We start from the raw sequence: 62,865 nt of genomic DNA on the forward strand, positions 1-62,865 counted from the left end.
TTAAGTCAAAATTGAGCCTCCAGGGGAAAATCGACTTTAGTTGGGATTTAAAAAATCCCATTAAAATCACTTAAAATGTCAAAATAATCCCCACAAGGGAAAATTGATCTTAGTATGGACAAAAATCCATACAAAATTTCATCAAAATGCACATGAAACACTCTAGGGGAAAATCGATGGCAGTCTGGACAAGGAATCCACACTCCAAATTCACTTCATTCGCAAAAAACACTCCCTGGTGGAAAATCGACCTCAGTCTGGATGAAAATACGGACTTAAAACTCATTAAATTGCTCTCAGTGGAAAATCGACTTGGGTATGGACTGAGAGTCTGCACAAAAAACCGCATTAACTTGTCACAAAACATCCTGGTGGAAAATCGACCCAGGCATGGAATCATCCTCAACGTTGTCTGCACTATAGTCTGTACTTTAGTTCGCACACTTGGTGGAAAATTGATGGCAGTCTGGAAAAATCCTGACACTTGGCCAAATTTTAGCACTTCCAGGGGAAAATCGATCTAGGCATGGATAAACAGTGGTGGAAAATCATAGCCAGTATGGATTTCAGGGGAAACCCATGTGTAGTGTGGATTTTGAGTGGGGGAAAGGGGTGGGTAGTCTAGAATATGAGGGGAAAAGCACCTCTAGCATGGAATTTGACCTTTTAACCCTTGGAATATGGATTTCCCTTAGGAATTTGACATTTTAACCACTCAAAATCATTTAGAAACTTCAATATTAGACTGGCCTTAGGCAAATTTTCCAAAAAAATGAGCGAAACGCTAGGAAATTATCGGGATAAAGTGTGAAATCAATTTAAATAATATCTTAGGAATGAGAAAACAACTCCAAAAGGTCTAGGAATACCTTGGCACTTTAAAATCACTGATGTGCATGTTCAAAAACACGTTAACGCTCAAAAGGTCAACACTTGACAAAATTATAGGATCATTAAAATATCAACGTTTGCAACTTGATCCTATAACCTCAAAAACCTTAGATGGCACTAGGCATGATCAAAACTCCGTGACTCGAGCACGAGAAACTCAAAATTGCCCACTAAGAAGCCAAAACCCTAACCTAACAATGCAGAAAGCAGGAAAAGAGGGGGTCCCCGTTAGCAATGGGGCGATGTGTGAAAAGGTCACAATAGTACACCACCTCATATTCACGGTACGGGCCACATGAGGCCAAGAGGGATGGTATATCCGCTCTTGGGCCTAGGGTAGAGGATCTCTAAGGCACCTTATCGAGTCACCTTATCCTAGCTTCCCTATGGTTGAATGTCCTCAATCAATTAGAGATATCTTATGATTTAGTTTATGTTCCTAACCCTAGTAGTAAAGTTACTTGGAATTGTGATTTTAGGGCAAAAACTAGGGCATTTACAATAAGAGACATTACAATTATAAAGATCACCAATTGGCATGGTGTGATGGTTAAGTTGTTGTGTTGTTGGTCTTGCCATCAAGGTTCAAACCCCACTGGGGTGGTATTGTTGAATATTTAAAAGGGGACGAGGTGCCTGTTGACGTGTATTTTGTACACAATCATACACAGAATAAAATACCCAAAGGCATCTTATCCTCTCTTGAATAAAGTCGCTAACTGCTGAAGATATCGCAAGAAGGATCAGTTAGGATGATTCCAATGTTCTTGTAAGTAGGGTCTCTACGTGTGGATAAGCACCAGTGGTCGTTGTGATTGCTGTGTCATCAAGGGGCCTTACGTCGCCGAAGATTTTTTCTAAACTAAACAAACTTTTCAAAAAATATCAAAAGGATAGGGTTTGCAAGAGGTCTAATCTAATCTAACCCTAAGAATGACTTAATGAGGACAAGACTTGGCAAGATTCTACCAACTTCAATATTGCCATAAATTAACAACTCAATTGAAATTGGTGCGATCTTCTAAGGTAACAAATGATTTTTCAATACATCAAAGATCAAGGACACTACCACAAAGGTACATATCCAAGATACAACAACGATTGAAGGTTTAAGCGATTCAAGTATCTCCAGTCGACCACGCAAGGCGTTCTTACAATCAGCAAGAAGCTAGTGGTTTGGAAAGCGAATCCTACCAAAGATCAAGTCCAACACTTTGTCCTTCGAATTAACACACTACTTTGATTGAGAATGATTCAAGAAAAATGAACAACCATGAAGATAACCAAGAGAATTGTAACAAAACACCATAACTTCAATATTTTATTGATCTCAAAGCCATCATGTACAACAATTGTTTGAATTCCTTTCTCAAAGCTCAATCTTGCTACAAAAGTAAATTGCTTCTAAACTCTAATCTCTCTCTAATACATCAATAATTTCTAACTTTTTGATATCTAATTTCTCTAGTTACCAAAATGAAAGAAATGAGGGTATAAATAGCATCCTCAATTACAATGAACGGTCCAGATCAAAAAGCAGATCAACGGTCAAGATTATGACACCTAAACCCTAATTAGGGTTTATTACAAATAGCCCCCTTTTTACTGAACAATATTAAATGCATAGCCAAATATTAAATTTGGCACAAAAATCTAGGAGACATAGACCAATGACAATTAAGGTGCCATGTCATCTATAACAACCTCTCATCTAGAATCTTATTCCCTTTCCAATGCTCCTTTTTAGCATATGCAATGAATCTTGATACGATTCCTTCGATCTCAGCAATTGGAATCTCGGGAAGATTCTTCATTCTTTCTTCTAAGTGGATGACCTGATCAAATGCCTTGAGAAGAGCAGTGTCCCATTCAGGTTCAAGTTCCTTAGTCTTTTCAATCAGGAGCATGGTAGCAAACATCTGGTCCTGTTGCTCATCTGTGATAACATTTGCATCCTTGCAAAAGATGACCTTAATTCTATCCTCCAATTCCTGCAAATCCACATCTGTCTCAACTTCGATCCTCCTGCCAAGAATGGTACGTAGTACCTCAAATACTCTGTCCTGGATCGGGTGGATAACCTCCTCAACATGGCTACATCTAGTACTGATGTCCTCAAAGAGAACTTCCTTTATCTGGAGTAAGGTTGACCACTGAAGTAAACTGTGAGGTCCTCCATCCATGATCTTTTCCTGCGCTAAGACCTTCCTTGATGTTTGTCTGATTACTTGCAAGACAGGAATGATAACATCTTTGGTATGAGCAAAAGCGGCTACCGTTATCATCAAGTTGTGGATGATCTCAAGAACCTGGATAGCCCTATGAATAGTCTTCATCATCCTTGTTGCAAATTCTACGGCAACTGTATGAGATTTGTCCATCCAAGTACTCATACGCTGGACCATACTCCTGAATCTCTCTGCCTCACCAATCGATTGAAGGGGAAGTGCCTGTACAGGTGATCTTGCTGGATCCTGACGTCCTAAAGGCTGATTGAGATGGCTGAAATATGTTCTCCATGCACCGACCTCTCTCTCAAGCTTTCTATTCTTCTCCATTTCTTCTCTAAGCTTGTCTTTCAAGGCCTCAAATGAATCGGTGGCATCATCCATTGTCTGTTCGGCTGTGGATGGACCTAGCTCAAATGTCTCTACATCATATTCCTCTGCGAGGATCTCACCTTCACACTTGTCCACTGCCAGTGTAGCTATCTGCAATTTTCTGGATCCAGTCTCATCTCTAATCATCTTGGACATCTTGGTAGCCTTCCTCTTCTCTGTCACTTCATGGGAATGTCCAACAAGGCTCTCCAAATCAATTACATTGTCTTCGTCCTCGATCACGATCACCTTAGTTAATCTTTCCTTCAACCAATCTGGGATGGCAGATCTTGTCTCTTTAACCTGTATCTCCTTATGCAATGTTTCTTCTTCTCTGGGAGGAGATGTTACTTCGTCATTGTTCTTGTCTTCGTGTAGCTCATAATCTTGGAGAGATCCACTTGGTGACCCTTGAGGTGCCTGTCCTTCTTTATCATTCTGTACCATTGACTCCATAGACTCTTCTACTTCAAGTGTCCTCTTCTCTTGCCGAGAAGATGTGCCGGATGAGCGATCTCGGTTGGCCCCTTGCTTCCTCTTGGAAGATTCTCTCTTCTCAGGTCTCTCTTTCCTCTTCGAGCCTCTAGGATGGAGATTGCCTTCACTTGTATTTCTAGGATTAGGATTACCTTCGCTTACACTTGCTCCTCTTTCAGCTGGTCTCTCCTCCAAGGTGAAAGTCATAGCTATGCCCTGTTCTCTCAACTTCTGATGCTGCACATCAACCCATCTGCGAGTACAAGACAAGATTGGAGCCATCAAAGCATCAAGATCCACAACCTCGGGCTCATTCCAATCTAACCTTACTGTTTTGCTTTCTCGATCATAGGATGATTGGAGATGTCTGCCACTGTCCTGAGCTTGGTCGGCCACTCTGTAAATTTTGCATTTCCTGATGAAATCCAAAGGCAATCTAGAATGCATCTTTCTTTTCACTTCAAGATCGTCTAAGAGATTCATCATAAAATCTTCTATCTGAAACTCATGCTTAAATTTCCTACCGACTGTCTCCTCTATATATCCAAGTGGATCAAAGCTTTCTCTCAAGGCAAAGGATGAAAAAGAATACAAAGCTAACTCCTTCTCTGCGTCATCCATGGCTAAAGCATTAGGACATACCTCAACTGAATTGCCCAATATGATAGGTACAGGAACTCCATTCCCATGTCTGTGTCTGAATGCCTTCGCATAAGCTGCCAACTACCTTGTTACCTCAAGTAACACTATTCTGTCTGTCGGATATCTCGGCAACATGTATGGAGGTGAAGGACATCCATGCACTCTAATATATGTAAACTTCGGAAATTGGATAAACCAAGCACCGTACCTCTTTACTAGCTCTTGTGCATCCTGAGATAATTTATTGTGAATCCCACCTTGCAACGTCCTGGTGATGTTCATCGTGAAGGTATCATTAACTAGCTTGTAGTTACTTCTTGATGGATGATGCAAGTGAACATAGGAATCACAAACTCTGACCTCGCCGGGCCCTCTCCCAATCACTTCTCTGTGAGGTAGTCCTGCGTACTCAAAGCTCCTGATCAAGGCATATATGACATATGAACTCATGTGGAAGGACTTGGTAGCCTTGAGTCTCCTCAACTGTACATCTAAGCAATGGCTAATCATTCTAGCCCAATGAATTGTTCCTTTTCCCTGAACTATCACCTGGATGAAGTAGAACATCCACTTCTCAAAGTAGAAGGCCTGAGGGGCTCCTGTGACTCCGTTGAGCATTGTAATCAAATCTCTGTACTCCTCCTGAAAATCAATCCTATGTGGTGTGTTCGGTATCTTGCTCAAGCGAGGGCGACTCTTGAGTAGCCAATTCTTGTTGATGATGCTTAGGCAAGCATTTGGATCATCTTCGTACATGGACCTAGCTCCTTCTATGCTCTTGTAGACCATATCTCTGTGTTCTGGAAGATGAAAAGCCTCACTTATAGCTTCTTCTGAAAGATAAGCTAAAGTGTTTCCCTCCTTGGACACGATCGTTCTGGACTGTGGATCATAATGACGAGCACACTCGATCATCAACTCATGGCACTGAACTGCTCGAGGGAAGCCGGCCGCCTTTATGATGCCACTTTCAATTATCCTCCTGGCGACAGGTGATGGCTTGCCAATGTAAGGGACCTCTCGAAACTTCTTCATACTGAAATTGCCCAAGTTGGTATCTCCAATGTTGCTCCACTTAGACACGATCTTGGTCTCCAGTTCTTCGCTCTTTTGATCTTCCTTCATGAGAGCTGGACGACTGGTGGATGCTCCCGTCTTCGGGGTCGCCATTGTAACACCTACACAACATTTCATAATAAGTAATAGATTTTGCAATGTATAATTATAAATTAGAGATTAGATTTAGGAAACTTCATGATAAGTCCTTGAGTTATCATTTCCTAAAAAACGATTGAGCTACTTTGAAATTCAAATTTTCAAAAATTCAAAATTTAAGGCAATGACGATCAAAATTCAAAATTCAAGAAAAAAGAAGATTTCGCCATACCTCACTTGCGAGCTAACTCTAAGATGCAAAACAAGGAAATTCGCCTAGGCAAAAATCAAAATTTGAAGCTTTCAACGTGATTCCCTCAAGCGAATGTCCTCCTTAGCACCTTCGCCACCTTTGGGGGGATCTTTGACGTGATGATAGCAAGTTCGCCTCACTTGAAACTAAGTTCGCACTCCCCTTTGATGATGTTTCGCACTTCTCCTTTATGAAATTCGCGCTTCTCCTTTACTCTCCAAAATCGCATACAAAGGAAGTTTGAATGATGATTTAAAAATGAAATTTTCACCTTCCTTTATAGGCGCTTACCTCATTAATCCCCATAGGCCGACTTTGTAAATAAAGCGATTTAAAAACAAATTTTAATTTAAAAATTAAGGCCAACTTTGTAAATAATTGAGAATAAAACCCAAGCGCTCACCCCTTTTTATTTAACTAATTAATTAATTAATGCCTTTGTAATTAATTAATTCGATTTTTTTTTTTTTTAAAAGGCAAAAAATAATTAATTAAATATCCATGCGCAATTTTTAAATGCTATTAATTGAATATTCAAATTTTATTGATTTTTTAGCATTTAATAAAATTCAAAAAAATGTGTTAGCGCCAAAATTTGGGAAATGGAAAGATACAAACCATATCGCTCTGGTCCCTGGGAGAGGGACAGGAGCGAATTAGCACTTTAGTCTTGAATCTCTCGCCTTTTACGTTCAAAACCACCATCTCTATGCTGAAACTGGCATTTTTGTTAGGAATCTCGAGCTTGATTGACTTGATTTCGTAGACGAATGCCCCTTGTGACCATTATCGCCCTGGTCCCTTGGTGAGGGATAGGAGCGATCCTAGTGTTCTAGCCAAAATTCATCATCTCCTAACCTTAGCTTCTTATTTGTCGCCTTCCAAATGACGTTTTCAACCTTATGCAACTTTGTTTTGATGTGATCTTTGGAAGAAAATGAGTGATTTTGTGAATATCGCCCTGGTCCTTGGCTGAAGGACAGGAGCGATTTGCCTCCTTGTTCAAGTTGACCACCTTTTGATGTTTGGTTTCTTTGCATATCATCTTCTTAAGGACACTTTAACCTTTTGCAACCTTGTACGACCTTGGTTTGACGTAGTTTTCGAAAGAAATGGCCAATATAGTGAATATCGCCCTGGTCCTTCACTGAAGGACAGGAGCGAACTTTGGTGTCTTGGGCTCATCTTTGTTCTTATCAACTTGCAATTTGCCTTCAGAATATAAAACGATGTCCTTTGGTCCTTCTTGAACACTTGAAACGTGATCAACATCCAAAACTTAAGCCTTTATAGAGATTTCGCTCTGGTCCCTGACTGAGGGACAGGAGCGAACTAGGGCATATAGTATAGATCCTTCATCTTTGGCGGTATTTGCAACTTTATTCTTCGTCGAGACACCTCAAACATCATTGCTTCCTTGTATCCTGACTTGGAGTGACTTTAAACTTGGGTGGAAGGCAAGATAACTAACATTTCGTCCTGGTCCCTGGCTGAGGGACAGGAGCGAATTTTCATTTGCAAGCTCAATCACACTTTGCCAATGTCCAAAAATATCTTCAACGGACTTGTTGTGCACCCTTTCATTCATCCTTGGCCTGGAGTTCGTTCTAACTTGGTGAGAAATTGGCCTAATGGAGAAATCGCTCTGGTCCCTGGCTGAGGGATAGGAGCGCCTAGGCAAATATGGAGTTCACCTGGCATTTTGCAATCTTCAAATTATCTTCAATGGGTTCGTTACACCTTCCTTGCTTGCTTCAAACTCAAAACTTACTTAATCTTCGCCCGAATTTTGCCCTATGAGGAAATTCGCTCTGGTCCCTGGGAGAGGGACGGGAGCTACCATTAAGTTCGCCCTGGTCCCTGACTGAGGGACAGGAGCGATTTAGCTTCTAGGTCAAGTTTTCCTCATGTTTGCACTTTCAAATTATATTCAACTGATAAAATGCACTTCCTTGGTTCTCCTCAAATCGTCAAATCGTTCAAATCCTGCAAGGACAAGGTAATGTTGGATTTTAAGCTTCGGTCCTTCACTGAGGGACAGGAGCGATTTTTGCTCCTAGCAAATTTCCATGCCTGTGAAATTCTTCAAATTATATTCAACGGAAAGAACATGCCTCCCTTTATCTCTTCCAATCCAAAAAATCATCTTGATCCTACAAGGACAGTAAAATTTTGAAAAACAAGCTCCGGTTCTTCAGTGAGGGACAGGAGCGATTTTGCTTCTACAGGCCACAATATCATGATTTCAAGGGTTTAGTCACTTGATAAGGCAACAACTAGTCATTTCCAATGCCCGGAATCAATTATCAAAATTCTCAAAATTTGGTCAAAATCATTCAATCAAACAAAATTCAAAATCTCATCATTAACACTTAGACAAAATTGGAGTTGCGCTCGAAATTCCAACTGAAACTAGACTAATTTTCATGACCTCTGGCGAATTCACTTCATTTCAAAACTGCATCCTATGGGAAGAAGTTCAAAAAACTTTCAAGATGGACTGGACTCTGGCCTGAAAACACAGTAACAGAAACCCTAAGGCTTGACCCTAGTCCAGACAACTAACACACTAAACCAAAACCCTAAAAAGCAAAGCGAAGAACAGGCAAAAAAAAAAAAAAAAAAAAAAAGAGGGGGTCCCCATTTTAATGGGGCGATGTGTGAAATGGTCACAACAGTGCCCCATTTGTGGCCTCACCAGTTCATAGCTCTGGGTTAAAGTGTTTAATCCTTCTTTAAAAAATTAAAAAAACAAAAAGACAAAAAATTTCTTGTTCAAAAAGGTTAAGTATTTTGTCTTATTCACCTGTCATAACAAAAAGATGTGATTTGTTTATGATGCAATTTATGCTTGGGAAAACAGATTTATGAAGTGGTGCAATCATGTTAAGGCAAACAGCTATTATGAAGCAGTGCGATCAGCATGGGTTATAACTTTTAATGTGAAAGGACATGTTTTCAAAGTGAATCTCCTCTATTGGCAAGGTATAAGATGAACATTTTGTGAGAGTTGAAAGGTGTGTTGAACAAGAGTTATATTATTAATACACCAACAGATCCAAGCATATGAAGAACAGATCTTAAGGAGTATATTTCCAAATTTTATGAAGGAATTATGATGAGTGTTAGAGTGAATTTAAAGGGCAGACAGTATAGCAGATTTGTGAATAGACATAGCAGAATTTTGAAAAGTTCATATTGGTGAGATTGGTGCCTTGTAATGGTAAGGCTGGTGTCTCATATTGAAAGATATTTGTGTCTTATTGAGTTGGTGCTCAAGTATTGGGGATTGGTGTCTCCTGTAGATTGATGCCTACAAACTTTGTAAAGACAAGTTTATATAAGCAATACTTTTGCTGTGGTTTTCTCCCATGAAGGTTTCCATGTAAATTGTGTTCTTATTGTGTTTGTTATTATTAGATCTTGCATATGTGCTAATGTTGATTTAGTTTTGAAGTGATTAATTAAGTGTTTGTAAAAGTAAAAGATTGTCATTTTACTGATTCACTCCCCACTCTCAATATAACTGTGTGCTAATCGATTCATAAAGCTTTGTTGGCATGGAAAAAATATTCAATATTGTCCTTTATGTTCTTTTAATATCCTTTCAACTAGTGATGTTCTCCAATCGTTGTTTTCATTTTATTTTGAAAAACAAAGTAAGTTATAATAATTATAATACCTTGCGGTTACGCATTTGAATAATAGCTTCATGTAAGGTTTCCTCCACATCTTTCGCTTGCTCTAAGGTGGCAATGTGATCAGGTTCATTACCAAAATACCTGAGACATCAATCAAATATTCAAATTATTGAAATTCTTTGGAACACCATAAAACTATCTTAGCTTGGGAAACTCGGTAAAATAGAGCTCTATTTGACTCAAAAACACAATAAGAAGTTGAGATGTTAAAGCTGTATAGATCTTTAAAATTTTCAAAAAGTTCAAATTTTCAAATGTTGATTTTTTTATTGTTACCTCATCCTAATATTAAAACTCTAGACAGAAATTGAGCTCTCTATCTTATTATTTAATATGTGTATGAAAGATTACTTAAAGCTATCAAAGGAGGGATTTTTGAGCTCTCTTTTCTGACTAAATTATTAAAGCTATCAAAGGAGGGATTTTTGTTAGACAATGAATGAAAAGTCATTTATTCTCTTTGCTAATATATCATCACATGGAAGGAAATTCAAAATATAACTTCCCAAAATATTATACCATGGATGCATTAATCCAAATCCCATACATTGATTAGATGTTGCAATGAAGTCATCTCCTCGATCCTATTATACATGAAAAAAACCCAACAAGACAGATTGCATTTACGATTAGATCAGACAGCTTAGAGAATAGATTTTGATTCAAAGCAATCCCAATAACAACATATCTTTGGTTTGTGGTTCTTGTTTGAGGGCATTATACCATGAATGCATTGATATGTGCATAAACATGTATTTTAAGTAGCCAATTTGAGTTCAAGTTCAAGTACCAGTTCCACATCTAGTTTATTCTAACAAGCAACCAAATTTTTAACTCAAATTTGGTAGAGTAATAGTTTAAATTAAAATAGCCATATTTGTCACAGAATATAAAATCAAATACATAACATAGCCAATATTTAATAATTCATAATCCATTGTAAAATGTTAAAATATAGCAATTGTCATTGGTCAAACATGCAACTGCACATGGAAACTTTATACAAATCATTATTTTAATCATCGTTAAGAGAAGCCATAAGCAATGATTAATAATGAGATTTTGAGCGAGTGGAGAACGAAAAGGTAGGAAGTGATATTAGCACTATTTCTTGGTTAGTGTAGTTAAATAGCTACTTTTAAGGTTAGTTTAGGTTTTTAGGGTTACATTTTTATTTTCTATTTTTAATTAAAATAAGATATGTTATTGATTGGTCATAGGTATGGCTAGGCATTGGGCTGTGGGTGTATCTCAAGTACATACAAAACCTAGGCATACCCAAGATGTACCTAGACATACCCAAGATGTACCTAGATTGTGATCCATTCCTGTTACAAACCATAGAAGCTTGTCATGGGGACATAGCATACCTAGTAACATGTGTATTACATACCTACATATTGAGTACATTCATGAGCCTACATATAACATGAAATGTTGCTTAAACACTTGCTACGAATAAATGAATGATATTGTTGAACCCTTAGGTCAAGGCCTTGATTATGGGCTTTTAACCATTAATTTTCTTGATGACAACAAAAACTAGCATTGATCATTGAATATCAAGTTGATGCACTACCACCAAATTTAATCATAACTTTAGATTTGGCAAGCAATAAACTTTTGATAATTATTCAGTAGAGATTCAAAAACAACCCACATTTTTCAAGCCTTCAAAATGCTTCAAATACTTGCAATAAGCAAACTTTTCAAGATAACAAAGCAAAAAACTTTCCTGTCATTTGTAGCAAAATCACTACATTTTTGGCAACTCATAAGGGTTCTTTAAGACAAGAAAGAATAAGGGGCCCAAAATAAATCCATCCATTGTGCATATGTATCTCTACCACAATTCATAATTTTAAATATGTAAACTTATAAAGAAGAAAACTCTATAAGAATTCATAAGCTATCTAGATCATTTTCCATTTATTGTCATTTAACAAGTCCAGATTATTGAAATCTCTAAAGCATCACTCTACCTTGATTGTCTTTCTATGAGAACCTTTGCACCTTCAGAATTGTGCTCTCGACTTGAACATATAATTCTTCAAAGTGCTTGAAAGTAACCTTTACCTCTTGAGCAACAAGCGCATGGGGCAAATACTAGAAGACAAATTTATCTTTCTTTTTCTCCCATATTAGCCACAAGGATTGATCATTGGATAAAACCTTCTAATTATCATCAAGGGGTAAAGCTATACCATACTAAATTATTTGATCAATGATGACCTCATATTTGCAACAATTCATCCTAAGATGACTAATTGCATATTACATTTTTGAGTAGCTCATTTATCAAGAATGCCATTGATCTTTTGAGTTGTCATGTTTACTTGTAATGTCCACTTAGATCAATTTATCTTATGGTAAAATATATTTTTTGCAAACTAGACCTTGGCAACTGTCATTATCTAAAAGGTAAGTGTTCAAGACTGATCCACTTTTGTTTGCACTTTTGTTCTTAGATTTTGAGTTGAGTCAATTAATTGAAAGGCAAGCACCATAACAATAGTTTTTGACGTCATGGTTTACCAATAGGACTTGCACAAGGTTTCATTTAGGTCTAAAGAACTTAATGGTTGCTTCATTACTTCCGACTAGGTCTCTAATTCCTTAATATTTTATTTATAGACTTCAAGGTTTTGTTCATGGATTCCTCCTCTTTATTTGGCCTCCTTTATTAATAGCTTTTGTGCATCATTTGGTTCCTATATCTAGCTAGAGTGTTTTTCTGCACAACCACTTCTACTTAAGCCCAATGTTTTCAACATATTCTATAATGAGTTGTCTTTGGCCTTGAGCTTTATACTCATGTTTGTAGACTTTCAACTATTCTTCGTTTGTTTTCTCGTGTTAATTGAATGACCAACTCATTTACATTTGAGTTCAAGGAAATGACTTCTTGCTTCTTCTCATCTTCACTAGCTACTAAAGCATTAAAACTTTTATTTATACTACTCAATCATGCTCTCAGCTTTTACTACCTTTATATGAACTTATGTATTCTTTTCTCTTTTTGCTTATATTTATTCTCCTCCCTATTAGGATATAGTTTCATCCAAGGTTACCCCCAAAATTTCCAATGCTTTGGCTTTAAGCTCAACTATATTCAAATCTTTCTTTAATTGCTCCAAGTTTGTATCTTTCTTCTTCAACTTGCTTTCTAGTACATGCTTGTTAGCTGTAGACTTGGTGCTCTCTTGAAGAGTTCAATTTCATTGTCTACTTAACATCCTTCATACTTATACTTAATGCTTGAATTTCATATTTAGTAGATTGCATTTTCCCTTCAAATTTATCATCTTTTCACATGAAATGTGCAAATGCATGCCCTGATTTATAGGATTAAATCTAGTTCTTGTTTACTCTCTTGTCTAATAAACTGAATACTTGAAATACTGAATATAATTCATAATGCATACCAAATAGAGGAGTAAAATTATGTCTTTATTTGCACATGAAATTATTATAGAAGTAGACCAAGGATGGTCAACCAATGACTAGATTTGATCTGACTATATCATATTGCTTTCCTTGACGATACAAAATCTATTTAAAGGGCCTGACAATTGCCACAATGAACATAACTATCAATTAGCTATCTCTTATAGCCACTCGAAGCTGACAAATAGGTAATACATTGTCAAATAAACAATATTATCAAAACATAATAATAGGCATTGTAAGCTATTGTATACTCAGTTACTAACTACAACATTCCCCCCAAAAGGAAAAAAATCATCTTCCAAATAACAAGGAAAACAAGTAAGCATCAAGTAACATTAGACAAAACATTCTAAATTGATGACAATATTGTAGATGAAGACCTATAGGAAAACTTGGAAGAATTGTTTGCAAACTTAGACTTGGAGAGTAATCGGAAAATCAAATGAGTTCAGTGGGGGTTTACTAGCAACGCCCCTAGTGGGGTAGAGGGGCAGTACCCCTCGTGGAGGTTTGGAGGCAACACCCCCAGTGCGTTCTAGGGGCAACACCCTTGACAAGGTTGAGGGACAACACCCCTAACGTGTTCCCTATCTCGATACAAGGTGGGGTCAAGTGGTGGAACCACTACTACCAAGCCCAAATGAAGACCTTCAAAACCACACAAACTTTCATGGCATAGACCATTTTCATGATTTTTGAGAAGGCAAAACACAATTCTTATAAAGCCAAAAGAATAAAGATTTTGGAGTGTTTAACCAATATATGCCAATATGTGAATAATGCTTATGACCAACCAACCAAGGGATCCCATTTGATTGCATGTTGAAAGCTAAGACTATGGTACCTGATCAATCATTGAATCCGGATGGTATTGCATGCACTTTAGAAGTATTTTGATCATGAAAATAGTGTTCAATAACTCCATATTCTAGGAATGCACTTTCATCCAATTCACCAACTTATATGAAGAATTCCCTATTTTTGCCAAAGTCATAATTAGAGGAAGAACACACTATAATGTCTGCAATCAAACTATGAAAACAATGCCAATTTTGTCTAAGGCAAAATCACATTCCAATAAGTTTTACTATATATGATGGAGGTATAGATTGTGTTGGTGTTGGAAATAAGCCACACCCGGACCGACGATGGATTGGTCCAAGAGGGGCCAGTAGCTCGGTGGTAGAGCACTCCAGTAGCGTATGGAAGGTCCTAGGTTCGAGTCCTAGCTGGTCCATGTCTCAACATGGTATGTAATATCCCTTGCCAAATCTGATTGAAAATTTCTGATTTAAATACTCAAGGAATATTGTCAAACAATTGACTGACAATCTGTTCTAGTTTTCAGACTGAGAATTCTGCGTGTCATTAATTTTGAGACAGCTGTTATGCTGTTGCATGTTATTGACACTGGCTGTCTTTTCTGATATTTAATATCAGACTTATATTATGAATGCAACTCCCAAAGAAGATTGATGCAGGGAACTCCAAACAACTAAGGAACCTTTTGGTGATGTTTAAGCAATAGTTTTAGGATTTTCAGATGCAATTTCATGAATTAGCTGCAAGAAAAGGAGCGTCTACAGCAGACTGGAATTTAAACAAACAATTGGCATGCATACACAAGACATCATGCAAGATAGCATGCAACCTTGTCTCTCCTTATAATTGAAGCAATAACTGATTACAACATGACTTCAATGGTCAAGGCTTTTCTTTTCCAATGACTAGTTTCAGGATTTTTTGAGTACAAAGACAGCCATGACTTCATACATAAACAACATTAAATCTCATTGAAATAAGGGCCAAATGGAACCTGATTGAAGCGCCTAGCTCATAAGAAGAAGAAGTAAGCAATAACCCCAATTCTGAAATGAAATACTGTAGCCGTAATACTGTTCACGACTACTGTAGCAGTGACACTGTTCACGCGGGTACTGTAGACGCGGGTACTGTAGCAGCTCACAAAATAAATAATGACAATGCATTGGCAATGTTTCCTCCAATATGGTCTTTCAACTTCCAGATGAAATTCATTAATCAGCTCAACATTCCATGGATTCTTCTTCAATTTGTGCATAAATAGTGACCCTAATGAAGTCACTCCCAATGGCAAATATCAGTGATTATTTCAGCACCTCAGATGCCCTAACTTCGAAGAATTTACGCTCTCCAAAGTGCAAAGGTTGAAACCCTGGTTTCTTCCTCTCTCAAACTTCTCCCATTTCAAAAAGTACAATTCATCAATAATCAGCTCTTCCTTCAATTAAACCTTTTATATCCTCTCATAGAGCTCGACTTCTCTCTTATTAGGCATTTATGATTATTAAATGACATTTAATATTAAATGTGCACAAGTCATTTAATAATCACTTTGATATAAGAGCCTAATAAAATAATATAAATGGCCCCCTCATTAATGAAGTCATGACCCATAATAATAAAGTCACTTATAACTTTGTTATTAACTTTTAATTATTAAATTATAATATAAAGTCATTTAATCATTAACAGCTTCATTAATATTTAATACCTCGCCAAGCCGTCAGAAATGGAGGTCACCACTGCAATTCACCAAATGACTAACTACCCAATTGTAAATAGTAAGAGGGTCCATCCCGCACATATTTGACTTACTAAAAATAGTATGTGTAGCAAAAAGAGTCCAAATGAAGCCGAATGAAAGCCAAACCTACAAAACTCTGACCATTGGAGAAGGTGCATCCCTCGAAGGACCCTTTATTCAATCTTATTAGCCTACGAGGGTCAGTAATAGGCTAATCCCATTGAATATCTGATGTCAACAAAAAGGGGACATCGCATGGTATCAGAGCCAGGTCCAGGCTAGGAGCCCCAAGCACACGAGAGGTGTGGCTTAAGGGGGGATGTTGGTGTTGGAAATAAGCCACACCTAGACCGACGATGGACTGGTCCAAGAGGGGCCAATAGCTTAGTGGTAGAGCACTCCAGCAGCTTATGGAAGGTCCTAGGTTCGAGTCCTAGCTAGTCCATGTCTCAACAGATTGTACGATAGGGAAAGTCAATTCAAGTCGTACAGTGAAGAATGTTGATGTATTCTATATAATGGCATCAATAAGGGGTCATACGATAGGAGCAAAGGTCTTCATGATGCAAAAAGGTAAGTCATTGTTTAGTTGCATGAGGATTGAGTCATATGGCTAATGAAATGAAGATAAGTTGTAAGTAGGATCAAGGATATGAATTCACCAAAGCACTCATATGATGCATGAAAGACCAATCGATATGGTAGTATTTATAGCAAGTCATATGACAATATGTAGGAAGCATACGGTAAAATGCCTTGATTAAATTGTAGTGTTGGAGTAGAAGGAATGGACTATACAATAGCAATGAGGAAGATAACTTGTACAACAACGGTAAAATGAATAAATTGTAAAATGCTAGAATTTAAATATAGAGAATAGCTAGGTTGTACAAATGCAGTAGGATAAATTGTGCAATGGTTAAAAATTGCAAATTTTGTAGTAGTATTAGGGGGATCTTACTGCATTAGTGAGATTAGTGAGATTCCTAATAGTACATTCACACTAGATTGTATTAGCGAGATTCCTTCCAAGGATCTCCATATTCATCATTGTTGGTTTCTTTGTTGTATTAATTGCCAATGACATTGGATCAATCCCTAGGTCACCCAACAACAAAGGTTTAGCTATTGGTTCTTCATTCTCGCTGGATTCCAAATGGGTTGTAACATGTACCATTTCATTGTTCCTCGATACAATAGCATTTCAAAGTTTTGGAATACTTGTAATAGATCCACTACTTTAATTGGCTTGATAGTTTGAAGTACTTGCCTTCTAATATTTGTACTAAAGTGAAGTTGATTTGTAAACATATTTGCATTTGCATTCGAGTGGCATTGTTCATTAGCCATAGCATTCTCCACTTCAACCCTTGCTTCACAAGTCATTCTTTTTATTTATGTGGGTTGGAGCACATAGCCTTATTTTCTTGAGCTTGAGTAATGGTCAATACTTCATTATGCCTTAAATCAATTATGTTGACATTGACCTTTTACTTCAGACATCTAGTGTCTTCATGGTCACCAAGTCCACACCATTTGCACAATAGTTGCAATTTGTCCTACTTCTACTATTAGTCTCTAGCAAGGTGTCTTCATTCAGTACATTATCGATATTGAATGATTGGATGTCCTTTAGCATCAAACTGTATTTGCTTTCAACTTCCTCTTTGATTTCAATAATCACTTGAAGATGCGTTTTGTAGCTTTGATGGAATGGACTACTTTCCATGTGTAATTAGTACTTATGTACTCCTAGTCTACAAGTTGTATGGGCACTCTTTTATTGAAAGACCCATAACCTAGAAAATCCCACAAAAATATTTTTCTAGGACAATTACCTTTAGTGTGAACTTTACTTTTGCAATCACTACACCATAGTTCATTAGTTTCTTTATTGGGCTCTTTCTTTTCCTTCACCTCTTTCATTATTCAAAGCATGTCCCTTTGAAAGGCTTGTACCGAAACTGGTTCATTGTCATTGTGGTCATCCAAACTTTAATCTTCCTCTATTTTTCTTTTATATTTCTATTGTCTGGTTGCAGGCTTCAAAATGGGAAGAAGGTGGTACTACCTTCATCTTTTTTCTTAATGAGAAAAATAGACCTTTGATGAACCATCTTTTTCTTGATGAAAGGAAGCTAAGTGTGAAATAACGCTTCCAACGCTAATCAAATAGGAGAGTGAATGCAAAGAATTTCTTACAAATCCTTAGACAGTTATAGATTAAATGCAAATATAAATTTCAGATTTAAACAAATAAAACCATAACACCAAATTTACATGGGAAAACCCTTTCAGGAAAAACCCACACTCCAAAACATAGAGCTCAATTGTATCAACTTCAAGCATAACTTACCAAAGAATTATTTAGTAGCAAAGCTTACATGCTACAATGCCTTTTGCTATTTTAGAAAAACTTTTATTTGGACTATTCATGGGCTAACTCTATTTTATTTGCTCTCTATATCTCTATGCTATTAAAATGCCTTTCATTTAAAAAAACAAGTAGTTTTTGTCTCTTTTAAACATTTTTTAATGTCTTTTTCAAAATCTGATTTTTTCCCATTTAAATACCAATTTTTTTCAAAAAACTTATACTTTTAGTTTGCCGATTTTTGCCCAAAAGATTTTTGCTGCTATGGGCTATACACACTCACATATAAATTAGGATTAAGCTCAAGTGGAAAACATCTTATGGTTTTCTCAATAGTTGAATTAATATGTTGAGTTTTTTATCAAGTGAGCTATTTTTGTTGAGTTTTTTTATCAAAAGGATTTCCCACGGTAACTTCTGTTTTTAAATAGTGAGTGTGCCATTATTTCTTTTTCTTGCATTGATGATTATGTTAGCATTGCTTCTTTTCCATAGATTTATTATTTTTCTATTTAAAATAAAATAAAATTAGAAAAAATAAAAAAACATCTTCTATGTGATTTATTCTAAAAAGCATCTTAATCTTATAGTTTTTCAAAGGAATGAATAACTAGAGAAAAATAAAGAAATGAAGATCTAAGAATTTATAATTATTTCTAAAGGTTGAGAGAGAATACCACAACTTTTTTTGTATGTTAGATAGTTGTAGTTGAATTTGCCTCAACTCATCGTTCAATTCCTACAAAAACACAATTAAAATCATTTAAAAAATTATTAAACTGCGTGATCTAATAAAAAATAATGACATTCAAGTTTCAAAAAAAAGTGCACTACCCAAAGAACTCTGAGATCCTTACCATATTTACCTACATTAATTGTTTTAGTTGTGGGAAAAAACCATGTAACAAAAAAGGGTAGCTGTAATTATAAAACCAAGAAACATTCGTAATTATAAAACCAAGAAACATTCTTCTTAGAAAGACAATGTTCTTCAACACATCCTTAAAAAAAATTGACATAATTACCAAGAAAGATTAAAGAAAATTGCTCGTAATTTAGACATTAAAGGCTCAATGTCAACTTCAGATACATGTTAGGAAGTGATTCCTCTATGACTCAAGCACATACATACAAGGAAGTGGAATGAAATAGTTACAAATCCATGCAAGCCCATATAACCCACCGAGCATACACAATGTTTAAACACATACATATAGTCACATCTCACATTTCTAATAAACTGGAAGAGATTCCTATTTTAGGAATAGTGATCTGCCAAATGAAAAAGGTAAAACAGTCCCATGTAATGGTAGCTGAAGGAATGCCTTCAAGATCATACTCTTTGTGTAGTTATGCGGTGCAGGGGCACCTTAGCATACAAATATGTTCAAATTTGTGTGACCATTTGGGGTCCTTAGGAGTCTTTGGCAATCAATTTAGATGTTTGAATCAAATGTTGTAAACACTTGCAAAAAGATGTAAACGTTGTCATTATAAAAGTTGTCAAAAGTGTCTTAATGTGGTTTCATTAATCAAGAAGGGGTTACAAAATAGTTGGAATTGATTGAAAATGTATAAATATGACCTCCAACTCGAATTCCATGGTTGAAGGTGGTTGGAGATGGTGATTATTGAAAATCTTGAAGTTGTAATAATGAAATATCTCTATTTTCTGAAAATCGGAACATTTCCCTGCTATTTCTTTGCATTGTACATGTTTGTATGAATTGATATTGATCTAGAAATGATTGGGGATGAAATACCATGGAATTTACTTTATTTTCCTTTTTGTTTCATTCAATTTCATTGAGTTTTGAGGAAGTTATGAACGTTTTAGTGGCTGCAATTCCGAGATTTTCCCTCTAACAGTCCTGTTGCAGCGTGTTGTACGTCCTTGTACGGACTTGTATTGGCTTAAAGCCAATGGGAAAAGAAGGATAAATGAATATAGTTTCATTTGCTTTTGGTTTGGTTCAATTTCATGAAGATTTGTAGAATTTATGATCATTTTTGTAAGTGCAGGTTTGAAATCCTAGTAGGCCTAATTTGAGGGAGAACGGTCCAAATTTGAGTCCTATGTTCCAAAACACCCCCTACCCATTTCAAGATATGTTATAAAACAGCCAAATAGGTATCTAGTACTCTATTCATAATTTTGGTATCAAGTTTGGTTTGAATTTTATGGTCGAAAAACCCAATTTGCTGCTACCATGCCTTAGGGTCAAGAAATAGGACAGTCAAAATTAGTGTCTGTCCGTACAAAACAATCTACCCTAAATTTGGGATATGTTAAATGAGGCCAAAAAGGGTATCTGAAACTAGTCTTACATTTTGACTATCATTCATGCCTCAAAAGTTATGGGGGAATAGACCCTTCAGAAGGGCTACAAGGACTAGTGGTTTGTGAAGGAAGTACGTTTTGCAATGGCCAAAATACCCTTCCAAGTTGTTGATTGAGATTTTGACATCATTCATACCACTGCTTTGCATCAAATTGGTATCAGAGCCCGAAGATCTAGCAAGATAAGATTTGGAATTCGTGTGTTGCTCTTGATACGTTGAAGTGAAAAACTTGGATCCCAAAAGACTAGGGTAGTGAGGAAAAGGAAAGGAAACCTAGGTGAGGTATCACAAGAAGCATTGAGAAGAAGCAAGGTGAAAGAGACTTGCTTGAAAAAGAAGAATGAAAATGTTGAGAAGATTCGTTTGTGGAGACTTGCAAAGTAAGGAGCTACCAAGCAAGAAGAAACAAGTGATGAGAAAAGAGAAAAGTGAGATAAAGAAGAAGGATGAGACGAGAAAGCAAATTGATATTAATCAGGAGATCACAGATTTGAGGCTAGCCTTGGAACAAATGGAGGAACAAATAAAAAAGATGCAAAAAAGACAGGAACTTGAGATGCAATAGTTGCTTGAGAAAGCAAACCAGGGAAATGGTTGGCACTTACCAACAAGGAAGAAGGTAAAGTGGCCTATCAAACAAATCATTCAGAAGAGAAGGATGCAAGAGAGGACAACAGAACCAGACATTGAAGAATCTACATTGATGAAGGAAGAGCAAAAGCCATCTGAGAAAGAGGAAAAATGTGAAGCAAATGGGTCCATTGAGACTCAAGATTTTATTTCTAACAATACTTGTGAGTATGCATTTATAGGTGCAGCAGATGACGATGGAAAATAGTATAAAGAAGAAGGAGAAGTGAATGCAGCATATGCATATTGTTATGCACATGTAGCACAATATGGTGAAGAAGATGTTGCAAAAACAACCAAGGTAATGGTTGTATTTTTTGATTTTATGGATGATGAATATTCTGACAAATTGTATTCCAATGATGGCGATGAAGACATAGACGGTGGTATTGAGACATATGAAAGAGAACTTGAATTTTCGTACCTTGAAGTTGAGAAGATGCTCAGTAAGAGATGGTACAAGAAGAAGAAAAAGGATCCAAGAAAAGTTGCAGAGATGGAAGACAAATTGCAGAAGAACTGGAAGACTAGGAAGAAAAAGAAGACCTGTACCCAAGTGGACTTGAGTTTTTCTTCCCCTTGGGAGTATGGTGCAGGGGCACCTTAGTATACAAATATGTTCAAATTTGTGTGACCATTTGGGGTCCTTAGGAGTCTTTGGCAATCAATTTAGATGTTTGAATCAAATGTTGTAAACACTTGCAAAAGATGTAAAAGTTGTAATTATAAAAGTTATCAAAAGTGTCTTAATGTGGTTTTGTTAATCAAGAAGGGGTTACAAAATAGTTATAATTGATTGAAAATGTATAAATATGACCTCCAACTCGAATTCCATGATTGGAGGTGGTTGGAGATGGTGATTATTGAAAATCTTGAAGTTGTAATAATGAAATATCTCTATTTTCTGAAAATCGGAACATTTCCCTGCTATTTCTTTGCATTGTACATGTTTGTATGAATTGATATTGATCTGGAAATGATTGGGGATGAAATACCATGGAATTTACTTTATTTTCCTTTTTGTTTCATTCAATTTCATTGAGTTTTGAGGAAGTTATGAACGTTTTAGTGGCTGCAATTCCGAGATTTTCCCTCTAACAGTCCTGTTGCAGCGTGTTGTACGTCCTTGTACGGACTTGTATTGGCTTAAAGCCAATGGGAAAAGAAGGATAAATGAATATAGTTTCATTTGCTTTTGGTTTGGTTCAATTTCATGAAGATTTGTAGAATTTATGATCATTTTTGTAAGTGCAGGTTTGAAATCCTAGTAGGCCTAATTTGAGGGAGAATGGTCCAAATTTGAGTCCTATGTTCCAAAACACCCCCTACCCATTTCAAGATATGTTATAAAACAGCCAAATAGGTATCTAGTACTCTATTCATAATTTTGGTATCAAGTCTGGTTTGAATTTTATGGTCGAAAAACCCAATTTGCTGCTACCATGCCTTAGGGTCAAGAAATAGGACAGTCAAAATTAGGGCCTGTCTGTACAAAACAACCTACCCTAAATTTGGCATATGTTAAATAAGGCCAAAAAGGGTATCCGAAACTGGTCTTACATTTTGACTATCATTCATGCCTCAAAAGTTATGGGGGAATAGACCCTTAAGGAGGGCTACAAGGACTAGTGGTTTGTGAAGGAAGTACGTTTTGCAATGGCCAAAATACCCTTCCAAGTTGTTGATTGATATTTTTACATCATTCATACCCCTGCTCTACATCATTATGCCTCTTTGCAAGGGGCATCTAGGAGGAGTTGGGAGAAGTGAAAGAAGACAGGGCATCATGCAAAGATGGTGTTGATATGTCAATTTAGCAGCCTCTAGCCCAATCTTTAGGAACTAAATGAATGGGTTAACTACTTTAATCTACATGGCTGTGTCTTATTGATTCTCCTCTTGAGATATCCCCTAATGTGATTGATTTTTCATATTAGTTTGTTATTTTGTAAAAGACAAAGGGAAGATTTTAGAAAAAGGACCATGGAATTGAAATATGGTGTTCCTCTTTCTAACACACTATTTCACTAGCTTCAATCCAATAAAAGAGAACTTCCATACAGCCCCAATATGGGTCTCTTCACTTTTAGTAATCTTCAAATTTGAGAAGCATCGACAACTCTTTGGGGAAATACATTTTCGTTTCCTCTTAAACTCGTAGGCATGCCTTAACTTTCACTGCTCATATTTTAGTTGAGTAAGATTTTTCTCTTGGTCTCCTAGTTGATATTGGTTTAAAAGTAGGAAATGAAGTGTTGAAACAGCAGTTAAACTATGAGAATGTTAATTTTCATTGTTGAAAATGTTTTGATGTAGGGCTTTTAGTTGAAGTATGTAAAAGAATTTTAAAAATCTTGAGAAAGTTCTCTTAGTGGAAGAATGTAAAACCATGACATCATTTAATGGGATTTTCCTATTCTGAGCCATGTAGCCTTCAAGAAGAGCAGGCAAAGAGATGGTGGATTGTCTGGAGCTAGTAGGTGGTGATGGTCAGTTTAGACAGCCAAATGTTCAACATGTGGTGTAGTTGAAGAACAAAATTCTGCTAGTTCCACCAGAATCAAAGGTTAAATTTAAAACTGGTTGATCTGAACCTGGAAAGGTAGACTCAAATTATTAATGATTTCTGAATCAAGTGACGATTTTCCTTCTCTAACATCTCCTAAAGGGATTGTGCTCACTGAAGGGTTTTTCATTTTGTATGAGAGAATTTATTCTAAAAAATAGGAGTCAAATGGAAGGTTGGAGATGGGAGAAATGTTCAATTTTAAAAGATGATTGGTTTGGATTGAAATCCTTGGAGTGGCTTAACCCTGTCTATGATATTTTGAAGACATATACAGGCAGCATGGTGCCAGAATATCAGAGGTTAGGGACTCTTTAAGACAAAGAAGAGTTTCTTTCTTACCAATTGTTCTCCCAAGGTCATTTAACTTTTGGACAAGCTTCAACATGTGCTAGCAAAGTTCCATACTTGCTAGTTGATAAAAGATTATGTTTTGGTGTGGATTGACTCCCCGGTGAGCTGCTATTTAGTGTCATCAAGTTTCTCGTTGTTGCTCAATCCTCTACCTACTCTCCCCTCATCCAATTGTTGGTTTAAAACACTTGTTCCTAAAGTTAATATCTTCCTATGCTTAGTGGCTCAAAACAAGAATCTTACGTTGGACAACCTTGTTAAAAGTAATTTTTTCCTTCCTCGTAGGTGTGCTCTTTGTGAGCTGCATTTGGAGTAATATTTTCACCTTTTTGCAGACTATTTCTTCACTTGGAAGATCAAATCATTATTCAAAATGTTTTTATATTCCACATTCTTGGTTTCCAATCTACTGAATTCTGATGAGAACAAAACAAAAACAATAAAATATGAAACAAGAAGAACACCAGATATGGATGGAATCCTATCAATTTCATATTTATTGTGGCCTTTTTCATCTTTTCTGAAAATACCAAATTTGATTTAGGGTCTTATGGTTTCCAAGTTATGTTTTTCTTGGGTCCAATCTTCTTTTCAAGATCTCTTATCTCAATGGTCTCATCCCTTCTCCAATTTACCCCTCAAGTTATTGTGGAACCTTACCCTCGCTTGTGCTCTTTGGGGTCTTTGGTTTGAAAGCAACTCCAAACTTTTCAAAGATAAAGGCTTTCTTTGAGTGTGTCCAGTCCAAAATATGCTTGTTCATGAAAGAAAGTTTCTTACTTTCCTACGATGATAGAGCTTCTTCCTCTAGGAGTGCTGCAGCTTCCACTTTTCATAAGCAAATTGTTAATTGTTGAGATCTTGGTGTTGGCATCAACGTCTATTTGAAAAAGATGGGTGCTTACTGATCCCAAGTTCATTGGTCATGCCCTCAACCATTTTAGTGTAAATTGAACTTTGATGGGACCTCTAAAGACAACCTACATCCTTCTAGAGTGGGAGGTATTATCGAAAAAATACCCAGGTAAGGTGGATGGAGCTTTCTCTATAAATTTTGGAGTTCCATCAAATCACTTCACAAAGGCATTATATTGGGGAATTCACCTAACAAGGGACCTTGAAACTCAACACTTGTAGGTTGAAGGGGACTCTTTATACGTCATAAATTATCTATTAAAATCTCAATCTCCTAGTTGGACTATTGCCCAATGTATTCAAAATTCCTTTATTAACTTCAAGGCGGCTCATGTCTTGGGAAGGTTTGACACAATTCAAATTAGGATAGCATTTGAATCTTATAAAGCATTAAAAAGGATGCTTCATGGTTATTCAAAAATCTTTATACCTTATATTGGTGGGGTGACTTCGATGTGGTCCTAGTGAGGTTTGGAGTTAGCATTTCTTCCAAAACTCTTAAATAGATCATTTTGTGGAGAGCATGGGCAAAGGCAAAAATGACATGGAGCCCATTTCTTGTGAATTTATCAAAAGCAATGCCACATTGTGGAAATTATACAATAGGGAGATCTTAGAAATTTTATGCCCTCTATGTAGAATTTAACAAAAGATGGATAGCTAGGGTGGTCAAAATGCATGGGTTTAAAGTGGAAGTGTCAAATGAATTAGATTACTCATATCACTAGGATGTCTACCGAAGGGAATCAAATCTACAAGGATTAGAGGAACAAGGAAGAGGTGTTAAGCTCATTCTTGATGGGTAGAGAAAAGTTGAAGATAATTTAGACTAGTTTTGCCAAGGATTCTCTAGCTAAACCAAGGGATGAAGTTGCATTCAAATTATAAGGTATGGAATCTTATAAGGTCAATTTCAACCCATATATACCTTTCATTTAATCTTGTTGAATTTTTATCATGATTGCTTTGTTAGTTTCTCATTCTTTATTGCCTTCCCTAAGTATTATGTTCTAGAATTCAATAGGGGTGTTGTGTTTACCCTCCTAAAATAATCTCTTATTTGGTTGATTATCGATCATGCTATTGCTTTGAAACTCCGCTCCTTTCTCCAGCATAGAAAAATATTTGAGCCCTTCCTCAAGGCTCCTACATCCTACAAAGAAACAAAGAGTCATCCCTATTCCTAGAAGTCACTATAACAAGAGACAAAGTGTCTCCCTTGTTCATGTCTTCCCTATTTAGGAGGATACCATTCTCATCATAGATTGTACTAGATTTTTTTTTGAAGGAAAGTAGGATGTGATGATGTGGGTAGTGAAGCCACCAAGTCTACAGCTAAAGGAAAAGGAAAGTTGTAGTGGAAGAAGACTTTTTGGAGATGATAAATTTTCTAGGGTGAGAGACATGCCCTATTCCATCCTCGACTAGAGATGAGATTTCTTGCCCCACCTCCTCTTCTATAGAGCACATTAAAAACCCAGGCTATTTTATTTTAAAAATAGATGTACACATATGTATATGTGTCTCTGTGTGTGCATGATATAGAAATGTAATTCTTTGCACAAAATGTACAAAATTAAATGCATAGGGCAGCCGGTAATTGGTAATTCAATCTTGATTGTCAAATATTAAAGATAAATCAAAATGGTTTATATAAGTGCATCTCCATTTGACTCATGATCCAGTGAGGAGCGCTGTCAAGAGTCACAAATAAAGCTATGAGAGACTGTTGAAGAGTAGATGTCCAAATCACATAAGGAAGTTGATTAGACCATCTTAATGAACAACTAAGCAAAATCCCAAGTATCATAGCGCGTGAGGAGGACTCTGTTCACTCTATTATCTGCAACACAGATGATCAGAGACAAAAAGGCACAAAAAAATGCAGAGGTTTGCAGAATGAGGACCTAATTCTTTATACATCAGTAACAATAGACAAACACAAGCTTCTGTGTATCAGGGAAACTGATTATGAAGACTCAATATGATGCTGCAATGCTTACAAAACAACAAATGGTCATGCAGATTAACAATTTTTATCAAAGATAATTTTTTGCTCCATCAACGAATTTTCTAATGACTGGCAAAATGAGTTTGATAAGACAATATTTTGCTATATCAAGGAATTTTTTAATAATTGGAAAAAGGAGTTTGATATCAGTTATTTCAAGGGATGGGAAGATATTTGAGATGTGTTCACAGAAGATATTTGTGATGCTGTATGATGATACAAAAGTGATGGACATGACTGATAATTTAGAGAGTTGTCTCAGTGGAGTTTAATTGACAAAAGGAGTTTGATATCAGCTGTTTCAAGTGATGGGAAGATATTTGAAAAGTGTTCATAGAAGAAATTTGAGATGCTGTATGATGATAGTAAAGTGATGAACAAGACTGATTTGAAGAGTTGAACTCACTTGAGTTTGATAAACATAGCTGGAATATTATGGAAAATGGGTACTTCGAGTAGCAGGATTCAGACTCTAATGTTGTCAAAGAGGATAACGTTAGTATTCTTCAAAAGGATTCTGAGAGAAGTGGTAGACATGAAGACAAAATTCAGGTGCTTGTGGATAGTTTGACTCGGGATGTTTCTGATGTGACAGATATTTCTCAGTACTCCTTTTCTACCTGAGGATCATGCCCTCGATGGAGTTTGTAACATGATCCACAATCTCATTTCCAGTATGATTTCTGAAGTGAATAGTATCCTTTGATTCTTGATCAGAGACAGCACACGATTGGCCAAGTCTTCTGGTTCTATTCCAGAGAGACCTGACATTGTAGGCTTTAAGGGACTTGTTGGAGCTACTATTGTAGTTCTCTTTTTCTGTCCATACTCTTTGTTGGGTTGTTGTTTGAGCTATGATGTGAACTTTGACCTGGTTTCAGATGAGTGTTCATTAGATCAATATATTTTCTAAACTACCTTGAAGAGGTAAATAGCTCTTATGAGATACATGTTGGAATACTCAAGTGCATTTGCAATCAAGAAATCTAAAAGGTAAAAATTTAGTAAGTTTTGATCAAGCCATACATTTGAGTACATCTTTCAAATTTTAAACATGCACATTGAAAGCTGTAGAGAATTTGATGGTGTGCAGATAAATTGATTTTAGTATTTCTGTAATGCAACAAATGACAGAAAGTTATTATTTAGGCTTTCTGAAAGTTTCCATAACATGGGGTCTCATCTTCTTATTTTCTGCTAATGGATGTTTGTTATTGAAAAGCTATAATCCTAAAACAAAAGTTTTTTAAGCTCAGATTCTGTTTTCTTTTTTAGCTACCTTTTAGTTTTTAAGTTCAATCATTTTAATTATTTGTATAATGTAATTTTTTACTGGGATTATTTGCCAAATCCAAGTCCAAGACTAAAAAGTACCAAACGAATCTGAACCAAGTATGAGTCTCAATTATCTTGCACAAACATCCATCATTGATGATCATGAAGAAACACTGGCAGTAACACAAATCACAACAAAGTCAATGACAAAGGCATTCAAAACAAAAAAAAGTAAGGATAAGACAAAGCTACGATTTTCTATATCCAAGCTAGGATACACCCAGTAAATGTAACCAGGTAGATATAGTAAGTATTGTCAGATATGCTAATCTATGATTAAAAATGAGTCTGGTTGTTAAGCAAAACGAGTGGAGCAGAGCAGGAATCCAAGTACATAGACAAAGTAATAAACACAAAACTGGAGCCAAATTCCAAACCAAATACCAACCAAGTGTGATTCAAGTGGATGACCAACAGTGAAGTGCTTCAGATGTGGAAGATGGGGTCATTTCAATTAAGATTTCCTTGAGAAAGAAGCGTAGGAGAGTGCAAATCAGTTGTGCTGGTGTTGTTCTCCAAGAAAACACAATGATGATGAGTATCCAAACCACAACCTACCAACTATATAGAGGAATCGAGATTATCTATGGCTCAAACATGAAATCAAGCAAAGAAGTCTGATTACCTTGACCTAGCTATGAAGGGGGATTGCCTCAAGGAAGCAAAACAAGACATTTTCAAAGGAATGAGCGAAGGTAGTCAAGTGAGATATCTAGATGATGTGATTAATGGACCAAAGAAAAAGAGTCAGTGAATGCAGAAGGCTATTGATCATAGTAGCATTACGTTTACATGGCATTGACACAAAAAATTGAAAGTGTAGAAGGAATTCAATTATAGGTTTTAAAATGTGAAAAAAATATAAATTTAACCTTAAATCCTGAATCCTAAAAGTAAAAGCAACAGTTTTTTTTTAAAAGTGAAAAAAGGGGGAAAACATAACAAAAACACAGGCTATTCGATAACCCATATTTTTCAAAAAGCCTGGGTTTGACTGGGTCAAAGCCATGCCAGTTTGACTCAGCATGGCCAAGCATCAAGCACAAATTAAATGCAGCTAATCACATTTTATTCCTTTTATCGCTTCCATGATATTGATAACTAAGTCCAAACTTGATTAAAAATGCTGATCCTCAACACTAGAGTTCTACATACTCTTTTTAAGGGTGATTATTTTAATTAAGAAAAATATTTGCATGAAGTACAAAATGAAAATACAAAACCCTTTTTATACAGTTTTAACAAGAGGGGTGTTTACAAAAATTCACTAAGGATGTGAAGATTAATTGTTGGTAAATATGTTGTAGTTGAAAGTGATGATGAGCTTGAAAATACTAGTCACATGCATGTAAAAATTAGCACCATTCATAGTGGATGAGGAAAACACAAGGTCAAAAAATTGTCTTATATGTGCTACAATCATCAAGCAGCAATATGGCTGAAACTGAAGATGGCAAGCCAATGATGGATGACATGGAAATGATAATCCAATGGTTGATAATGTGAGCAGTTTTCTCACTGAGATGCTAAGTTATGAAAAAGGTCTTAGAAATCAGCATGCTGTGAAGGTCAGAAGTGACGAAAGATAATTCCAGGTAGTTGTTTAAGAGTGAACCTACATCCAAAGAAACTATTGAGGAAGATTGAGCAAGCCAGCCTCATGCCTGTCGTGTTGTAAACACGTGCCCCATTGCAAATGGGGACCCATGTTTTTTGCTTGTTAGCTTAGTTGTTTAGCTTTGTTTTTCTTAGGTTTCGCAATAATTTCGAGGTCTCTTACCTTAGAATGAGAGGGGTTACTTTTGTCAATTCCTGAAGGGGTTTTGAGGTCGAAATTGTGAAAACAAGTCTTATGCAGAGGTGGGTAACAAGGGGTGAAAGTTGTAAAATTTTAACAATGCAAAAGTTTGAAGTTTGAAAGTGAAAATTGAAAGAACAAGAAAGTGAAAGTTATCTGCAAAGAAGTCATTTAAAATTTGCAATAAATTCCAAAATTCATGAGATACATTGTGAAAATTGCAAGTGTAAGCATCAAGTTTCGCTCAAAATTGCAAGATCTAAGTGGAATTGTTGCAGATACTGTGGAATTGCAGGCATAGTATGCATTTTTGTTTGAAATGTTGTTCCACTTTGCAATCATGTCCAAAAATGTAAAACCTAAGTGAGTTGTTGCTTGAAAATGCAAGTATTTTGTCCAAATTTTGCTTGAAATTGTTGAACAACCTTGAAGTTCTGATTGAAATTATTGATCCACCTTACATTTCCGCTTTGAATTGTTGAACAAGCTTGAAATTTCGCTTGAAATTGTTGCACAAACCTTAAACTCTGCCCAAAATTGTTAGACAATGTAGAATTCCTGCTCAACAATTGTGCAAGATACCCTAGGATTTCCGCCCCACATTGCAAGACACAATGCAATTTCCGATTGGAAAAAATGCAAGACCGCCTCAAATTTCCGTCACTTTGTGCATGCACAAGTAAAAATCCTGCACAATATTGCATGCATAGGTCTAAATCTCGCCCAGAAATGCAAGAGGACCTCCTAATCCTGCCAAGAAAATCAGATATAGGGCAGAAATTCTCTTGAATAAATGCATGAGCAATGAGAAATCCACTTGGAGAAAATGAGTGCTTAACTTATATTTATAGCTATTTAAAGATAAAATACAATGAAGTGGGGGCCGACCTCAATTTTCAAACATGAAATTCCTTCCCAAAATTCAATCTTAAAATGTAAAATCCAAAGCAAGGAAGTCTGCCCTGGAAGTAGGGGCGATTTGGAGATTGAAAACCAGATGAAAACCCTGACCTAGCCGACCTATGACAAGAAGGTGTAATATTCTTGAGCACCTATCAATGCAAGGTCAAGGGAGACATTTCTAGTCATTCAAAAACGAATTAGGAGCATATTCAAGAGAAAAATCCAGCAGAATTAAGGGCGAATTCAGTGCAAGGGAATCAGATTTCAAAACCAAGTGTGGAATGAAAAGAGGGAAGTACTTGATTTTATGCAAAAAAGTTGTCATTAAATGACCTTCAAGGAGATGCTTCTTGCACAAAATTCAAGGAACTTTATGTGCAGACCTGAATGTATCTCATCACAAATTGAGCAGATCCAGGTTTCAAACCAAGAGAAAACACTTTAAAACTTGAAGTAAAATTGTTTGAAATCAATTTCCACAAGAGATTCCAAGTTAAGTGTTGCTGTTGTTGGCAGAAAGGAGATGAATTTAAAAGGAAATACAAGTCATTCACATGCAGACCTGGGTGAATTTCCTCATAATTTGAGCATTTCTAGACTTGTGACATCATTTCAGAATTTTCCACGCGAAGAGTGCGAATTTCCAGATTGTTGGAAGAAAAATCGGAGGTCATTAAGATTAATTTTCTGGAAAATTTTATCCAAAAGGTGAAAACAAGGGTTCGTGAAGCATTCTTGACAATATTATGCAAATTCAAATGAGTTTGTTCCTTTAAGACGCATATTGTTTCACAATTTTCCTTTGAAAATTAATTTTCATGAAAATGAATTTAAAATACAAAGATTTTGAAGTTTCATCTTCCTATCACAATTTTCTTGCATTTCATTTTCATTCATAATTTTAATTCAAGGTATGTTTACTTTACAGGTATGATTGCAAGGAAGATGATGGAGAATGATGAAGGGATATCTCAACAACGCAAGTGAAATCAAGGTCAAGGATTGTCATGAAGAAGGATGTTGAATGCAAGGAATGAACATGTGAAGGATAGGACAAAGAAGGACATTACAACATGGAGGATACAAAAGGAGAAAGAATTCAAGGATATCCAAGACAAAGTTTTCAAGGATTCTTAGGATTAAGACGAACTACTAAAGAAAAGATCAAGGAAAGCATTTTGAAGTTTCTGAAGAGTTAATCAAAGTTATAAACTCATCCGATGGAGATATGAAGGATGAAACTTCTTTATGATAATATAGAAATGGATTCAAAACAAAGGTGAAGAAAGAAGAAAGTTTACAAGGTGTGTAAGAGATGAGGTGATGCCTACTCATCTCCATGAATGACAAGTTAAGGATCGAACTTGACTCATCCAAAGAAGAAGAAATGGACATGTAGGAGGCATTAAATGAGATGTTACAACTCATTTTTCATTGGTCCTTTCTCAAAATAAGGATATGTCATCAGGGACTTTAATTTTCTCATTAGATGGCATTAAATGTATGACGTGGTTATAACCAACTCCACTTAGGGTTTTCTTGAATTATCTTGGCCGTTGATTTAAAATCAATCTGGGCCCTTAATTTTGTAACTCAAGGTCTATATAAGGCTTGGCCTTTTCATTTGTAAAGGTTTATAGTGAGAATAGTTAATAATGGTAGTAGTAGTAGTAGGAGATTAGAAATTGTTGTTTTGCCCCCGAGGGGTGTGTGTGCATTCAGTGCATAACAGTACAGAGATATAGGAAATGTAACAGTACACAAAGATGCAAGTGAGAAGAACTCATATGTCTGTATTCATTGATTCCAAAATGCCAGTACATTCAAAACATAGTTTCCTTAAGCAATATCCATATATTTGAAATAGAAGCCCAAGTACATATATATAGGTGTCGGTACAGGTTGTCCAGTGCCAATTGCCGGCAACTGTCAGGTAACCACCGAGCCTTAACACACTTAACATTCTAATTACAATATGACATAATTACCCGACAACAATTGTTGCCAAGATTGTGTTGAAATCAATACTTAATTTTCATTGAAGATATGATGGATCTTTGTATGAAGTTTCAACATTTTGCATGGTTTCTACTTTTCAAGTTTTAGTTGAAGTTCATTGATTTTAATGGAGAAATGTGAAGATATTTGATGAATTCCTTGGTTCATACCATTTGTAGTTTGTTGATTGCAAATTGCAGTGCATGGTTAGTTTGAACCTTATTGTGGAAATGGTTTGATTGTGGATGTTAATTTGGATTGCACTAGCATTGGGTATTTGAATGGATGTTTACAATATGAGAATATTTCACTATCCTTAGAATATTGCACACTTTCTATGGTGTTGTGAGCTATCTCTGGTTAAGTAGAAAGTAGTTCCATAAGGAATCTGTCTATCAAAGCACTATCCATTATCATCATTGTCCATAGGTCTTAGATTAGATTCCCTAACCCTGATCCTTTTTTGTCTTTGTTTTGGTAGAAGATTAAGTTAGTTTAGGAAGAAAGCATCACCTAAATTGTTATATTGGATGTTCAAGTTCCAGCTGATTTGTTAAAGTGTATTTATAGCATAAGTTCCTTTGTGAGAACAGCAAATCACATCATTTCACTAAGTCTATCCATTGCATCGTCAAGACCTAACAATAGAAACCTTGGGGTAATCTTATTTGATCATATTTTTTAGCATTTGAGGTTCCTTATTCAAGAGAGGATAGAATACTTACTATTTTATTCAATGTTTGAGAGTGTCACAAAACATGCATAAAAAATGTCCACCTTGATTGCAGATATCCTTAGTAAAGCAGCACCATGTTGAAACGAGAAGAATTTTATAGGATAGGATGTATCAATTGGAAAATATAAGTGTGAGTGTAACTTAGATTTCAAAATAATTGCAAGCAATGCAAACAGGCAGTCAAACCATTCAGTATTGCTTGAAAGAATGTGGTTGTGACAAACTAAAGCAATTGAAGATTTGAGATGTGATATTTATACAATAAAACAAGAACAAATAATACTCAAAGATTTTCCATAAGTGTAGCAGAAAAAATTCAGCCTTCTCAAATTCCAAAAGCTTTTAAATGGTGAATGTAACTAACAGAAAAATTCATCTAGTTTTGAGTTGGATGATCACTTTGGACCAGCTAATGGAGTGTTGATGCTACAAAATTGTGTAGAGAATAAGCTCAACTCAAACAATGGCATTCATTGGCAGAAGTTTAGCATAACTTTTTAGAAGATGAGAGCTCTTGCTATGTGCTTTGGAGAAGAGCAACATGTGAAGGTTGAATGAGAATTTTGAGGCCAATGGTTGTACATGGATCAATATCACTAGCTAAATGTTGGCATAAATTGCCTGTTGTTATGTTTGATAATATTTGTTATCCAACAATGTATTAATTAATTGTATTGAGTGGGTTGTCAATCTCGGGTAGTTATGTGTCGGTTGGTTGACGGTTGTGCACCTCTCGGCAACCGTCAGGTCCATTAAATATGTCGTGTACTACCAAGGAAGGGGGATGGTATTGTGGGATCTGTTGTAATCCTTGGCCAACCATCTTTGGTCTCTTCTCTATAATAATTGAATGTGCGAATGAAGATATATTTCACTGCCGTGTCTGGAATGCATTGTCATGTACATTATTATTTCTTGTATTTAATTTACCAGTTGTAGCGGTAAACACTAAACCTACCTTACATGTAATTGGAGATGGTATTACCATTATGGCTAACAAAATAATGATAGTTCAAATTGCAAATATCATGGCATTAGTTGACAATGGCACATGGACAATGATGAATTAACTTTTGTAGAATTTGTTGGAATAGTAAGGTTTCCTTCTTGTATAAAGTCACCATAGCGACTTGTCGTTTATTATTATTATTAAAATAATTGGTTGCAGTCATGTAGAATAATAGTTTGGTAAGTTATGTTGGAAAGGCTTTATAAAAGCCATATTGTGATACATTAAAATCAACTTGGAAAGGCTTTAAAAAAGCCATATTGTGATACATTAACTCAATAATATAATCATTATTTGTGCTTTTATTGTGCAAATGTAGATGCACTTTGATTTTTCCAATATGGTATCAAAGCCTAGGGAATATTGGTGATAAGGCAGCAGTTAAGAAAAGGTCAACAATTATGAAAAGATATATGAATAGTGTTGCAGGATAATTCTTTATCTGTCCTTGCTTCTCTCTGCATATCTGTCTCTCTCCACCTCTACGCATCAACGTCTTCTCTCTACATTAAACCCTTTGGAAATCCTTTGCCAAATCTTCTCACAACAAGGGCATAGTTGTTGAAGAAATATGCACTCTGTACTGCATTGAAAAGGAGCATGCATTAGTTCTGATCTGTGTTGATGATCAATGCTGAATGCATTGCTACAAGCCTCCCTCCTTTCCTACAATGTTGTGTTCCTAGGACCGCAGGCAGTTTTTCATTGACAACAGGCCATTTGGCTAGCAGGAATCTAAACCAAGCACATATGCATTATCTCTCGAATAATTGCAATTGTTTTTTTTATTTCCAACCTGCGAAACATTTAAAAATCATGGTACAATTTTTTTGAAGACTCTTAAAAATACGTTATGTTTTGGGGAAAATGATTAATAGGAAGAAGTTTTAAGATATCTAAATTTCCTAAAAAAACTGACATGTGTGAGTTTGTAAGGAATAAGGGGGACATATGTAGTTGAGTTTTCAGAAGGTAAAGAGCATTAAAATATTTGAAGGATTTACTTGTGCTTATACATTAAATTAGAAGATATAAGAAATTTTGGCATTTTGTAAAAATTGGTGAAAGTTTTTGGAAAAACTTTGTAAATGGGAGTATTATTGGTTGAGACCAACATCTTAAAATGAAGTTTTTTACTGTGTCATCCCCTTGTAATTTTGGAGCCATCCATGCTACATTTAATGGGGATTCGAAGGACTTACATGCAACATTAAGTGAATAAAGTGTAACAAAGACAAATTAGAGGATAGAGAACTTTTATCATCTCAAGCCAACTTCTCACTCTGAGATGGTGCTTTGTATGAGGAGCATATGTTTTTTTTGTTTGCCTTTTTTGATGATGACAAATTGATGAATGCATATATTGTGAAAGTTTTCTTTTGAAGATAGGAAGTGATCTACTTAACTCGTTATCGATTGATGCCGAAATAGCTTGGGAATTTACGGATTTGGGGAATTATGCCTTTCTAAGGGTCATGAGACAGCTTGTGGCAGCACTAAGGACTTAGCTAATTAGGGAGATTTGTGATTTGGGAGTTTAGGGAGGCGGTAAACTAAAAACTTAGGAATTCAGCTCAGAAGCTGCACCCTTTTGAGGGTTATGAGATGGCTTGATGGAGTTCCACCTGGTTCAAGAATTGTTTTTTGAAAATAAATCTTCTAATGAATATGTATTTCTTTGTTTTAATCAGCATGCTTTGTTGTAAGAAATATAAACCTTAAGGAGGTTTGTTGGAATATTAAGTATTGTAATTAAGTTAATTTAGTGATTTGATTTTTCCAAATATAGATGCTCTTTGATATTTCCAATAGAATTGAAGCAATGAAATCACAGACAGTTATGTCACATGCCATCGAACATATAAAGGAGAAGAGAGAAGGAAACATACACTTTGATGAAGCACAAAACTTCTAATCTATATGAAGAAAAGAAGAAAAAGAAGCAAACAAGAGAGAGAGCACAAAAAGGCTAAATAAAGGATTTTATGTATACATACCACTGACTTAAATAATCCTAATAGGGACAAAAGATGCCACTTATGAAAAAATAATAAGGCAAACCCATGAGCACTATAAAAAAGTCAGGGTCCTATTATCACTAGCTAATTAAAGAGAATGGAGGACCCATCCCACCTTTGGGCTTTTGACACAAAAATCAACACCTATAAGATCTTAATAAAAAGGGAAAAAAGAAGTGACTGAAATGTGGCAATGCAATGGCCACTGGAATAAGAAATGAAAGAACTAAAAATAGTAAGGATTTAGAACACTCCTCTTAGCATTTCGAGGACTAGTTAATTAGATCTATATATGTTGTGAACAACATATTTTGGCCAGCTTCAATTTGATGCCCAATCTTTCTACTTAAGAGTTTTATGCTCAAAAAGGAACCCATAGAGTCTTATTTTTAGCCAGATTTAGCAGTAAATGTTGCTATTTTAACTTCAGAATTCAGCCAGGCTCCCCAAAAATTCTAGTATAGCTTTTAAGAGATGCATTGCTAATTGGTCTCGATTTATTGAAATGAAGTGTTATCAGTAGATGTTGCTATTTTTACTTCCAAATTCAGCTGGTTTCCCCATAAATTCTAGTATAGCTTTTAAGGGATGCATTGTGAAATGGGCTGGATTTATCAAAATGAAGTGTTATATTTGTTGTAGGAGTGTACAATGACTTTTACTAGTCACAATAATAGTTTGTATAGCTGCAGTTTAATGACACAAACACACCCACAACATTCCATGTAAATAATTGAACATAGGTTTGGCTTGGAACTTTTGTTGGGTTTTCACTAGACCTTGCAGACGTATTTATGCACACTTTTCAGCATGTAATGGCAAATTTTATGCACAGAATAAAGCATGGATGGTGCATATATATTTGTACCTATCTTAGCACTTTTCCCGTCATTTGTTGTATGACATTTACTCATTGGTAAGGGGGCTGGAATCACCAAATGTGAATCATCATCTGCTTGTGAAATTATGATAAACAAAAAGAGCTCTAGGTGAGAAAGCATTGGACAAGTAGTAGGAAGAAAATATATGGCACATGTTTTCTCCCACAATGGTCCTCATTGTAAAGATTGTAAAAAAGCTATTTTTGATTTGAATGAACAATCGTGTCTCATAACAATTGTAATCGATGTACATGCAATTATGTTGAATTAGTGGGATTGACACTTTTTAGTGCACAAAAACCCAACAACACCTTTCAAGGACATTCTCCAATGCAAACAGCCCCTTATAGACACATTACATGGATATCCTCCAAATGAACATCCTGAACTGAATTCCCATGAACATATATACTAGGGTGGTGACCTCACGTCATAAAATGATCTTGTGCCACAGTTTTATTTAACTGTGACGTGTTGAAGTTTTGAGCAGTTACACGTCTCTAAGAAATGGTATTTGAATTCTACATCAGCACCACCATTCATTTTTCTCAGCATTGTAAAACTCGAAATAAGACATCCCCATAAAGATCATCTAGGAGACTTATACATTGTAGCAAACACCTAAACTACAGATTCTTTCATTAGTTACTTTGTTACTAAATAATAAGAAATTTATTGCAAGCACGTATGATCATTTATATAGTGTTATTCCATGTGTCATGTGCTCAAGTACATTTCTCTGTGTTTGTGTACGTGTTTCTAGCTTTCATTAATAACCAAATGAACATGGACCTAAGAATACAACAGATACACCAAGTATAGGAATGGAATTCTCATGCAAGATTTCAGATCTCCATAAACATTTTCCAGTTGTGGTGTGAGAGAAAGTCTAGCAACACAAGACTGCAAGTTGTTAGCTGAGTTTGTAACTTCAGTACCTTTTGATAATTTTTAAAAATTACATGTTAATTGTATAGTTTAATTGAGATTATTGACACATCTAATTTTCCATACAATTACTTCCTCAAGGATGGTAACAGATCATTAAAAGTCTAATGAAGTTCATTAAATCTTACACACATCAAATGAGATGATAATGATTCCAAAATCAAGAGACCGATCTAGTTTGCACAATTAAGCAAATGATAAGAATGAAAAAGGAAAAAAGTTACCTGAGTTGTTTGGTTGCTGGATAAAATAAGGCCACAAAACAAATAACGAATGTCAGTTTCTTAGCTGTTTAAAAAATGGGAAGAAAAAACAAAAGAACTATGAGATTGGCAACATTGTTGAAGTTTAATGAATTAACAATTACCTTGCTCCCAAAAATTCTTCTATATTAACATCATGGTCTAGCTTTTTAAATGTTTTCTTGAGTGCCTGAGATACAATAGTTTTACCATGATTAGTATCATAAGTGAATTTTTAATCCAAACTGAAAAGAAATCACCATGAAAAGCTACATTGCATGGAACATGTATGATAACATAATAAAAAACTAAAATAATTATTCATAATAACATGCTTCCTAAAGGCTGTATACTAAAAAAACTAATCAATAAAGAATGGTGGTTGAGCATCTTACTTCAAGACTTTCTATCTTCCTGTTCAAATAAAAATATAAAATTAGTAATTTGTATGTCTTTCTATTATAGAAAATAATAATTTCAAAGTGCACAAATTTCCTAAAATCTTTATCAAGTTTAAAAGTTTGAAAATCAAAATATACCTTTTTGCTCTTTCTTGTGGTGTTAGTTGAGCGAATCTTGCTATAACTTCTTCCATGTTGCTGAAATAGAAAAACAAAATCTCTGTACTAAGGGATTGCCCATATTTATTCATTAAGAGAATATATACGCTTACAAATGAGTTGAAATCTTTGAATAAAAGCATCTACAGAGAACAAGTGCATAGTAGAATAACAAGATAAAAGAATACACATCCTGAAGATAAATGAAATTATATCTCTTTTCTTTCATTCAATTTTGACAGCATACCTTAGTAAAATAATTATAGCACTTATTCACCAAAAAACGTGCAATTTGAGCACTTATTTGAATAAACTGGTTTTGAATGTAATGCTCAACTATTTCTTGCCTTCTTGTAATTTCTCTAAAGATATTTCTCTAACGTGTTTACGTATGTCATCTTAGAGTCATTTTAATCAATACTACCATTAAAATTTTGCTTCAATTTCTGTTATAAACTAAGAAACAACAAACCCATCATGACTGGTTTGAAAACATCCTGTATACTATCAAACTGAACTTGCTACAATGAATTACAAGACATCATAAAACTTCTACCAAATTCTTATAAATGAGCACTAAGAAAGGTTTAATAATTGGAGCATCCCTTTTTGTTACCTGTTTACTCTACTCATTCAATGACAGGATTCCTCTAATTCACGATTTTTCACAAATATTTTTTTACTGGTGCCACTCTACAATATTCAGCATTTGGTTATATTTTGCTTCAAATCCATCCCTCTAACTTCTCAAAAGCAAGTGTCTACAAACAATTTTCTTTATTCTTCTTCAATCCTGGAATTTCCTGACCCCTCAAACTGTGCTTCAAAGTGATCATGCACATCTTGTTATGCTCCAACTGCATGCAATATTTTGAGTGACACAAACCAAGTTGAAAAAATTACCAAGTGGCGGCCACCAAGAAACGCAGTTCCTTTCTAAATCTTGTAGGCATTTTCTCAACTTTAGAAAGTGACATAAATTGAACATATTACATAATCTGTTGTTAGAGAATAACTTATATTACAAAAGAATAATTTTATCAAAAGCCATTTCTTTAAGACAACAAAGGTGACTGGTCTCTTCTTAAAAAAAAGTGAGAACAAAACTGGGCTTGCCCTTGAAACAATATTTTCATAGCACTTACAGAAGTATTAGCCATAGAGGTCGTTGATATAAGAAATATTGTCGAAAGAACTATATATTTGTTTTGCATATGATAGTTTCCCAAATTTCCAGTTCACCTACCAGTTAGTTGAAGATAACAGAACTAGCTAATAAGATTGTGTAACAGTTCCCTTTGATTGCACCTCTTTGATTGAGATTATTTTACGCTTGACATGGTAAAATCTATATGTAAGCTATCCTATATATTTCAACAAATATGTTATGCAAGCACATTAATTATGTTAGACTCAAAACAACTAACCATACAATGCATGGGACCAATCACTTTGGCATCAATTCTCCCATGGTGTTCCTAAATGAATTGGCAATATCATAGTGCAATGTGTTGAAACAACTGACCTCTAATTATAGATTAAATCATCTAAAAATAATCACACCGTACCTTCTACCTCTCATTGCATTTCATTGTGTAGGAAATGTCAACAAGGACAAGGCAGCCACCAAAAAGCAAATGCTTTGTATTGTACCATTGTGCAAACCAAACCATTGGATCCAGCCAATTATTAACATCCCTTTCATATGCAGGCAAAAAAGAAAGGAAGATGTGGCACACCAGAAATTTGGGAACCTATGAAAGCGATGATGACATGTTAGGTGTATAGCAATATTGGTATCTAGACACTAATCTCGAAGATAATGCTTATTAGAAACAAAATTATTATTAGTTTATCATACACAACAATTACTTACTTTTATAGAAGTCCTTCATAAGAAACCTCAAGTTCTAAAACAAGTTGTGAAAATCTTGGAAGAGAAAACATAATGAGCCTATTGGTAAACAAATGGATTGTTGCAATATTTCACTGGAAACAATCTAACTTGCCCAACGGGCAGCAACAAAGTTTACAACAATTGGAGAGATTCCCAGTGGATAAGTGATATTCATTAACATTTGAAAGGGGCAGCTCCTTCATAAGATAAAAATTTAGGTTTTTCAAGGGTATGCTTTTAAATAAAAAAACAGGAAACACGAACAAACTAAAATTGAAATAAAAGAAAAGAAGCCCTAAGTACTGACATGGGGCCAATAAACTAGTTTTCCCCAAAAAACAATGAAAAGATTAAAGAAAAACTGCAAAAAATGTTTGAATGAGGAAATGCTACTTAACATATGAAAAGAGACATTCACCTAGGCTTCCCAAATTCACAAATCTGAAGACAATATTACATTTATTGTTGCAATAAGACGTGTTTCATCCACCGCATAAAAACCTCAAAGAAAGGTGCAAACTTAACATAAAAGAAAAATCCACAACACAAAGAAGCAATACATAGGCTCACAGTCCAACAATATTCTTCTTTGTTGAAAATAAAATAAGAAGAGCTCAAAGTATCTTTTTGCCCCTACGTCTAAGAATGAGTTACAAAGAGCAAATTCACTTATTAAGTCTTCTTATGTAATGTCCCCTTGCTGGGGTGCACCTAATTTTTGCCCAAAGTAACAATTCCAAAACATAATTTGTTTACAAATAGTATTATATAATTAATCATATAGTAGCTATTGAACTTTTAAAGCAAATAAGCAATTAAGTTAAATAATATCACATACTTGGATCTAATCTATAGCTTCATTACCAATAATCAACCATAGTAGGGATTGGAGAGGAGAGCACAATAGGGTGCCCGAAACATTCGCCGCAACTAAGCCCAAGCGTGTGATATAACACCCCTTGGACCGCAAGTGGTAGGAACTCTTGTCCATCCAACATGGGGTGGCTTACTTAGATGGGGAACCCATCTCTCCCCTCCCAATCATGTCTCCTTGCTAACACATAGATGTTTGCTTCTATTCTTTAGTGTCACTTCTAACAACCAAGCATCGTAGAGATTGGAGACGAAAGAACGATAAGGTGCCCAAAACATTCACTGCAACTAAGCCTAGCGTGATATAACACCCCTTGGCCCACAAGTGGTGGGAACTCTTGTCCATCCAGCATGGGGTGGCCTACTTAGATGGGGAACTCATCTCTGCCTTCCCAAATCATGTTTCCTCACTAACCCCTACATGATTGTTTGTAGGAGAGTAAATAGACTAAATAAATAATTAAAGAATCTAGATAGATTAGTAATTCTAATTATGACTATATCAACATACATAATAAATTATATGTTAATCAATATCATCACATTGCATACTACAATAATTGCTAGATCACAAGACTGCCTGTATTCTGAAAGCAAATTACTTGTTTCAAATCTGATCTCCTTTGATCCCTTTTCTTCAATTGATTGTCTGCCTTATATATCTTCATGAGAGGATGTGTTGTGACCTTTTTCACACATTGCCCCATTACAGATGGGGACCCTCTCTTTTCCTGCTTTCTAGGGTTTTGTTAGTGTCCTGTGACCTTTTGCTGCAGTTTCACCAAGCCTTGTCTAGTTCAGAGCATTTCAAGCCCTGACGATTGAAAGTTAGCCTTTGCAAGTTATGTGATTCCAAAGTGTGAATGCCACCAGAGTGCTTAAAAGGGCCAAAGGACGAAGATCACAATTGATTTGGACGAATTTGGACAACTTTCTATTTTTAGAAAGTTTGCTTTTTTGTTTTTTCCTATTTTTTAGGAAGTTTCGTTTTTGGCATTTTTAGCCCGATCCATGGTATGGCTATTTTTAGAAAGTTTTCCCTATTTTTTAGGGATGTCTTCTTTTTTGCTTTTTCGGGATGCAAACCTAGGGTTTACACTTGCACCACTGACCAACTTCGACCAGAACTCGAAAATTCCAAGTTTTGACCTAAAAAAGCTAAATCCCTAGATTTTAGGCTTTTTGCTTTTTCGGGATGCAAACCTAGGGTTTACACTTACACCACTAACCAGCTTCGACCGAAACTCGAAAATTCCAAGTTTTGACCTAAAAAAGCTAAATCCCTAGATTTTAGGCTTTTTGCTTTTTCGGGATGCAAACCTAGGGTTTACACTTGCACCACTGACCAGCTTCGACCGGAACTCGAAAATTCCAAGTTTTGACTTGAAAAAGCTAAATCCCTAGATTTTAGGCTTTTTGCTTTTTCAAACGATCCACCTAGGCATGGATTTCAAATTTCAAGTTAATCCGATTAAATTTGATTAAGCTGTGAAATTTTGAAATTTCTCTGAAAATTCTTCTAAGTCTGACTAACAAGGGTTTTGAAGTATTGCAGGTTCAAACTCCACCAACGATGCGGGAGACCATGTGTTGAAGATCATCCAAAGTCCGCCATAGATTGGGAGGCCATGTGGGAGCACTCTCCAAAGTCCGCCAAGCTTGAAGAGGCCATGATGGCCAACACTCTAAAGTCTGCCCATGAGGAGATGTGTTGAAGTCCGCCTTGCATGGAGCAACCACCAAAGTCCGCCGCTGTCTTGGAGGTCATGTAGGAGACACCTTCAAAGTCCGCCATTGTATGTGTATGGTGCATAGGGGTATAGCTCAAAGTCCGCCCAAGCATGCCAAGCTATGGAGGAGCACTCTCTAAAGTCCGCCCAAGGTAAGAGAGCTATGGAGGAGCCAAGTCTGAAACCCGCCAAAGGGTAAGAGAGTCATGAGGAGAGGTACTAGAAGTCCGCCCAAGAGAGGAGGGATGCCCAAAGTCCGCCCAAGAGGAGGGATGCCTAAAGTCTGCCAAGGTTGCCATGGAGGAGCACTCTCCAAAGTCCGCCCAAGGTGGAGAGGTCTCCAAAGTCTGCCCAAGAGGAGGGATGCCTAAAGTCCACCAAGGTTGCCATGGGGAGCCTTGCCAAAAGTCCGCCCTATGCCTTAGCCAAAATTCGCCTAGGCCATGAGAAGCCTACAAAGTCCGCCATGCAAAGGAGATGCCATAGAAGTCCGCCCAAGATAGGAAGACCTTCCAAAGTCCGCCCTACCTTGGAGAGGTAGGCAAAGTCCGCCAAAACTTGGAGAAGATGAAGATAAACTTCCAAAAGTCCGCCTACACGTGGGAGGTCAAACAAAGTCAACATGATGTCACAAAAAATCCACAGAGGTTTCAAAATTAAATCCAAAATGAAGAAAATATCTAAGGATTATTAAATATCTTCAAAATAAATCCAAAGTGGAAAGTTTTTTTTGGAGGAAAAGAATATTGAAAGATTATTGAGATATTAAATCAAAATGGAAAGTTTTTTTGAAAGGGAATATTGGAGAATTGATAAATATCTTCAAACTTAAATCAAAATGGAATGTTTTTTTTTGAGATATTGTCTTAAAACTGTGAAACATGAAGTTCAAATTAAAAGTATGAGTTGGATGATTTTAAGGGTTTCTACTTGAAGATTTAACCTTGTCTACAAATACTTCATTATCAACTTCATTATTACACCAAGAAGTTCAAAGTTACTAAGGAGAGCTTAGTAAAGTATGTCAGTTTGAAGATCATCTGGAGAAAATTCTAGATATTGTTGGAAGTTAGATAATATTTTTTGGCAAAAGTTTTACAGCTTTTTGGAGAAAGGCAACTAGCACGAGGAAGAATTATCTAAACTTTTCTGAATTTTCTGAGTATTCTGGAGAAAACTCTAGCCTTACTTCTATTCAAGTCAGAGGCCCCAGACGTTATGAAATTCCACGTAGACAAAGATGCTCCTCCAGAGTCAAGAATGACTTCAAAGTGGAAGAACATCAGCGACACCAACCTCGGACACATCAACCTGAGGGAATTTAAGAAGCGAATGTTTGGTTTGGACAACCTTGTGCCTACCACCATTGCGCAAAAGATGATGAAGAGTGGTATCGTGCATGCTGCTGGCTTCCTCCCTACCATGCAGTGCAACAAACTAGTAGTCGAATGTACCAAACACTACAACCCCATCAGTAAGGACATTGTTGCACCTGATGGAAGAGTGTTGGCAAATGTCAGCGATGAGGCCATCAGAGAGGCCTTCAGGATCCCTGAGTACCACAATGCAGTGTATATGACAAAGGACGAAGTTGATAGTCTATACCATGACCACCTAGAGGAATATGATGCCATAGTTAACCATTCCTGGTTAGACAAGCCGAGGAAGGGCGCCTCCAAACTCCAGAGAAAGAGCCTAGTGCGAGCGTACTTCAAGGAAGACATTGGGGACATGATTGTCCTGCTCAATAGAATAATAGGAAATCCTTAGGGAGCTCCATTCGAACCTTGGATGTATTATTTCATTAATGAAATAATCAATGGAGTAAAAATGATAGACTGGGCCCAAATGATTAGTGACAACCTAGACAGCCAGCTAAGGAACCTGGAGACGAATAGGACTTTCTTCATGAGTTCTTACTTGTTTTATTCTTTGGCCAGGACCTACAGGTATAGAGGTCTCACTTGTAGAGGAGAAGTTGGGAACAAGGAGAACCAATTTCCAGTATACGATTGCTATCCCCAGCTCCACATGGAGGAGAAATTCCATTTCAAAAGGGTGAATGATACCTTCTTGATGCACATTACCCAGACACTTCAAGGTGGCCTGCACCAGAGGCTCTCTCAAGAGTCTATGGACTTCATTGGTCGGTTTGGGTGTTGGTACATCCAATATCCAAAATTCACTTACCTCTGAATTCAGGGATTCTCCGGGCCTCCATACAAGCTTCCAACTTACCCTACCAACTAAGTGGTGTTGCTCGAGGTTGTGAGACAATTAGAGGAGTATATAGTGATTCAAAGGGATAAGCAGAAGAAGGTAGGGACGTCCTCACTTACAATTGGTAACGGGTTGGAAACATGTCCATCATCACAGGCTACTGCAACCACTGAGAAGGAGCTGGCTTGGTATCCCTTCTATCAATACAAGGTAAGAAAAGATTTCGATCCATTCCATAGGATAAAGAAGATCGAAGGAACAATGTTTGAGCACAGACTAGATCTAGAAGACTTCTGGGCTAATGCAGCCGATAGCTTCGAGATCAGGAAGAGATTCTAGTCAAGAATCCCATTGGGTATGGTGAGAGCAACAGAAGTATTCAGAGTTGCTGATCAGGTAGAAGAAAGCCTAGAACTTCAGCAGCCGAGCTTTGAGAAGATGAAAAATGAACCCTTAGTCTTAATAGATTGGACAGAGGGAGAGAAATCAGATCTAGCAGACCTCATGAGGTTGGTGGTTGAGTATTCAAGGTGGTGGGCATCTGAAAAGACAAAACAGTTGAAGGCCAAAGGCGTGACCTTAACTTATGAATTAATGGGAGTAGATGATACTCTGTCAATCCTTGTACCTCCGCCGGTGATGCTCGAAATCCAGAAAGTGTTGGGCATCGAAAGAGGAAGGAGTTGGTTGGAAGCTCCACAAAGGTCACAGGGAAAAGGGTTGTAGGTGAGAGAAGAGAATCCAGCGAGAGTCACTCCATCCTAAGTGCTGCTTCCATTGTGCCTGATCAAAGTGCAATTGGGGAGCAAGAGATGAACATCTGTGTGATTGATGATGAAGGAAGAGTGCTTTCCCAGCCAGTTGAGGAAGTAGTGGAAAAGGTCTTCCAAAGTCCAGACAGGGAGCAAATTGAAGCACCTACAATCTTCTTGGATGGCATACCAGCAAACCTAGGAGAGGCAGATGATGAGTTTGATCGGAACACTATAGAACAATCAACCATGTCGGATTGGCTGAGAGCAAGGATAAAGGCCAAGGTTCCCAAAGAGGCCCACTCAACCGAGGAGGTCACCGCAGCATTCCTGGAGAAGGTGAATGAACCTGCTATAGCTAAACCACCCAAACCCGCCAGGAAGTTTTCCCTAATTTAGAGAGACAGTGCCGGATTCAAGACAGTCTAGATAGCGGTGCCCAAAGAAGGGAAGACTAGGGACAATGTCACTGCAGATGATTACAAGGTTACCACCATAGAGCTAGGTAAGCCCACCCAGGACCAAGAGATCCAATATTTTGATGACTCCTGCAACGTTCTAAAGACGAGGCTGGCTCATGAAAAGGAAAAGGAAGAAAGTTGAAGAAGAGAACCAACAGTGGAAGAAGTATGTTCTCCATCTTACCAGCCCACTCAACTGTGAAGTCTCGGCTACTCCGCCACAACCTCTTTAGCAGGGATCAACGAAGGACTATGATGATATGAAGGGCTCGTACACTCAAGAAAAGGAATGGATTTCAGATGCTTCGGTGCGTGCTGACACACTGGTAGAAAACTTAGTATCGGCACACGAGGCAACTTTTTTATTGATTGATTGTATCTAGGATCTAGCCTCCAATTGGGAAGAGGTGGATGAAATTCAGAATGAAATACTCCCTCATCTGAGGGTTATCCGAGGCATGTCGAAGAGAAGCTTAGTGGATGCAAGCATCATACAGACAGGAGACAGGTATGACTTCGACATATGGTACTATACTCTGGTCACTCGGATTGAGGTTCTGAAGAAATCCGAGACCAAGTGCTTTGAGACAGAGGCAAGTGTTAGAGAAATCCTGGGCAAGGTATTCTGTGTGGCGTCAGAGATCTGGAAGAAGGAAAGCCTAAGGGAGAAGCATTTACAAGTAGAGAACCTGAGAGCTAGGATTCAGGCAAGCTTCTTCAGGGATTCAGGGATGATTGACAAAGGCGATCTTTCCAAGATTGCAAACTTCCTCTCCATCGATGATAACTTCCTCACCCAAGCAGTTGAGTGGGAAGGCATCCTTGCCACATGTACCGATGATGTGGACCTCATCGACTTCCAGATTGGCAGTTTGCCAAGTGTCACCATGGAGGAGGTCAAGCTCATTGTGTCCAGAAACGTTGAATCTCTGAAAGAAGAAAGTGGCCACTCACCTCAGTGAAATTAGCAGCCGCGCCACGTGTCACTCTTCCATTTGTTTGAACTGATAGCATTTTGGGAAACCCTAATTAGGGTTTAAGACTTTCAATCTTGGCCCTTGATTGCTTTTTGATCTCGGCCATTCATTTATTTTTGAGAAACTATATAAGGCTACCTCCTCTCATTTGGAGGGTGTGAGGTTTTTTGATGTATTGTTGCTTAAGGTCATTTCCAAATAATATATTGCATGTGCGCTGCTTTGTAATCTCTATTATTTGAATGATTTGCATGGTTTCAATTGCTTCAACACTTAGTTAAAATTAGTTTAGATTTGCTTTCATTGTTGTTAATTTGAATGAAGGATTTGATACGTGTCGATCAATGGTGTATCTCCGCTCATACTTTTGGTAAATGGATGATTTCCATTCTACCTTGCAAAGTTAGTCTGAGCCCATCCCCTGTGCATCCCAACATCTCGATCATAAGCACAACCCATTGAAGATTGCACCGACCTTGTGTAGTTGTCCCTAGTGTGGTGAAGCAAGGTTTGGTTTCTTGAGAGCACCCAGTTGATACCGTCTCTAGAGTTCGTAAGATTAGATTAGCCTTCCTAAACCCTATCCTTTTTTCCCTTTCTTTTGAAAGTCTAAATCCCAGAAAATTCCCCCCCAAAAAAAGAAGAGCCTAAAATTGCCAAATCCATCTAAGTTCAGCAGTTCAAGATACTTGTCAACGTAAGTCCCCCTTGAAATTTCAGAATACACTACCCAAGAAGCTATTCCACTAAAGTCGCTTGTTCGCACATATAGACCTTGGAATCAGTAGTGATTTTTCAGGAGAGGATAGAATGCCTTCGGGTATCCTATCCTAATGTTTGGTAGATGATAAAACAGACACCAACAGGACGGAATGTCACCTTCTTTACTAAGAGTCCCATCCCTTAGAAACAATGTCTTTTCCTAATTAATCACTGCTCTTCACTTGAACCCGATGCCCCTTTAATGGTGAGTGCTGATCTTTCATCTTCATCGCTGCAGTTGATGGACTTGTTAAACATTAATAGATTAATATCTGATAGCTGTAGCATATTGGGTTCCAATAATAAGAAAAATTGTGAAGTCTTATGAATAAGGCAATTTTCTGATGATAGTAAATATTTATTTATGCTTTTAAACTTCTTTTTCTGATTTCCAAATATATACTCTGATTATTTTTTTACCCTCAATTGAGATTTCTCTCCTTTTTATTTCTCCCTTTGTCGAGGGCATCGCACCCTTTCACCCCTAATTCCCTTTTGAGATGGTTACAACCCTTTATTTAATTGCTGCCTCCTTTCTTCTAATCGCTTTGGTTGAGGATAATAACCCTTTCTTGATCGCCGTAGTTAGGGGTCGCTTAATATAATAATTCCCACCGTTAAGGGTATCTCTCAAAGAGAATGCCGACCAGTAAATGACTCTAATTTTATTGTATTTTGATTTATGATGTAAATAAAGCACAGAGAATATATATAGTGAAATTCAGATTGGATTGGAAGTAAATTGTATGAGAAATTGCTAATTGGCTGTCTTTAAATTTATTTATTTATGAAACCCATGATTTGTATTAGTTTAAGGTCTGCCAACCAAGTTTAGCAGGGACATGACATATTAACATGACTAATACCCTTGAAAAAGTAAAACAACAAAATATGAACAAGGTCTTCAGCTTATTGATTTGAATCATGTTCTTTAACAGCATTGAACTTGGGTAACTGTGCCTTATCAAATGCCAATCTATTCTTGGAAGCTTTGAATTGCTTAATTAGGGACATAATTAACTTGGAGCTTGAGACGATGGTGTTCAACAAGTGTACCTTCCAAGTTGTCAAAGCTTTATCCATCTCTATCAGTCACTCAAGAAATGTAAAAAACATTTTTGCAACAGCCATTCACGTGATGATATTGACCCCAGCTTCTACATCATATTGTCACTAACATTCTTTTTACTGAAAAGCTCCATTCGAGGTCAAGTTCTTACAAATGAGAACCTTGACTACCCACTGTTTTGTAATTTCGTTGAGTTTGATTTATCCTTTAGAAAACCACTAACCCTATCTTTCTCACCAAGTAATGCTTTGGCAACAACACCATCAGAATAGTTATTGAATCATCCACCCTAATGTGAAATTTTGAAGAAAGAATATTTGAGATAATGGTATCCTGCCCGATGTCCATTTCACTGTTATCCTTAAGGTGAGTTGGTCTTTAGAATTTTGCTAAATGTTTGGCACACTGACCCTTACCATTTTGTCTTCCTTAATGCCAAAGTCTAGAAATGGAGGTATTAAAATAGAACCCTTTGATCTTGCATCAAATTTTACATCAAACATGCCAATTTTGCAACCATTACCATTAAGGATGTAAAAGGAAATGCATGTGAACATTCACATCCTTTAATTTCATACTATTGCACCCACCTAACTCACCTTCACAGATTTTAGAAACTTTCTTTTCCAATTCTGCCTTGGCTCAAGATTTATGCTGCCGCAAAATTCAATGGTACTCTTTTGCATTGACATATAATAATTCATCTTAAATGACATCTAATGCCAGTCGCATGTGAATCTGCTACACTAGCTTTTTCAACCAATTTTTTATATGTATCGACAGATTATGTGGTTATAGAACCATAAAAAAAGCCGATGTTAAACTACATCAAGGATTTTCAAGGTTAGCAAACTCTGAAAAATGTTACTTTGAACAAAAGAATAGTTTTTTGAGGCACCTCTTCAAACAGCTTGCAAGTCTTGTTTATTCTTTTATGACTCACATATATGTTTATTGGGGTATTGCGTTATGACTACAACATATAACAAGCTTTTTAATCCTAAATTCTTCAATGGATGTTCATACTCAGGTCCAGAGCTGTAATTCCTGCACAAACTGCACCTCCTATCATTTTAGTCAATGCGAAACACTTCTTCATGCATCAGTGAAATAAAGGGTTCTAAAACCTTTGAAATGATCAGCAAACAAAATTTTGGCATTTTTGAGGTTTCAAAAACCATGAAAATGATGACAAAGGAAATACTAAAATCTTTCAGACAATTCTGGAGCTTTATAAAGTGTTGACAAGAGCATTTCAAAATTTCAGCAAGTTAGCTAACTTTCTAACTTGCCAAAAAAGAGTATTTCCAGATTTCAAAGGTTCTATGAAACATGAAAACATCATCAATATCAATAAAGCTTAGCATTTCGACATTTAAGGAGGTTAGCCAACTATCAAAAGTGCCAACAAAGGAATGCTTGCAACTCCAACATTATTCTCTATTGAAACCTATATCGCCTCCAACAAAAACCTGATCAAGTGCAACATTGAGATGGAAAAGTTATGCAAACTTGGTTGGGGAAACTTACAAAACATGATGAGAATGGATCTGACAATTAGTTGCTTGAACTGTGCACACAAATTAACAAGTTTAATTTGTAACCAAGATTGATCCGACAAACGGACTTGACACACGATGATGCATGTCAATTCAATGATTGTGAAAAGTTTAAAGACTAGCAAGGTCAAAAATGAGGCCAACAAAGCCATATGGTGATACAAAGAGAGGAACACCCTATTGGAGTTGATGAAAAATCAACTCTACAGCTCCCAAAGATCACCTGCATGCAAACCTGTCACAGAAAGAGAGAAGCAAAATAGCTATGGAGGCCAGAATTCAGAGATGTAGAAAAGATGAGTCATATTGATTGTGCAACAAGAATGCAATTCAATAATTACAGTTGTTATGAAAATACAAAGAGAGAATCCTTATAAGAGGATACTCGAAACCCTAAAGAATTATAAGATTCCTAAGTTTAGCTTAATCATAGAGTATGATAGATTAATAATTAAATAAATAATTATTAGCTAATAAAAGATTACTCTAACACCCCCCCTTAAGATGAACTTAGGGAGTAGCTAAAAAACAACTAAGGACTAAAAAAACATGAAAAAAAAAATGTAGGAAAGCAACAATGGGTCCCAGCAACTAGGCTTGATGAGGTACCCAAGTACAATAAAATCTCTGTAAAGTGGAGAAAAAGGAGAAAACCTTGTACGAACAAAACTAATCTCCAAGAAGAGATGAAAGCTCAAGTGAAGGACTAAGAAGCCTCCAAACAAGAGTGTTCCAGAAGATAGGAACAAAAAAAGAGCAAGAAGAACACCACTGAAGCATGAAATAGTTGCAAACACTGTCGAAGAGTAACTATTGATCTGAAGAACCTCCATTGAAATAGAACATGACCAGGTAGAGAAGACTGTAATGTGCATGAGTGCCCTCAAATGACACTACTCGAATCAGATGGCAAACAAGGGCAAACAATTGAACTCGAAGATACAGATGGCATAAAACATCAAAGCCTGAAGAGTTGATCAATCGAACCAAGGAAGCATTAGAACAACAGGAGAAACCTCGCATAATGCTGAAAAAGGGAGAGGGACAGGTACACTGAAAAAAACGACCAACAAGAACTGCATGATGAAGAACCAGGAACAATGAAGGTGCAGAGAAAGTACATAGAGTCGTAGAAGGAACACTCACTTGACACACATCATGAGGCTAATGTCGTGGAAGGAACACTCACATGACAAAGGTAGATGGCAAACAAAGGCAAACATCAACACCCCCATGGCACTTTATAAGTAGTGCATGTACAATAAGACACAAGATGTGCAAGATCCCAAGTATACAATGCATGATGGCACTTTATCTCAGTGCGTTTGCATAAATAAAATGCTACAATGATCAGAAGAGACAAAAGACTAGAAACATAAAGAACAACCAAAGACAAGACATCCTACTCAAAAAAAAAGATCCTAGGACTTGAAACATCCAAGATATACACCAGAGCGCTGAAAAGAAAAAAAGCTAAATAAAATATTTTTGGAGCAGAATCTGGAAAGAAAATTTATATGAATGGAAAGAACACAGAACAAGTTTTCCAACGATATAAAGTTTTCGAAAAATGGAGTTTGGATGCTCAAGCTATGTCTCCCAAAGTGCAAAATTGAACCTCTGGCTTTGACAACAAAAAATGCCATCAAAAAAGAAAAAATCAAAAGTTCAAACTTCCAAATCTGAAGAGAGCTCGAAAAGAGCTTTCCGACGATATAAAGTTTTTGAAAAAGCTCCTCCGTATGACTAAGTTACGGCCAAAAGAAAAAAAACCCTCTTGTAGGGCATAAAGAAGGTAAAAAAATAAAAAAATAATTTTTTATTTTTTATTTTTTTGATGAAATTTTTTTTTATGCATTAACAGGTACAGTCGTACAGATTTATGTGCCTCAAAAAACGTGCCAATAAAAAATCATGCCTTAGATGCCCCTGTCACCGAATATAGGCAAATTATATATCAAAATTCATGGAATCAGCCTTCTGAATCCAATTGTGAGGTCTTTTTGGCACCAAAATGTACCAAAAAAATCAGCTACCCCCAGAAATGGAAAAAAACAACTACAGAAACCCCCGAACATACAGATCTGAAGAACAAAGCCCAAAAACTCTCATGAAGAGAACAGGGGCATGCAGATCTGGAACTCTGATACCATATTGGAGTTGAGGAAAAATCAACTCTACAGCTCCCAAAGTTCACTTGCATGCAAACCTGTCACAAAAAGAGAGAAGCAAAATAGCTATGGAGGCCAGGATTCAAAGATCGTGAAAAGATGAGTTATATTGATTGTGCAACAAGAATGCAATTCAATAATTATAGTTGTTATGAAAATACAAAGAGAGAATCCTTATAAGAGGATACTCGAAACCCTAAAAAATTATAAGATTCCTAAGTTTAGCTTAAGCATAGAGTATAATAGATTAATAATTAAATAAATAATTATTAGCTAATAAAATATTACTCTAACACACCCTATGTTATTGTGTTTGATATTCCTGCTTGTGTTGACTTGAAATCTTGGAATTCATAAGTCTTGATCAACATTAGCCCCTAATAAGACTCAATTCCATTGCAATGTTCATGATTGACCTCTCTACCTTAGGACACACTCAAGACCAACATTTGAATATTTATCATGATAAATCCTATTCATGCATTACAAGTAATGACAATTACAATCAATCCCCTTAATGAGTTAGCCTATCCTGAACTGATATGATCTTTTTCCCAATAACTTAGGTTTAGATGGAATGGTGAGACTTGGAATTATTTAAAGCTTTGTCAAAAGATCAAAGTCAAAACCTAAAACATGCAGCATTTGAACAATATTTGAGTTAAATAGAAAAACAATCCTCTCATGAGCTTTTACAACACAAATCTCATACACCTTTTTTCATCTCACTTGGAAGTGACCTATAAATACCTTTATCTTTACTTTTTATATTAAGCTTTTTCTATTGTTCTTAAAAAGATAAATTGGAGCATAATAAACCATATACATTTTTTCCAATATGAAATGTTGTTGCATGTATCTTTCTCAATTGTAAATTAGGCTCGCAAAGACGTCCTAAGCATATGATGAGACTCATGAGAGTAAATACTTCTTCTTGTTAGCCCTTAGTTTAGTAAGCGTGCTAGCCAACATGGCTCAATTTGCAGCAAGATTTGGATCAAGTAGGTAGTAGTTTCATTGTTACTAAAAATCATAAGGTGTATAATTTGTATGAAGGGAATTGATCCCAATCATGTCAATAAATGAAGCCATTTTCTATTCTTTCTAGATCACTCCATTGCATTCACAACCTTTCAGGTTTCCACTTGCTATACTTGACGGTGTTGAAATGTGGCTAGGTCGTATCCCTTGATTGGGCCGACCTAGCTTGGTAAATGTTTAATAGGCCTACTTATGTGATTATATTATGTAGCTTGTGAATGTTAAAGGGCAAGCCCTATCTAGGCGCTTAACTTGTGTAACTTGTAATTGGGTCTGGCCCTAAATGGGCATTGTAACTTGTGATCCATGTTGGGCCCTAAATGGGTGATGTAATTTATAATATGTAAAATGTAACTTGTTGATGTGATAGGGCTGACCCTATAATATGTAACTTGTAATTATTAATGGTCAAACCCTATTTTGGGCGTCAACTTTAGATAAGATGTAAAAGATCATATATATTCAAGGCAATGCAAGCATCAATATATACATTCACACTTAGCGAATTACCTCTGCAAGGTTAGTGAACTTCTATTGTATGTGATCTGCAATTTCCTTCATTGATCAGCATCCGTGATCAGCAAATCTGGAGCTGCACTCTAGGGTAGTGAATGCTTATCTGAAGTAGTGAATACAATGCGAAAATCATCAAGGCAGCGAACTAAAGCAGATTCATCCCTCTGCCTTATGCGAACTGTCTACAACAGCGAACTTCATCAAATTGTGCTTATCAGTCAGCGATTTGTCTACTAGGCTGGGCAAAGATCTTCTAGGCTGCCGAATTTGCCTTAGGTCTGCTGGAGCGTGTCAAGGTTGTCTAAGTTTGACAGCGATCTACACATCACCCCGACTTCCAGATTAAGATAAGTTTTGCTATACTTGATTTATGCCCTAGAAGGATAAACTTGTAATCTACTTAATCTAATTAGATCTGAGATTATTGTTGCTGGGTTTTTTCCTCCAAGAGGGAGGTTTTCCCAGGGTATCATTGTATTATGTGTGCATTTGTGTTTTCTTGTTCTTTATTGTCAATCTGATTGCTAAGTTTAACATAAAACTAACATGGTACAGAGCTTGGTTCATAATAGTTGTGATTAGATTCATCAATTACAGTCATTTTTCAGTCTAATCTACTGCTCAAGTTCAGGTCAACATGGCTTCTTATCTTAGGACTGAAGATAGGTTGGAAGGTTCCGCCAATTACACTTCATGGAAGGTCAGAATAATGATGGCCTTAAATGACCTTGCTGAATACGTCAGCAAGGATGCTGTTGAACCTCAAGACGAAAAGGACAAGGAAGAGTGGAAGAAGAAGGACTACCAAGCACAAAGGATGATTATTGATTCCGTCAAAGATCACATTGTGTCATCCATCTCCAATAAGAAGACTGTGAAAGAGATGTTCAACACATTGGAGAAGATGTACGAAGTCAACAACACTAGCTACATACTTGCCTTAAGGAATTAGCTCTCTCACATCAGATTGGAGAAAGGAGAACCTGTAGCTGCTTACTTCATGACGATCTATGAGCTAAGGGATCAGCTTTCTACCGTTGGGAAGAATATTGAAGACAGTGACTTAACTATGACAACTCTAAATGGTCTTCCTTCTACATGGGAGCCCTTTTTTCAAGGAATCAGTGCAAAAGTGGAGCTCCCTCAATTTGATTGGTTGAGAGGAGATTGCATTCAAGAGGAATCCCGCTTGGCTGCAAAAGGAAAATTTAGAAGTCCTCATGACAGTGATCATCATGTCCTCACAACTAAGAAGGAAGGTGGCCATTGTAAGAAGAATAACTTCAAGAGAAATAGAGATTTCAAACCCTTTGCTCCTAATTCAAGGAAGAAACCAAAGGACTTATCTCACATCCGATGTAACAAGTTTGGTCACTTTGCAAAGGACTATCAATCTCAGCTTGAGCAAGGAGAAGCGAACCTAAATGAAGCCTCGAAACAGCAGAATAATGAAGACTTCCTCTTTGTCTCAGCCTTGTCAAGCAATGTTCAGTCAGACAGTAACACTTGGCTGATTGACAGTGGTGCATCTAGACACATCACAGGCTATCGAGAGCATCTCTTAGATTTGGTGGAGAAGGAGTCCAACCTTCATGTGTCTATTGGTGACAATGCTCGTTATGTAGTAAGAGGTTTTGGCTCTACTTCCTTAAAATTAGATTCTGGTATTTACCTTCATCTTAGTAATGTTTTGTTTGTACCTGGAATAAAAAGGAATCTAATCTCTATATCTGCTCTAGAAGATAAAGGTTATCGGGTTGTATTTTCTAAAGGAAGAGTTCTTGCATGGCCTAAGGAGTCCAACATCAAATCAGCTCGTGCCATCGGGATTAGATATGAAAGCCTATACAAGCTTTCAACTCACACTTTCAATTAAGGATATAATTGATAGATCCTTAAAACTATGATAGGAGTAAATTAACTAGTGAACTTATTACTTAGATAAGGATTAAGAGGGAGTTACATATTCCCCATAATCCTCACTGCATGCATTGTTGTTGATTATATTTAGTAAAGCTTAAATATGTTGCTGATTTCTAACCATTGATGTTGAAATCTGATTTACAAACAAATTGATATCTCTAGTGTTGGATTGGAGAAGTATGGCTAACCATTTGAATTCAAATCAGTTCTGAATTTATGGCAAGGATGTCTTGATAGAACTAACATGTGTTCCTTGTTTCTCTGAAATATACTTTGGCCAAGAGGGAGTTTTCCGCTCCTATGATAACATTGTGTGTATCTTCCATCCTCTGCAGAGTGCAAGGTGGGACCACCCTCTGCGGAGTGCAAGGTGGTAGTTTCTTTGAGGTTTAATACCTCTTTCACCCTTTGCAGAGTGCAAGGTGACAGTTTATACTTCTCTGTAGAGAAGTTTTGAGGTGTAAGACCTCTTCCACCCTCTGCGGGCAATGCAAGGTGGATCCATCCTCTCTGGGTGTGCATGATGGGTATCATGAAAGAGTTCATGATGTATATTGAATTCATCCTCTGCGGGCATGCATGGTGAATATCCTGGAAGGAATCCATGATGTATCTTGGAACCCTCCTCTGTGGGAATGCATGATGGATATCATGGAAAGAGTACATGATGCATGGTCACGGTGTAACTTGATTATTCAAGGGATCCTCCCTAGCTAAGAGGGAGTGTTGAAATGTAGCTAGGTCGTATCCCTTGATTGGGCCGACCTAGCTTGGTAAATGTTTAATAGGCTTGCTTATGTGATTATATTATGTAGCTTGTGAATGTTAAAGGATAGGCCCTATCTGGACGCTCAACTTGTGTAACTTGTAATTGGGTCTGGCCCTAAATGGCCATTGTAACTTGTGATTCATGTTGGGCCCTAAATGGGTGATATAATTTATAATATGTAAAATGTAACTTGTTGATGTGATAGGGCTGACCCTATAATATGTAACTTGTAATTATTATGGATCAGACCCTATTTTGGGCACCAACTTTAGATGCCTTATAAATTTACTGTAAAGGCTGACCTAAGTCAAATAAGATGTAAAAGCTCATATATATTCAAGGCAATGCAAGCATCAATATATACATTCACACTTAGCGAATTACCTTTGCAAGGTTAGCGAACTTCTATTGTATGTGATCTGCAATTTCCTTCATTGATCAGCATCCGTGATCAGCAAATCTGGAGCTGCACTCTAGGGCAGTGAATACAATGCGAAAATCATCAAGGCAGTGAATTAAAGCAGATTCATCCCTCTGCCTTATGCAAACTGTCTACAACAGTGAACTTCATCAAATTGTGCTTATCAGTCAGCAATTTGTCTACTAGGTTGGGCGAAGATCTTCTAGGGCTGCCGAATTTGCCTTATGTCTGTTGGAGCGTGTCAAGGCTGCCCAAAGGCTGTCTAAGTTTGACAGTGATCTGCACATCACCCTGACTTCCAAATTAAGATAAGTTTTGCTATAGTTGATTTATGCCCTAGAAAGGTAAACTTGTAATCTGCTTAATCTAATCAGATTTGAGATTATTGTTGCTGGTTTTTTTCCTCCAAGAGGGAGGGTTTCCTAGGGTATCATTGTGTTATGTGTGGATTTGTGTTTTCTTGTTCTTCACTGTCAATCTGATTGCTAAGTTAAACATAAAACTAACAGATGGCTCTTGTATGATCTTCCTATGCTCTTTAATGGCCAATATTTCTATTTTGTTTTGTGGTACTTCTTACAACCATAATGTCTAGGAATTGAGCCAATTTGTAATTTGACATTTAGTTGGATTCCCTCTTGCAGGTCCTAGTGGGTAGTGTTGGTGTTGGAAATAAGTCACACCCGGACCGACGATGGACTGGTCCAGGAGGGGCCAGTAGCTCAGTGGTAGAACACTCCAGCAGCGTATGGAAGGTCCTAGGTTCGAGTCCTAGCTGGTCCATGTCTCAACATGGTATCAGAGCCAGGTCCAGGCTAGGAGCCCCAAGCACACGAGAGGTGTGGCTTAAGGGGGGGTGTTGGTGTTGGAAATAAGCCACACCCGGACCGACGATGGACTAGTCCAAGAGGGGCCAGTAGCTCAGTGGTAGAGCACTCCAGCAGTGTATGGAAGGTCCTAGGTTCGAGTCCTAGCTGGTCCATGTCTCAACAGCTAGTGCTCTTGTCAACATATTAGCCTAGACTACTATTTTATTTGAATATAAAATCTATCCTCATTGGTTTAGGGCATGAGGAGTCGCATTGACTCTAGTGACACATTGATTGCACAATAATTACCTTTTATAGGAGGTCATGCCACCTCACAACTAATTGGTTCTACTTCTGGGTTCGATCAATTTCCAACTAACCCCCACATCTATAGTGGTAGTGATGGTCGTTCTAGCCTAATTGTGGAATGAGAACAATGTGCTTTCATAGTTGCAACATCTTCTTGAATTTGGAATCATTACTAAAAATTCAAGTTTGAGTTCGACAACTATAAAATTTGGATGAAATTCAGCAAGGGCAAAACATTCGGAAAACAAAATCGACATTAATTCGGCTTATATAAATTATTATTATTTAGATATATGTAATATTTTAATTTCATATAAATAAAAATAAATTATTATTATTTTTAAATATATAATATTTTTATTTAACATAAATAAAAATGATAAAATAATAAATAAATAAATCTAAATCTATTTAATATTAATAAGTAGATTAAAATAACATAAATTTAATATGAAATCTTTAATCTATATCAATAAGTAAATTAAAATGACAAATTTAATATGAAATCGTAAGTTCGGGAAAACAAACCTAAAAAACAAAACTAAATTTAATATAAAATCATAAGTTATGGGAAATAAAACCTAAAAAACAAAACTAAATTTAATATGAAATCTTACACTAAAGGCATGACGACCTACTTGGGCGAGTTGGCGACGGATAGAGAGCATTGTGGGGAAACAGTGGCGGCAGGGCAAGGGCTCACACCCACAAAGTACAAACAAAGTGCTTCAATGGTGGTCTACGGCACGAATAGGTAACTTAAGTCGTCAAACAAAAAGAGCAAAAAACCCTCAAAATGGACAAATGACCTTCAAACCTCTACGAAATGCATCAAAACTTCGGCAAATATAACCTAAAAAAATGCTAACCTTTATGCCATATGAATTTTAGATGAACTTATACGAATTTTAATAATTTTTTATAGGTTTGTCGAATTTCAAACCCGAGCCAAAAATTCGGCGAACACGGTGACTAAGTCTTAGAGGAGCTTGAATATGATGCAAAACTTAGTGCCTTGATGATCTAGATACTTCTCCTATTGAGATCACACATTCATCTTTATATGGTGATTCATTGAGTACTACCAATAATTAATTGCTATAGGTATCTAATTGTCTTCCTAATTGGATTCCTATTTTGATAGACAATGCTTCATTACTTGTGGATTCTCACATTTCAGATTTGGGAGACCAATTTGAGGGTTTATCCCTCCTATTTGATGAAAGTCATGGCACAATTGTTGTCACTTCATATTTGTCTTCGGAGCTTGTTCAAAATCCGTTTCCATTTGTTCCTTGTTTGTCACCTTCTATTGTGTTGGGCATCTACCTAATTGGTTTGTGGCATCTTCTTCTATCAAGGACTTGGTGACACATGAGCATATTTCAAAAACATCATTCTATATTTGGATTCCACTTCGTACTAATTCCTATCCGGAATGGGAAGCATTCTTGCATAAAGCGGAGAAATATTGTTTGTAGGCATTGGACTAGGTTTTGTCTTCAAGGACTCACCAAATCTGTAGGATATCATACATTGTGGGGGAGCTATATAGTCTCTTGCTTTTCTTCCTATGGGGGGATCATATTTGTAATTTCATGACGTCTGTAGTTCTTGGGGGTTATCATTGAGTCCTCCATGCATCATCATTTGTTTGTATCTTTTTTCTCTTTTGGAGAGGAGTTTTGTTCCACTGGGTTTTCTCCTTTTCTCCTTTTGTGAGAGATTTGGATTGTACATGGGTACCTAACATAGCCTAGTAGATGGGATCCATCATCATAATAATCTTGCATCTTTGCATAATAATATACTCACTAAGTTGCACTTAAGGAGGGTGTTGGTGTGAATAAGATTTTGGACCTAGTAAGGTCTTTACCTAGTCTTTTCACTAGTTCCTAGTGGGAGACTTATTCACATGACTTAAATTTACTTAGGTCCTAGGTGTTGTTTCTAGAAGGTGTTAGTTGTCAAGATAAGACATGTCATATCTTATCTTTATGACCTTTATTTAGTTCTAGTTACCTAGGTCAACACTTTAGTTGTCTTATTGTATAGGATTATGACCTATGTCAACATGTTGTCTAATCCTACCTCTCACCTTGCCTTTAGAAGCAAGGTCATCTCATTGTATATTTCATATTAAACCATTATTCAATCTTGCATTGTTGAAGCAAGCTATTCTTTCCATTCTCTCCTATGGAAGTTATATTGATCTTGCAGGGTTCTTGGGGGTGTTGAAGAGTCAACAATCAACTCCTACAAAGTAAAATTGTTGAATATTGTTAATGATACATGGATGCTTATAGAAAACCTATTTTGGCAAAATGTTGATAATGCAAATTGGGAATTTGGAACCATTACTACATTCCCTAATTCATTCTTAAGAACATATTGCAAATTGGGGATTTGGAACCATTACTAAATTCCCTAATTCATTCTTCATATATTGTTGAATCTTGTGAGTGTGGCAATTGTAGGTCTTCTAACAGTTTTTGGGGTAATTCCACTTGGAAGCTTGTCCAAGTCAAGTTTTTAGTGAATATGATCTTCGTTAGGATACTTGTAATAGGTATTATCATAGTTGAACTACTCGCCAAAACTGTTGTTTGTAATTAGGGATGGCGGATTCCAATTGCCTTAGGCAACATTGGAATTTGCGTAAGGGTCTGGTCCCTCCTCTAGTGTGTAGAGCTGCGCCCTATACTTCACAGCTCATCCTTAAAGAACCCCCATGCTACTCCACACCACATGCAAAGGTCCAACCCCATAATCAATGCATTTCGGATTAAAGGAAAACAATGTAAATTAAAGGATAAAGCCGACTCAAGTATAAGTCGACATATATGAACAATGCACCATATAAATAAAGATGATTCCCACCTCAATCACACACATTGATTATTCATTTTTATTCCATGCGAAATATATGTCTGCCATTGCGAGTAAAGGAGGAATATTATATCTGCCATTATGGCGAAATACCTCAGTTATGTCAGCGATCTACTTCTGCCAGTAAAAGCATGAAATTCATTCATGTGAAGAGCGAACTGATGTTGGAGGAGAGCAAACTGAAGTTGCAGTCCATAAAAGAGCAGACTCCATACATTACCAACCTAGGGTTTGGACCTGATTGCTGTTGGAACGGTTAAAGGTGCAGATGTGACTACTTGATGCTTGTGAAAGTGCAGTTTTGTGGAAGACATTATCAGTCCTAAGTACAAACACCTTCAAGTACTTGAGATAAGTGTTG

At 36.6% G+C, this 62,865-nt stretch overlaps 1 protein-coding gene across 1 annotated transcript; it reads right to left on the bottom strand.

Moving 5' to 3' along the window:
• Positions 1-9,700: 9,700 nt before the first annotated feature.
• Positions 9,701-39,391, bottom strand: LOC131061714 (agamous-like MADS-box protein AGL30; the record flags this gene model as incomplete). Its single annotated transcript, XM_059216119.1, has 6 exons — positions 39,336-39,391; positions 39,192-39,210; positions 38,922-38,986; positions 38,779-38,794; positions 18,787-18,848; positions 9,701-9,800 (listed from the first exon to the last, which is right to left on the bottom strand). Coding segments are annotated over exons 1-6 (318 nt in total), but the record flags the coding sequence as incomplete, so codon positions are not given.
• Positions 39,392-62,865: the final 23,474 nt, after the last annotated feature.

This window comes from Cryptomeria japonica, unplaced genomic scaffold, assembly GCF_030272615.1.
Source record: "Cryptomeria japonica unplaced genomic scaffold, Sugi_1.0 HiC_scaffold_726, whole genome shotgun sequence".
In the NCBI taxonomy this organism is placed as follows: domain Eukaryota; kingdom Viridiplantae; phylum Streptophyta; class Pinopsida; order Cupressales; family Cupressaceae; genus Cryptomeria; species Cryptomeria japonica.